General features: G+C 44.5%; 2 protein-coding genes, 1 long non-coding RNA gene and 1 pseudogene across 4 annotated transcripts in view; 2 read left to right on the plus strand and 2 right to left on the minus strand.

Moving 5' to 3' along the window:
- Positions 1–5,514: 5,514 nt before the first annotated feature.
- On the minus strand, positions 5,515–28,939 carry LOC132527555 (uncharacterized). Its single transcript, XR_009543029.1, has 5 exons — positions 28,892–28,939; positions 28,096–28,145; positions 24,010–24,078; positions 5,956–6,051; positions 5,515–5,740 (listed from the first exon to the last, which is right to left on the minus strand). It is a non-coding gene; the product is annotated as an uncharacterized LOC132527555 (long non-coding RNA).
- A 151-nt stretch (positions 28,940–29,090) lies between these two features.
- LOC132527540 (tripartite motif-containing protein 26) lies at positions 29,091–51,784 on the plus strand. 2 transcript variants are annotated; one of them, XM_060163408.1, is made up of 8 exons: positions 29,091–29,231; positions 41,670–42,157; positions 42,322–42,417; positions 43,678–43,908; positions 48,188–48,210; positions 48,702–48,817; positions 49,060–49,092; positions 49,610–51,784. In XM_060163408.1, the coding sequence occupies exons 2-8, from the start codon at positions 41,720–41,722 to the stop codon at positions 50,293–50,295; spliced, it is 1,623 nt and encodes a 540-aa protein (XP_060019391.1). In that variant the 5' UTR covers positions 29,091–29,231; positions 41,670–41,719; the 3' UTR covers positions 50,296–51,784. The 2 variants fall into 2 exon arrangements, with proteins under 2 accessions (XP_060019391.1, XP_060019392.1); XM_060163409.1 differs by lacking the exon at positions 42,322–42,417.
- A 3,209-nt stretch (positions 51,785–54,993) lies between these two features.
- On the plus strand, positions 54,994–55,706 carry LOC132527549 (ras-related protein Rab-9A-like; annotated as a pseudogene).
- A 10,301-nt stretch (positions 55,707–66,007) lies between these two features.
- TRIM15 (tripartite motif containing 15) overlaps positions 66,008–71,442 on the minus strand; it is a 9,039-nt gene continuing 3,604 nt past the window's right edge. The window contains 5 exon segments of the mRNA XM_060163418.1: positions 66,008–66,525; positions 67,373–67,405; positions 67,754–67,869; positions 69,128–69,150; positions 69,918–70,148. Coding sequence (XP_060019401.1) covers positions 66,008–66,525; positions 67,373–67,405; positions 67,754–67,869; positions 69,128–69,150; positions 69,918–70,148 — 921 coding nt within the window.

Raw genomic sequence — 71,442 nt, forward strand, 5'->3', positions numbered from 1 at the left:
GCAAAACGGTAAGGACTGAGATCACTGCAGCTGCACAAATCTGGGGAAAGGTTTGTGGGTTTGAAATCTGAATTCTCATGATAAAGAATTTGGATACATTAGTCACACGAAGACCTTCCTCTTTAAAACGAAAGAGCTGACCCATAAGTAGTGAAACTTCATAGGAAAGCTGCAATTAGCAAACTTCAGCCACTATCCCCTCCAGATGCTCACTTGTTTTATATTCCAGATCCCTCATCATTTTTCCTAGAATAAAAGTATCAAAGGACAGTAAGCAATTCTGACACCACATCTTCTAGGTTAAATTCTCTTACTGTTGGCTAATATAACTTTAAATGATGACAGGGCACCATGAAAGCTCAAGCGAAACAGAGAAATCAATTCAGGAGACACCCATGTAAATATGCATGCCTACATCCGCTGAACCCACCTGCTGCTTCATTAAAGAGTACCTTTGGGCATGTTCCCTGTTTTTAAAGTAAGCCCTAAACTTCTAGTACTGAACCACACTATTTTTCTCTACTCTCAAAGATACTCTTTTAGATTAATTCTCCCAGTATTCTTTAAATTTTTAATTGTGGTAAAAACACATAATGTTTACCATCTTTACCATTTTTAAGTGTACAGTTCATTAATATTAAGTATATTTAAATTGCTGTACAACCATTTTCCAGAACTTTTCCATTCGGTTTTTTTGGTATTTTAATTAATTAATTAATTAATTATTACATCTTTATTGGAGTATAGTTGCTTTACAATGGTGTGTTAGTTTCTGCTTTATAACAGAGTGAATCAGCTATACATATTCATATATCCCCATATCTCCTCCCTCTTTCGTCTCCCTCCCACCCTCCCTATCCCACCCCTCTAGGCGGTCACAAAGCACCGAGCTGATCTCCCTGTGCTATGCGACTGCTTCCCACTAGTTATTTTACATTTGGCAGTGTATATAGGTCCATGCCACTCTCTCACTTTAAATAAATAAATTTATTTATTTATTTTTGTCTGCGTTGGGTCTTCACTGCTGAGTGCGGGCTTTCTCTAGTTGTGGCAAACGGAGGCTACTCTTCGTTGCGGTGCACAGGCTTCTCACTGCAGTGGCTTCTCTTGTTGCGGAGCATGGACTCTAGGAGCATGGACTTCAGTAGTTGTGGCTCACAGGCTCTAGAGCGCAGACCCAGTAGTTGTGGCGCACGGGCTTAGTTGTTCCGCGGCATGTGGGATCCTCCCGGCCCCCGGCTGGAACCCGTGTCCCCTGCATTGGCAGGGAGGTTCTTAACCACTGTGCCACCAGGGAAGCCCCAGAACTTTTCCATTCTTCAAAACTCCAACTCTATACCCATTAAACAACAGCTCCTCATTTCCCCGTCCTTCCAACCACTAATCTACTTTCTGTTCCTATGGATTTGACTACTTTAAAGACCTCAAAAAGGAATCATACAGTACTTGTCCCTTTGTGACTGGCTCACTTCACTTAATATAATGTCCTCAAGATTCATCCATCTTGTAGCATGTGTCAGAATTTCCTTCCTTTCTTAAGCTGAATAATGTTCCATCATCTACACATTCCACATGCCACATTTTGTTCATCCATTCATGCACTGATGGACATTTGGGTTGCTTCTACCACCTGGCTATAGTGAATAATGCTGCTATGAACATGAGTGTGCAAATACCTCTTCGAGATCCTGCTTTTAATTCTTTGGAAAGTGGAAATGCTGGATCATATGGTAATTGTATTTTTAATTGTTTGAGGAAATGCCACACTGTTTTCCATAGCCTTCCAATTTTCTTTTACCTCACTGTTAAAGGTGAAATATCTTTTTACCAACTCTGAGACCTATTGACTATGATTCTACTTTAGTCTAGGTAACATTGTTAGACTCTCATGTGGAATCCTCTCTGGTTTGGACTTGCTTAGATTCCCTCCCCGATGTCCCTGCGTGGTGTGAGTGATGTGCACAAGGGCAAGGAACTCTGAGAAGCCACCGCCACAATCAAAATCTAAGGAAACATTATAGAGAAAGTAAGAAGTTTTTCTAGGCTCAAACCCCTTCTTTTACCATGGAATCCTTTGAGTCCTTTCTCTAAAGAAAGAAGTTTATTTGAAAATTCTTCTGTCTGCTTTTTGATTGGAGGACTGATAGACTTTTCAATCCAGAACTTCTTCCGGGGATATATAGAGAAAATGAAGTCACAGTTAGAACTCCTGAGAGAGAGGCATGATTTCCCATTGTCAGCACGTGCATGTGCACAAACACCAACAACGGACCAAAGGGGCAGAGAGTAAAAGCTTCATTTCCAAGTGCTCAGTTTCAACATCAGACTCAAAGAGTAGATATATAGAGTTCTGAAGAATGGGCCATGATCCAAGGATTCTCTACCCACCAATATGTCATTTATAGACAATGTTAAAAAAGAAAGAAAGCCATTTTCTGCCTTTGAAAGTCTTTGAAACATGCTACTAATACTACAACTCTAAAGAAATTACCTGAGGATATAAACTAGATAAATAAAATTAAAATGAAGCTTTTTTTGTTTGTTTTTTTTTAGCCGCACTGTGCGGCATGTGGGATCTCAGTTCCCTCACCAGGGATCAAACCCGGGCCCCCTGCAATGGAAGTGTGGAGTCTTAACCACTGGACCACCAGGGAAGCCCCAAAATTAAGCTTTAAATATACATTTTTAAAAGCTTTAAATTTAAAATTAAGGTATAGCTGGGCAGACATATATAAGCTAAATACAATATGAAAGAAATTTGAGGTCTTGATATTATCAAACAGGATTAAATTCAAGGCAAAAAAATATTAAATAAGACAACAGAGGGTATTTTATGTTACTAAGAAGATTATAATCCACAATTAAGATATAACTCTCTTTAAAAGAAAAGAAAACATCAAAATATAAAAAGCAAAAACTATAAGAATACAAGAAAAATTGGCAAAAATTCATTTCTAATAGGAATCTTTGAGTGATTTCTTTTAGTCCATGACATACCAAGAAGTAAAAAAATAAGTATCAATACAAAATACCTAAATAACAAAATTACTAAGGAAAACCTCATGGAGCTATATCAAATCCTATTCTAAGAACCCAGAGAATGTACTTTCTTTTTAAGTGTTTAGAACTGTACAAAAATCTATAACATACAATACAGAAAGCCTCAATAAAGTCCAAAATGGTAGAAATGGCAACCAACTTGTGTGATCACAAGATTTAAAAACTATGAAGCCTGAAACTACTAGAAAAAGAACCCAGCGCCACTGACAGATATTCTCTTTCTTAAATCTTATGTTAAATAGCAAATCAAATTTAAAATAGCTAGAAAACAATAAAAATACCAAATACTAGAAATTTTGGCCTATGACAAAAGCAGGGCTCATAGATATACACACACAAAAATAAAAAAATATTAAAAATGGAAAAAAGGGAGAGGCAAGTAGAGGAGTCAAAAGTAGAAATACACAAAACAAACAAATACATTGACATAAAAAAATTAAATTTAAGGACATTATTTGGCAAATTATGCAACTATTTTTGAAAATATAAATGAAAATTGTGATATTCCAGGAGCTATAAATACTAAATATTCCAATTAAAAAGTGTCAGAATGAATTTATTTAAAAAGAAAAAAAAATTTATGTTCTTATAAGAGGTACATAAAAATAACAACCGAGAAAGGTTGAGAGTTAAAGGATAAAAAGTTAAATAGCATGCAAACACTAATCAAAAAAAACCTAGAATACCTCTACTAATATCAGACAAAATGCTTTCAGGCAAGAAGTCTTACCCATTCTGTATCACTCTCATTTCTTATATAATTGCTCATCTCTAATTGTCTCTGTCTAGTCTCCCCAGACAGAATCTGGTAACCTATCTCATTACACCCCTTTCTACCCAGTAACTGGTCCACAGTAAACATTCAGTATATGCCAATAGTCCTGGATGTCTCTGGGATGAACAGTGTATTATCAAAATACTTCCCTTTTATCTCTGTTCAAAGCTTCTGAGTATCGTGTGGGTATAATTTTTGAAAACTGCCAATGTTAAATGCCTAACACACATTCCCTCAGACGCACTGTTCAAGAACCCATTATCTCTATGACTCATATAAATGTCCCTCTTCTTATGGTCAGGCAGAGAGCAGGAAACCATCACTAGCAAGCATGGAGGACAATCTGACGATGAAATGTGCTCTACAGAATATGAGGGAAGCTGTGGCCAGGAGAAGCAGCTGGGAATCAAGTACAGAAAGAACAAGAGGAAATCGGGTTTTAGAAACAAATGTGTATTCTAAATTTTCTCTAATACTCTCCCATAATCTCCTCCCATTTCATTTCTCCCTATCCCATTACCATCCTAACATAAGTTCCATGCCAATAATTTTTCTAGGACTCCCTCCCCCATTCTATGGAACACCTTTCAACTTACCCTTTCTAGAAGAACCTCTTCCTCCAAACAACCCCTTTCCAGCCCTTGCCAGATTTCAATAAGTTATGGTGACAGAAAGAAAAAACAAAGGAACACCTAAGTGCTTAAAAAAAAAAAAAAGCAAGCAGCACTTACCTGCTTATTATGTTGCTTGGGTCTTAGAAAGGAAGAGAAAACAGACTGTCATGGAAATAAAGTTCCCAGGATCTGACACCATTCCCTACGATGGGCTTGCTGGGGAATGGGTACACAACAGGACTGTACAGAGAATTTTCTGATGAGCCTGGACCTGTTCTGTTCTCCACTGTAGTATCAGTTTATGTGGACATATGTTTCCCCATCCTTTTCTCTATTTGAGTGCTAGACTATCCCCTCCAAGAAACCTTCCTTGATCTGTCAAGAATCCTATTGTCTACCAGGTTAAGACTGAAATCTCAGCCTGCCTTGGAAGGCCTCTACTCATTTGACCCCATCTTAGCTGTCTCATCTTCCCTCTAACTTCTTCCTCACTTAAGCTGACTCCTCCAGAAAGGTAGCTCTGTTCACTCTATGTACCTTTTCTACCTTCCAAACTATCTTCCTCAGCACCCACACCCACCCTTTTATTATCACACTCATTAAGTTTATTATCACATTCATTTATTTCATTCTAACCAATGCACCTCCACCAAATGGAATGTTCAACTCCTCCTTCCTGCTAATCCAAATCTTTACATTTTCTTCAAGGCTGCCATTAAGAGCTGCTTCTTCCTTGAAGACTTCCCTGACTAAACCTAGTCTTTTCCAGAATTCCTGGGGCTTCCTGTCTGACCACAAGATTTAACACGCGATTATTTCTTATAATTATAAATGTATAGATCTTACTATCTCATTGTAAGATCTGGGTCTATTACAGTCCCTTGCCCACCGCAATTTGGGACTTAAAACCTATTGCTTTGCTGATTAACTTATTAAAGAACTCAACAAATGAGAACAAAACCTTGTCTCTCCTGACTCCTTGTCCAAATCTCATGCTAATGGAGGGCTACACTGCATCCTGGAGCAAGGGGACCCAGGTACAGTTTAGTTGGTCACTCACCTGCAAAAGTTCAAGTGCTGGCTGCCGAGCCTTCTTCTCTAACTCAGAAATCAGGGTCTCAAGCTGGATGACCTCCTCAGAGCCCTTGGTGACATGGCTGTTCCTCCCTTCAGTGAGCTCTTGCTCCATCCCATCCAGCCACTTCAACAGGTACTGCTCCTTTTCTCTCAGGAACTGATGGCCCTGCTCAAACACTGATGCTATGTCTTGCTTGTGGTTCTGGAATTTTGCCTGCAGTAAAGGCAGAAAGGGGAAGAGGACTTCTTCTGAGAGGCTAGGAAACACCAGAACATTTGTGAGATCTGGAAATGAGTTCAGAACAAGAATTCCTTTCATCACACCCTCCTTCTCCCCATCCTTCAATATACCCCCTCCCCCTGACACACACACACACACTCTCCCACCCAACAGAGGTACACAGAACATTCACTTGAGACTTCTCTTACCAGCAGGGCCTGAATCTCATCTTGTCCCGTAGACTAAAAATTCCGAATCCTGTCCCTGTCTCCCTTCAGAATCTTCAGATGGTTTAGAATTTTACCCTATGGAAATAAACATGGGTAATATTAAGATGAAGATGAAAATGCCCTCAATAAGAAAAGAGATCTGCAAAATGATTCCAGAGTGAAATCAGATAGTGTTTGACCTTATGTAGTATAATAAGGTAACTAGGATGGAATAGTTTCTATCCTACTTAATGAAGAAGAAACAAAGTGAGTGCTATGTTAACTTAGAGCAGTTTCTCAGAAGTGAGATAAAATGAATATTAAACTTATACTGTACCGTATGTCAATTACATCTCAATAAAACTGGAAGAAATTAAGTGAGATAAAATAATGATTTATTATCATTGCAAGTACTAAGACTTATAGTGTAGTATTTATTTATACTTACTCTTTCCACCACAAATATAGACAATTTATATTAAAATTAATTGATAACATGGAAGTAAAAAAGAAAATCAACACAAAAAGTGAGGGAAAGTATATGTACTAACTCCAAATCTTTAAGAGAATGACTAAACTGGTTTGAAGAGTCCCATCAACCAAGGAGAAAAGGGAAATACTGAATCACATTAATTATTTAGCTGACAGAAGAAATACTAGTATGTCAGAAAAAATAAGTTTCCCTGAGATTAAATTCTGAAAGAAAACTTATACAAGATGCAATATTCTCAAAAATATTTTTACAACAATAATGTGCTAGAAACACACAATTCGAAGCTACGTATCCAGAGGGCTATCAAGAGCGCTGGTATTCTGTACTGCTGGTTGAGACTTGATTGATTGCCTCAGAAACCAAAACATCAAGGCAATGGGACAGACTTGCTATTATAAAAGATACGAAAACAAACCAGTTTATTATCCAAATGCAAAAGATAACATGTTGCCAAGAACTTTCCATGCTACAGAATTTGAACCTTCACCTACACCTGTTACAATGGCTATTATTTAAAAAACAAAAGATAAGTATTGGTGAAGATGTGATGAAAAGGAAACCCTGGTACACTACTGATGGGAATGGAAACTGGCACGGTCATGGAAAACCCAATGGATGTTTCTCAAAAAAATTAAAAATAGAACTACTATATGATCCAGCAATCCCACTTCTAGATATTTATCTGAAGGAATTGAAATCAGGATCTCGAAGAGATATCTACCCTCCCATGTTCATTGCAGCATTATCCTCAATAGCCAAGATATGGAAACAACCTAATGTCCAATGGATGAATGGATAAAGACAATGTGGTATATACATACAATAGAATATTACTTGGCCTTAAAAAAGAAGGAAATCCTGCATTTGCAACAACACAGGTGGACCTGGAGGACATTATGCAAAGTGAAATAAGCCAGACACAGAAATTCTACAAATACAGTAGAATCTCACTCATATGAGAAATCTAAAAATAGTCAAACTCATAGAAGCAGACCATAGAATGGTGGTTGCCAACAGCTGGAGGTGAAGGAAAAGGGTAATAGTTTGGTCAAAGGGTAATGGTTTCAGTTATGCAAGATAAATAAGTTCTGAAGATCTACTCTACAGCATAGTGCTTATAGATAACAATACTGTGTTATATAATTAAAATTTGCTAACAGGATAGATCTTATGCTAAGTGTTCTTATCTCACACACACACACACATACACACAATAACATAATAATAATAATAAAGCGGGTGGGAGGAAACTTTGGGAGGTGATGGATATGTCTATGGCCAGCTACTGAGCTCGTGCGCCCCTAACTAGAGAGCCTGCGTGCCGCAAAACTACTGAGCCCACGCACTCTGGAACCCACGCACCACAACTACAGAGCCCACGGGCCCTGGAGCCCGCGCACCACAACTAGAGAGAGAAAACGTGCACGCCACAACTAGAGAGAAGCTCGCGCACCACAGTGAAAGAGCCCACATGCCTCAACAAAGATCCCACGTGCCGCAACGAAGACCCAACGCAGCCAAAAATAAATAAATTAAATAAATACATAATAAATCTTTAAAAAATTGGACTGCAATTTTAAAAATCAGTATATTACATATAATAAAGAGTAAATGGTATTTAACAAAACTTGTGTTTTAGTGTGTGTGTATGCGTGTGTGTATGCGTATGCATGTATATTAGACTGGATTGTGAATTAATTTCTTACTGTGATGTTTCAAAAAAATGTTTGAAAACCCTTAGTTTAAACCATGATGATGAGCTTTTCCAGGCAGAGTATGAATAACAGACCTATGATTGAACATAGTGGTTTCTAATAATCTAACTCTCATACCTTCAAATGAGTTTTAAAATATAGCCCTAAATTTTTGTAATTCTTATTCTCTACTGTTGAATCATTTAAAGCAATTTATTTTTATTTTTAATATTTTATTTATTTATTTATTGGCTGCATTGGGTCTTAGTTGCCACATGCAGGATCTTTTGTTGTGGTGTGCAGGCTTCTCTCTAGTTGTGGCGCCCGGGCTCCAGAGTGCATGGGTTCATTAGTTGCCGCACTGGGTCTTAGTTGTGGTACATGGGATCTTTCGTTGCAGCATGTGGGCTTCTCTCTAGTTGTGGCACGTGGGCTTAGCTGCCCCACGGCATGCGGGATCTTAGTTCCCTGACCAGGGATAGAACCCATGTGACCCGCATTGTAAGGTGGATTCTTTACCACTGGAAAGTCCCTATGGTCCATTTTTTTAAATGCTGTTATAACCCACAAAATTGATGCCATGATACAAGGTATTGCAGTCTACACTTTGAAAAACATTGATTTAAACCACAACAACTTTATCACTAACCCTGACCTCTACCCAGAAATGCAAACTCTAGGGAGCTACAGAAGTCTACTGTATCACCACTTGAATATACCACTTGCACCTCAAATTCACACCTCCAAATGCATTATCTTCCTCATTGTTCCTACTCCCCAGTAAAAGGTACCAACAACCACTCCATGACCCAAGCCAGAAGCTAGGTGTGATTTTAGACAGCTCATTCTCTTTCACTACTACCTCCGATATCTGGTCACTGAATTAAATAATACAATGTCTGAAATAAAAATTTCACTGCATGGCCTTAACAACAGAATGCAGATAATAGAAGAAAGAGCCAGTGACCTTGAAGATAGTGCAATAAAAATTATCAAGTCTTAATAAAAGAGAGAGAAAAAAAGATTTTTTTTTAAAAAAGGAGAAATTCAGTGACCTATGAAATATCAAAAGGTCTAACATTCATGTCATTAGAGTCCCAGAGAAGGGAAAGAAATTGGTAAAGGAAAAAAATGTTTAGAGAAAAAATGGCTGAAAACTTTTCAAATATGGCAAAAGACATAGATTTATAGATTTAAGAAGCCCAGCAAATTCCAAACAGAATGACTTTAAGGAAAACCACCCCAGATACATCATAATCTAACTTCTGCAAACCAAAGATGAAGAAAAAATCTTGAAAGCAATCAGAAGAAAATAACATATCACAATGAGGGGAAGAATGATTCAAATCGTTCAGATTTGAATCCGAACAGATTTCTCATTAGAAACCATAGAGGCCAACAGACAGTGGGGGAAACATCTGTAAAGTCCTGGAGGAAAAAAACCTGTCAGCCCAGTGAAATGTGCTTCAGAAATGAAAGCAAAATATAAATATTTTTAGATGAAAGTAAACTGAGAGAATGTGTCACCAGCAAACCTGCCCTAAAAGAATTGTTAATGGAAGTTCTTCAGGCTGATGTGAAATTCCAAAGGGACATTTGGAACTTCAGCAATAGCAACAGAACAGAAGAAAGAGCAACAGAAATGGTAAATATTTGGATAAATACAGTTGTCTATTTTATACCTCACAAATTCTTTAAAATATGTAGGACTGTTGGAAGCAAAAATTGTAACATTGTTAGTGAGATAATGTATGTATATGTAATACATATGACAACTATAGGGAAAGCAACTTATATGGTTGTAAGGCTTCTACATTTTACTTGAAGTTGCAAACTTTTAACTCGAAGTAGATTTTTAACTCTAAGGTATGTATATTGTAACCCAGAGACCACTACCAAAAAGGTAATATGAAGAGATATAGCCAAAAGCCAATAGGTAAGTTGATGTGGAATATTAAAAATATTAGAATAAAAGAAGAGAAGGCAGGAAAAGTGAAATAGAAGAGTAAAAAACATAGGGTACAAAACAGAGATGATAAAATGGTGGACCCAAGTTCAACAATGTTAATAATTACATTAAATGTGAAGAGTCTAAACACACCCATTAAAAGAGATTGTCAAATTGGTTTAAAAAAAGACCAAACTATATTTTATCTCCAAAAAAACCCACACTAAATATCAATATAATAATATACTAAAAGTAAAAGTAAAGTATACTAAAAGTAAAAGAATTGAAAAAGATGTACCATGCAAACACTAACCAAAATAAAGCTGAAGTAACTATATTAATATTAGATAAAGTAGACTTCAGAACGTGGTATGTTACAAGGGATAGATAGGGCTATTACTTAATGATAAAGGGGTCAATTCTCCAAGAAAACATGCTAATCACAAATGTGTGTGCAACAACAGAGCTGCAAAACACATGAAGCAAAGACTGATGGAACTGATATGAGAAATAGACAAACCCAAAATTGTGTTGGAGACTTCAACACTCCTTTCTCCAAAACTGAGAAAAATTAGACAGAAAATCAGTAAGGATAAAGAAAACCTGAACAACATATCAACTAGCTTGACCTAATGGCAATGACAAAACACGCTGCCCAACAAAAGCAGAATATACATTCTTTTCAAGTGCATATGAAATATTCATATAAAGGAACATATTCTGGGCTGTAAAACAAACCTTAACAATTTAAAAGAATTGAAATTATACAAATTATACAAAATATGTTCTTTAACCATGATGGAATTAAACTAGAAATAGAGAACAGAAAAATATTTATAAAATCTCCAAACATTTGGGGATTAAACAATGCACTTTTACATAAGCCATGGTGAATAGTATTGTATCAATGTCAATTTCTTTGTCTCCTAAGATGTTATCACTGGCAGATGATGGGGAAAAGGGTACACAGAGGTCCTCTGAGCTATTTTCATAACTTTTTGTAAATCTTAAACTATTTAAAAATAAAAACTATTTAAAACTTTAAAAAAGAGAAATAAATAAAAATGAGTGAAGAAAGCCTATGTGATCTATGGGACACCATCCAGAGAAACAAAATCTGAATCACTGGTGTTCCAGAAGAAGAAAGGGAGACAGGGACTGAAAAACTATTTAAAAGAAATAATGGCTAAAATTTTCCCAAACCTGGGAGAAATTTGAATATTCAAGTTCGTGAAACTATTAGATCACTCCATTATTTCAGTCTAAAATGATCTTCTCTTAGACGCATTATAATAAAACTGCCAAGAATATAAGATAAAGATAGAATCTAAAATAAGCAAGAAAGAAGATTGTAAACTACAAAGGCACCCCTATTAGGCTATCAGTGGATTTCTTAGCAGAAATCCTACAGGCCAGGAAAGAGTGGGATGATATATTCAAAGTGCTGAAAGAAAAAAATTGCCAACCAAGAATTCTCTATCTGACACAGTTGTCCTTTATTAAGGAGAAATAAAGACTTTAACAGACAAACAAAAATTGAGGGAGTTCATCACCACTAGATCTGCCTTACAAGAAATGCTAAAAGGAGTTCTTCAAGTTGAAATGAAAAGATGCTAATTAGTAACATGAAAACATACATATATATACAACACACAGGTAAAGGTAAGTATACAGTCAAATTCAGAAAACTCTATTACTGTAATATGATGGTGTGTTAACCACTTAACTATAATGTAAAGGTTAAAGGACAAGAGTACTAAAAATAACTATAGCTACTATAATTTTTAATGAATATACAATATAAAAAGAGGTAAATTTTGGCATTAGAAGTATAAATGGGTGAGAAGTAAAAGGGCAGAGTTTTTGCATGCTAGTGAAATTAAGTTTTTGCATGCTAATACATCTAATAAGAGGTTTTATGTAAGCCTCATGGTAACTAAAAAGCAAAAAAAACTTACAGTAGATTCACAAAAGACAAAGAGAAGAAAATCAGAGCATACCACCACAGAAAATCACCAATTCACAAAGGAAGGCAGCAAGACAGGAAACAAAGAGAACTACAAAACAGCCAGACAGAAATCAATAAGATGGTATTAGTTAGTAAGTCTTTACATATCAATGATTACTCTAAATGTAAATGTATTGAATTCTTCAGGCAAAAGTCACAGAGTGGCTAGAAAAAAAGATCCAACTATAAGCTGCCTACAAGATACTCACTTTCAGCTTTAAGGACACTCATAGGATTAAAGTGAAGGGATGGAGAAAGATATTCCATGCAAGTGGAAAACAGGAGAGCGAAGGTAGCTTTACTTATATCAGATAATATAGACTTTAAGCTAAAAACAATAACAATAGACAAAGAAGGTCATTATATAATAATAAAGGGATCAACTCATCAAGAAGATATAACAATTATAAATATATATGCACCAGGGACTTCCCTCGTGATCCAGTGTGTAAGACTCCACGCTCCCAATGCAGGGGGCCGGGGTTCGATCCCTGGTCGGGGAACTAGATCTCACGTGCATGCCGCAACTAAGAGTCCACATGCCGCAACTAAGAAGTCCACATACCCCAACTATGAGCCCACATGCTGCAACTAAAAAAGATCCTGCATACCGCAACTAAGACCCAGCACAGCCAAAATAAATAAATAAAAATATATTAAAAATATATATATATATATGCACCCAACACCAGAGCACCTAAATATATTAAGCAAACACTAACAGATCTGAAGGGAGAAATAGACAGCAAAACAATAACAGCAGGGAACTTCAATACTCCACTTCAAGCAATGGACAGATCATCCAGAGAGAAAATCAACAAGAAAACGTTCGACTTGAAACATACTTTAGTCTAAATGGAACTAACAGACAGCCAACAGCAGCAGAACACACGTTTTTGTCACCATGCTGTATAATACAACTCTAGAACTTATTTGTCTTGTAACTGGAAGTTTGTACCTTTTGACCACCTTCACCCATCTTGCCCACCCCGCCTCTGGAAACCACCAATCTGTTCTTCATATCTATGAGTTTGGTTTTTATTAGATTTCTCAAACAATTAAAAATAGCACTACCATATGATCCAGCAATCCCATTTTTGGGTATATATTCAAAGGAAATAAAAACAGGATATCAGAGAGATACCTGCACTCCCGTGTTCATTGCAGCATTATTCACAATAGCCAAGATATGGAAACGACTTACAAGTCCATCTATGAATGAATGGATAAAGAAGATATGATATATCTATATCTATATAATGGAATATTATTCAGTCATGAGAAAGAAGGAAATTCTGCCATTTGTGACAACCTGGATGGACCTTGAGGCATAGCGCTAAGTAAACATAAATCAGACAGAGAAAGAGAAATACTATATGATATCACTTACATGGAATCTAAAAGAAAAACAACTCACAGAAATAGAGAGTAGAATTGTGGTTACCAGGGGCTAGGAGAATGGGGGAATTGGGAAGATATTGGTCAAAGAGTACGAGCGTCCAGTTATTAGGTGAACAATTTCTGCGAACCTAATGCATTGCATTGTTTTTATAGTTAACAGTACTGTATTGTATAATTTAAAACTGCTAAGAGAGTAGATCTTAAATGTTCTCACCACAAAAAATAAATGGTAATTATGTGATGCGATGGAGGTGTTAGCTAACACAGTGGTGGTAATCATAACATAGTATATGTGTTTCAAATCAACATGTTGTACATTTTAAAGTTACACAACATTATGTATCAATTATATCTCAATAGAGTTTGGGGGAAAAGAAAGAAATGCCAAAGATTCTACAAACAGGAGCAGAACTAATAAATGAGTTTAACAAAGCCACAGGATACAAGGTCAATATTTTAAAAATTGTTTGTTAATACACATAAATAAATAAACTACTGAAGACTGAAATTTAAAACAGTATCATTTACAACAATACCATAAAATGTGAAGTACTTAGGTATAAATCTTACAAAATATCTGTAAGATATCTATGCTGTAAGCTAAAAAAAAAAATGGAAGAAATCAAAGAAGATCCAAATAAATGGTGAAATATATTAATGGCTTGAAGGACTCAGTATTCTTTAGATGTTATGTTAAACCATGGAAAGGCCAAGGAGGCACCACTGTAGAGCTGTTCTTAGGGCATCAGTTGGCCTTAACCCAGCCATGAAGCTCCTTCCAACACCACCATCACCCCCATTATCTCCCATAAAAGGGAGATAATAATAATAACCCCCACAACCCAGAGGACTGCAGAAAGGATTCAGTGAGATCAGGTAAATAAATGAACCTCACTCTGCAAAGCAAAATGCCCTATAGAATGTTGGTTATGGGCTTCCCTGGTGGCGCAGTGGTTGAGAGTCCGCCTGCCGATGCAGGGGGCACGGGTTCGTGCCCCGATCCGCGAAGATCCCACATGCCGCGGAGCGGCTGGGACCGTGAGCCATGGCCACTGAGCCTGCGCGTCCGGAGCCTGTGCTCTGCAACCGGAGAGGCCACAGCAGTGAGAGGCCCGCGTACCGCAAAAAAAAAAAATTAAAAAAAAAAAAAATGTTGGTTATTATTTCCACACCAAGAAATGGGAGCTAATATTTCACTTTTAGCTGCCATCCTGAGCCTCACAGGGACCCCTGCTTTGACCCTCTTGTTTCTGTCTCCTTTGCAGTGCATCCAGCATCACAGCACCTGGCCCACCCTTCCGTGGCCTCTCCAGCCCAGCCCCGGACTCACTTGGGCCACCTGCCGCCTAATCGCAGACAAGGCCTCAGTCACTGGGCTCTGCTGGAGCCTCTGCGACAACTGCCGGGCCCTTCTGGGCAACCCCAGCCCTGCCTGTGCCTCCGGGACCCCTGCCCCTCAGACCCGCGTCTTGGACCCTCAGGAAAGGCCTCCACCAGGCGGCCCAAGGACTGTAGCCGTTGCTCAGGGACCCGCGCCCAGGTCGGCAGGGAAAAGGAAGGCCCAGTGGCACCAGGGGGATTCACCAGCTACGAATGCTTTTAAAATAATTTGTGCCGTGTTGTGATCCTCAACAAGCCTGTGCGTCAGGGCACAAAGGCGCTGGTAGGCCCATTTTACAAATCAGAGCAAGGAAGGCAACGCAGCAGAGACCAACTGGCCAAGATGGCTGCCCTCACTTAGACCAAGTCCCTGCGGCCCCGGGGGCGAGCCCTACGGTTGCTTGGCAACGCGGGGCACCCATGCTCCCAGGCTGGCGCCTAGTTTCCCGAACCTACAGGTGGAGGTTTTACCCTTTGTACTGTGGGGTTCACCCATCCAGAGTCAGGTGCTTCTGCCATTTTCAGTATTCATTTGCTTTTGCCCTTTTGAAACTCCCAAGTGCTCCACCCCACCCCACACCCTAGCCTTTTGGAGAGGTCGTGGACCATTGGAGTTCCACCGATCTGGACAGCCATATCCACAATTCTGGTATCCCAGAATTCTTCTATATTTTCCCTAGAGGGATGTGTAAGGCCTTACCAACTCTTTGTGTGATGCCAGACACCCATTATTTTTTACCTCAGACTAGGCATGTATGTTGGCAAAGTGCAATGTCACATATAACTAAACAATCAGTGGGAACAAATCTGAATCCCCAAAACGAATAGGAGCACAAAAGATGAAAAAGATCATAGTAGTTGTAAAAAAACATTTTTGCATGGAATTTACATCTTAACTGCTTCTAGGCCGAACAGGTTATTAGGTCTATGAGGCCAGCATTACCCTGACACCAAAGCCAGATAAAGACTTGACTACTCAGATTCCTCTGCATTTTCTTGGCCTAGAGAAGTGGCCCACTCCTTGCTGTTATGGGCTGTCCTCCCCAGTGGTGGGTTGAATGGTGGCCCCCCAAAAGATATGTGTACTCTTGAATCCCCAGAACCTGTGAAGGTTAACTTATTTGGAAAAAGGGTCTTTGCAGTTGTAACTAAGTATCTTGAGATGAGACCATCCTGGACTACCAGGGTGGACCCTAAATTCAATCCAAATGTCCTTATAAGAGACACACAGAGAAAAGGAAGAGGCAATTGTGAAGACAGAGGCAGAACTTAAAGTAATACAGTCACAATTCAAGGAATGCCTAGAGTCAATAGAAGCTGGAATAGACAAGGAACAGAATCTCTCCTAGAGCCTCTGGGGAGAGTGACCTCTGCCGGTACATTGATTTTGTTCTGATTTTGGCCTTCAGAACTATGAGAGAAGACATTTGTTGTTTTAAGCTACCTAGTTTGGTTACCGCAGCCCTCAGAAACTAATACATGCCCCCTTACTAAAAGATGACACAGTGACCTCTGCCTTGCGACATAATATGTACTCCTCTCAGGACCAAGGGCTAACCTCTCCTCCTGACCATTAGATCAATAACTATGGCTGTCAAAAATACTGAGTTGGAGAATTGTGGACCTGCTAAGGGAGGAAAGATATTTATCCTCAAAGAGCTGAAGGATCTGGCTAGGGTGTACCAACAAGAGTCAAACGAGTTCGACAGCAGTTTCATAGTCACATTTACTCACACCCCAGGGAAAGAGAACACTGCACACCACGCAGAGCCACATACGGAGGGTGCATTTGGGAACGGTGACCAACCAGTGGCTGTGGGAGGCAGACTATGTAGTAGCAAGAGGGTGAGGTGCCCCCTGGTTTTTGTGGGAGAATGTGATTGGCTTGTTTGAAAAATTCTGCAGGTTGGCAAGGAACTGAAACACGCTGTTCAGGGATAAGCAGGAACTATGCCCAGACTCTTTTGATAAGAAAGTCTGTTTGACTAGAGGACTTTATTTGCAGGAGCAAAGTTGGGAGGGAAACTTGTATTGGGGCCTTAGTATATGTAGAGACATCTGTTACCTCAGTTTATAATTTGGGTATCTGTGAGGCAAGATATTCCCAGAATTCTTTACCCCAAAGGGGGCAACTCTTAGGCAATGGCCCAAGAGTTTGTAAAAAAGTACAGATGTGGCCACTTGCTGGCCAGGCATTCAGTGCTAAGATGACTGCCAGAAGTGTGGCCAGTTGTTCTGACCTCTGGGTCCTCTCCTTTATTAGGGACATCCTGGTTAAGGGATGAAAATCAAAAATGTTCCACTGAGCTCCTTTATGTATTATGGTGATGATACCATCTGCAAATTGTATCAACTCCCATTGCTGTTCACTTGGTTGATCCCAAGGGGCATCCCAGGTAGCCAAGAGGTCTGGGAGAGAGGACTTCCTCTAGCACCAAGAAATCTGGCAAGGGACTAGGGACAGGGGAGGCCATCCCCTCCTGCAGGTAACTATGCCAAAGGGTCCAGGTTTGGCTCCATCCTATAGCAAGGAGGCCTAGGTAGCTATGCCGGGCTGTGGGGTGCTTTCATGATCCAAGGCATAATGGGCAGCTGGGTACAAAGGGTCACAGATACAGGGCCTCTGAAAGTTTCTGTTTCCAGAAGCACACAATAAGCAGCTAGCAGCCGCTCCTCTAATGATACATAGCACAGAACCAAGGAAGGCAACTTTTTGCTTCAGAAACCAATGAACAACTTATGGCAAACATGGGTAGTCCAGAGACTCCAGGAGGTATGAGAGGAGATTGCTAAATCCTCTACAGTGAAGGAGTCTCTGGAGAAACCAATAAGAGTGCCTCTTGTAGCCTTTGGATGGAGACGGGAAAATTCACGGTGGGTTGATTTGCAGGTAACAGCAAAAGTGAGATTAAGTAAAATTTGTAAATTAGGAATAAGTTGTCTACAGAATCCCCCCAAAAGATCAAAAGGTTGATCTTTTATTAACATTGTGGATGGCAAGAGGGTCAAAGATTTCTTAACAGTGTGTAGGGGATGGAGCAGCCCTTGAGCTGCTGAATAATTTTTAGGAATTGAACAGAGGTGGCTGGCAGGGTCTTGTACTACGTGTGGGGCCATCCCTTTTTTGTGAGCTCCTTTGTTTCTATGTCCTGAATGAGTGTGTCAAATGAATCTTCTCAGAGGATGGTGTCATCAGTGTAATATCATACCTGTTCTTCTGGAGAAGCGTAGATGCAGTTAAAGTCTTGCTTTCAAAGATTGTGTGCAAAGGCAAAGTACCCCACGGTACACCACGCAGGGGCACCAAGGGGTTGCACCTGGTAACACTTTCAACAACTAGGTTCTGTGGGAGGCCAGCTTTGTAGTATCAAGAAGCTGAGTGACCCCTGGTTCTTAGAGGAGGATGTGATTGGCTTGTTTCAATAATTCTTCAGGCTGTCAGGAACCTGACACCACTCACCACTCAGGGTTAAGCAGGAACTGTGCCTGGTCCCTTTGATAAGGAGGGTTGTTTGGCTAGGGCCCTTATCCACAAGAACAGAGTGGGGACGGGAACTTGCAGTTAGGCCATTCAGGGCTCCCCCAATTTTACCCAATGTCAAGGCAGCATATAATATTAAGCTCATTATAATTTTATAATATTAATTACATAATTTTAAGCCTTATACCACATCATGCAAAACATTTTTATCAGTCACAACATTCTAAGAGCTCAATTCCCAGGAGTTGGCCAAAGGTCAGTCATGAAAACAGGCCCTTCGTGGGAATGTGCAGGGTTTGAGCAACTCAGGCCTGCTGAGTTAACCTTTCCATCACAGATACTTACTCCAATATGGATTTGCCTTTTGTGACTGGTTCACTTCTCCCAGCTTTACAACTGTACCCTTGCAGAATGCCTTGTCCATCACCATGGTATTCTATACAGCATCACATCTGACAAGTGACATATTTTGCAGCAAAGGAAATGTGGAAATGGACTTATGCCCGTGGACTTCACTGATCTTAACACATGTCCCATCACCTAGAAGAAGCTGGCTTCATAAAATTCCGCAATGACTTACTTTGAGGTTCACAGCACCAACTGGAAGATGACCCCCTAGGAGGTTAGGGTGCTATCCCAAAGGAAGCAATACGTGCATTAAACCGGTGGCCAACTGTATTCATTTCCTACTGGTGCTGTAACAAATTACCACAAAGCAGCCTGCAGGGGCCTTAAACTAACCCTACCCCCACTCCACACAACCACACCACATGCCCTAGAAAACAGCCCACAGAATCACAAGCAAATGTAAGTTCCTGATATGACTTCCCTAACAGTCTCCCTTTACTCCCAGAACCATTCCCCGTGCACACCTTAGATAAGGCAGGTGCCCCAGGTCCTGCTTCTCTCTCTGTCTGCACTCTCTCTTAAACTTCCTCTGTGGCCCCTTGAGGCATGCTACGTACCTCCTCCAGCACCTGTTGTTGAGCCATGCTCACCATCTAGCACTCTGTGCTCTACTTAACAGATGTTAATTTAACAGTCATAACGATGAGTCTTATGGGACGATAATCAAGATGTCAGTAGAGCTGGTTTCTTCTGGAGGCTCTGAGGGGAGGATCCATTGTCCTCGCCTTTTTCAGATTCAGATGGCCAGATTCCTTGGCTTGTGGTTCCTTCCCCTGTCTTCGAAGTACATCACTCAAGTTTTTTATTTCTTCTTTTTTGTAGTCTAATTTCATTCTGCCTCCCTCTTATAAGAACACTTGCGAGCACATTTAAGGCCCACCTGGATAATCCAGGATAATCTCATCATCTCAAGATTCTTAACTTAATCACATCTACAAAATTCCATTTGTCATATAAGAAAATATTCACAGGTTCTCGGGATTAGAGTACGAGTATCTTTGAAGCCCATTATTCAACCTACCCACACTGCACCCTCTGGCACCCCAAAATTCATGTCCATCCCCAGTGCAAGATATATTCACCCCATCTCAGCCATACTGAAAGTCTCAGCCCATTACAGCATGAACTCAAGTTCAAAATCTCATGTATATATCCTCAATTCAGAAGACCCAAATCTCATCATCTAAATCATTAAACCAGGTATCAGTGATCTCTGGGTATGATTCATCCTGGGGCAAAATTCTACTCCAACCATGGACCTGTGAATCTAGAAAACAAGTTATCCTTCTCTCAAAATTCAGTGCTGGGACAGGTATATGAAACAGCTGTGTTTCCTATTCCAAAAGGGAAAAAGTGGAAGGAAGAAAGGAGTCACTGGTCTGAAGCAATGTTAAAAGCAGCAGGGAAAATTCCATTTGATTTCAAGGCCCCCTGCCGTTGGTCTCCCTGCCTTTTCAGGCCTCACAGAGCAATGGGCGTCTGTGACCATGCTCCCCAGCGTCTCTGGCACAAGATTCTTCCAGCACCTGCCAGCCCCTGGGCTTTGGACTTTATGAACTTTCTCCCTGCGGAGCAGGACAGCCCTTGGCACAGCAGCTGCCAGCTGTACTGGTCCAGAAGGAAGGCTGATCCTCTGGTCAAAGGGAAAGTTGTCACTCTCCAACTAGGCATCCTCATTCTGCTATGGGGTCTACTGTGGTGGGAGTATAGATAATTTTTTTGTTTTTTAATCTTCCTTGGTTTATTAATTTTCTTTGTTTAAAACTTTTTGAATAGTAAGGGACTCACATGATTCACATAATCAAAGAGTATAAATATATAACCACAAAAATAACAGGGTTTATGGGGAAAATAGGGTTTTGGGAGACAACTCAGAATCTATACTTCTTTGTAAACTTAACACTAACAAAACAATCAATAACAATCCAAATAAAAACACTAGCATTGTTTTTAAAAGACTTGTTAAATAGCTAATAGATAAAGATCATGATATGAGGACTTTACTGTTATTGAAAAAAAAAGGTAAAGATATGTTGAGAGGGTAAGGAAAGATGGAAGCTGGTGGTTTATGGAAACAAGGCAGGGGGTCGTCACCAACAGAAGTTGCAGGATAAGCAGTTGAGACTTTGCACAAAAGTAGGTGTTGATGATGGGTGGCTTTGGCTCATTGTTTTGTGTTTGTTTCTTTTGCACTGGCCTTGTTTGGTTGTCTTGCTATCTTCTTTCTTTTATTGAGAAGCAGCTTACAGAGTTCCAAATACAACCTTGTCCACGGCGCAAAGACTGCACCAAAATCATCATTTTCTATCACTGCAAATGGGTCTCATTTCTACTTAAAGCAGAAGACACCTAGGAAAGCTCTTGTAGGGCAGCCTAATGACATTTTTCTTCCACACTTCTGAGGGCTGCATCAGCAAAAAAATTTGTTGCCATTCCTGTGTAGAATCGTACTGCAGCAGCATTTACTAGTCTCGTCCTCAAAACATTCATGAAGGGACTTCCTTGGTGGTCCAGCGGTTAAGACTCCACGCTGCCAATGCAGGGGGCCCAGGTTCCATCCTGGTCAGGGAACTGGATCTCGCATGCAGCAACGAAAATCCCACATGCCGCAATGAAGATCCCGTATGCTGAAGCTAAGACCCGGCACAGCCAAATAAATAAGGAAATATTTTTTTAAAAATTCATGAGGGCTTCCCTGGTGGCGCAGTGGTTGGGAGTCCGTCTGCCGATGCAGGGGACATGGGTTCGTGTCCTGGTCTGGGAAGATTCCGCATGCCACAGAGCGGCTGGGCCTGTGAGCCATGGCCGCTGAGCCTGCGCGTCCGGAGCCTGTGCCCCACAACGGGAGAGGCCACAACAGTGAGAGGCCCGTGTACCGCAAAAAAAAAAAAAAAAAAAAAAAATTCATGAAGATCGGGATAATTATTTAATAAGTACTTCAAGATAGAGAATGTGTCCATACTGAGTGGAGAGGAAGGAGGTGGGGTGAATGGCATTGTCTATAGCATCATATTCCCACAGCTTGCTCTGCTCAATTACATTTGCTACTTTGCATTCAGCTGCTGCTACTCAGAGCAAAACATTCACATACTGGGACAGTTGCATGCGACACAATGCAGCTTCCGCATTATGCTGACACCATTTCCTCATTTATCCATTTGTCTGAAGAAGCGCTCATTGCCACAGTAGAGACAATGAAGGCTCTTGCTCCCAATCCCGCCCACCATCTGCCTAGTTCAAGCCTCATCCCCAAACAGGGAACCACCTTCTTTAGTTTCTTGTGTACCTTCCAGTTTATGAAATATCAAGAGATTCTTGGTTTCCTCCTCTTTTTTTTTTTAAACACAAAACTAGCCTATTATACACAATGTTTTTCACCTTGCTCTTTCCACTTGCAATATATCTTGGAGATCTTACCAAAAGTACACAGAGAACTCCTGTATTGTAATTAGTTTTTCATTGCATAGTATTCCTGTGTGTGTGTGTGTGTGTATAAAATTTTAGCCAGTCCAAAATTGATGGATGCATGGATTATTCCCAATCTTTTGTTAAAGACAAACTGCAATGAACAAAATAGTACAATTTTTTTGCATGTGTATAAGCATATCTGTAGGATGAATGCCAACAAATGGAATTGTGGAATTGCAGGGTTTAAGAGTATGTACACCTACAATTTTGACACACATTGCCAATTGTTTTTCAAAAGGTTTGCCCTAAGTTGGATTCTACAAGCAATAAATGAAAGGGCCTGTTTCTTCACAGTCTTGCCAATCAAGTGTATGCCAAACTTTTGGATTTTTGCTATTCTGACAGGTGCAAAATAAAATCCCTGTGTAGTTATTTGCTCCTTCTTTATTATGAGTGAGGTTGAGCATTTTTTCATGTTGAAGGCTATTTTGTTTCCCTTTCTGTGTGAACTGTCCATAGGGATCCTTTATCAACATGTAACATAACAAATATTTAATTTATTTATTTTGTCCATTATTTGTCTTCCCCCAGTAGAATGTAAGCCCCCCTGAAATTTTTGTCTCTCTTGTTCTGCTGGAGCCCCAGCATCTATAAAAGTACTTAGCACAAAGTAGGTGCTCAATAAGTATTGGAGGATGAATAAATGGATAAAGAACATATGCAATAGATGATCCTGGGATAATCAGATAACCATCAAGAAAAGAGAAACAAATCCATATCTGACTCCAAACATAAAAATGAATTAATCCAGGTATACTAAAGGCTTAAATTTGAAACACGAGACTTTTAAGTGTTTATAAAATAATACTGGAGATTAACTATGTGATCTCGGGACAGGCAGAATTTATTAAACTAGACCCAGAGTCCACAACATAAAGAATGATAAATTCGGCTACTTTAGAATGAAGAACTTCTCTTCATCAAAAGACACCATCAAGACAAGCCAGAAACTCTGAGAAGATATGTGTAACACATACAATCAACAAAGAATTAGTCCCCAGAATATATGAAAAGACAAATATCTCCCATAAATCCACAAGATAAATTTAAAAACAGCCCAATAGAAAAATGGATAAAAGACATAAGAGGCATTATACAGAAGGAGACATACAAATGGCAAAAAAAAAGAAGAAGGAAAAATGAAAAATTCTCATCCTCATTAATAATTAGGCAAATGGAAACTAAAACTAAAATGAGATAACATTTCACACACATCAGACTGGCAAAGAGTTGAAAGTCTGACAATACCAAGTGATGCTGAGGATGTGGTTCAATTGCAACTACATCTGCCAGTGGAGGAACAGTAAGAAATACAACCCCTGGGGGATAGTCTTGCCTCACTGAGTAACACGACATATATGCACATTCTAAGACTCAGAAATTCTACTCTTGGTCACGTACCCTAAAAAGTCTTGCAGGTGTGTGCCAGGATACATGTATGAGAATGTTTATAGCAGCATTACCCATAATAGCAAAAAGATGGAGACAAACCAAATTCCAGGAACAGTAGAGTGGAGAAGAAAAAAATGTAGACTGTTCATATTTGAAATACTACACAGCAGTGAAAATGAATGAGCCAAAGCTAAATGCATCAGGATGGTGGATCTCAAAAACAAAGACAACGAGTCACAGAACACATACAGTGTGATTCCATGTATATAACGTCCGAAAACTGGCAAAACTAGGTAATGTACTGTTTAGGGATATCTACATGTGTAAAACAATTACAAAGAAAAGCTAATGACTATCACAGAAAAGCACATTGAAGCTTACCTCTAGAGGAGAGAGGGAGTGATACATCCATTAGGGGCACACAGTGAAAGATGATGGAAATCTGATTTCCTAGAATGAGAGATGAGTGCAAATGTCTACTTTATTATCTTCTTCTTATTTTAAAACATATACATGCATTATATGTACTCCTTCTAACAGATGATATATTTTGATATATTTCACAGTCTTTGGGAGGAAGGAAAAGAAATGAAGCAATCAAGTACAAACAAGATTTCCAGTCATGGGAGCAGAGAAATGGAGGGAGGGGTTGGCTAAGCAAAAATCCTTGAAAAACTTATAGTATCAAGGAATTTTTTTTTAAATGAGGGATATTATAATATGTGTGTATGCTTATGAGACTAAGTCAGTGAAAAGGTAAAAAGTGATGATACAGGACGTGGGACATCACAGAGGCATAGTCTTCGAGAAAACAGAAGGGATGAGATCTGGCCTTGTTAGTGAAGGTGCCAACGAGGCTCACTGGACAGGAGGGAAGTCAAGGTGGTTCTGCCACAGTAGAACTTGCTGGAAATATGATGTCTAGAGTTTCCTGGAAATCTGCCCTCTGGAACTTCCCAGAAATCCACCCTCTTGGGTGCAGGAGAAAGCTGTTCACACCAGGGTGAACAATATAAGATCTCCCGAGGGGTTGCTGCTGGCGCTGTTTGTTGATGACCACCATGCATGGCAGAAGCTGGATGGTAGGGAGATTTCCTGTGCTTCAGGAGCTGGTGCTGGAAAAGCCGGGCGCTAGCTTTAGGAGCCTGGCAAGGAGCATACCAGAACCAGGAAGCAAAAATCGTTTTCCCTGTAATGACTCTCTAGTGCCCTCTAGTGACAAAGATCAGTGCCTGCTGGCAAAGGAAAAATATTTAAATGGCTCAGGTGCATTTCGGAGCTGAGAAACAATAAATACATAACCAATCCCATGGGGAAAGAGTAATCAGGATGACAATATCTGAACCTTCCATCAAACTTCCCATCACTCAAAGTGGGGTGGAGATCATATATTTCTTCGTGTGATGCAATAGGTACACAGCAGCACTTATGGAATATTTCTTGCCTTAAAAAATGGGACTCGAGGGACTTCACTGGTGGTCCAGTGGTTAAGAATCTGCCTGCCAATGCAGGGGACTCGGGTTCGATCCCCGGTTGGGGAACTAAGATCCCACATGCTACACGGCAACTAAGCCTGGGTGCCGCTACTACTGAGCCCAGGCCCGTGAGCCACAACTAGAGAGAAGACCGCGCGCCGCAACGAAAGATCCCACGTGCCGCAACTAAGACGGAACGCAGCCAAATAAATAAATAAATAAATATGGCACCCAAATCTGATAAAGCCTCTAGATCTAACTACCAGTTACAAGAAATACAGGGGATAGAGAAACAAGTTAATTGACACTATGAGGAAACCAGGCAAATCCAAAATGTAGAACATTTTACAGGATAAATCAACAGTTTTCTCCAACATATTAATAGTATAAAACTAAAGGGAGGGTGGATTGCTATAGATAAGAAAAGGATTAAAAGACATAATAATAAAATGCAATGTATTGTCAAAGTATAATTTTCAAAAACTTAAAAACAGTGGTCTTAGACAAATATAAAGAGCATTTATCAAGGAAGTATTAACAAGGGGACCAGTAAAAAAGAACTATTTCAAAGAGATTAAAAAAACTTAATATACATGGGCACTGGACATACATCTTTTATATCTCTACTGACTAATATTCATGTACATTGTTATTGACCAAGAATCATTTGTATCTATATTATTTTTCTATAAATTCACATCTACCCTTAAAGAATATGCTAAATACCCTAAAATAATAAGTCAAAGTAAAACCTCCCTAGAGAATGAGATAATTCTTTCATGGGCCTGTTGGAAAATGCTCCAGTGTTACACAGAAAGGACACACAGTCATCATTTTGTCTATGCCCAAGTTTGGAATTTTCTTTTTCTTAATAGTATGGACTTTGTTTGCATCTGGATTCATACAACTCAAATGCAAAAAGACATCTTTAAGAAAATCAGGGAATTTGAATATGGTCTGGGTACTAAATGATATTATGAAAATATTGAATAATTAAATGAATAATTTTGTTTGGTGCAGTAATGGCTTTTTGGTTATGTAAGCAAAGTCCCTATCTGTTAGAAAAGCATGTGGAAGTATTTACAAGTAAAGTAAAACATGTCTGTGATTTGCTTTAAAATACCCCAGTTAAAAAAGAAAGTGGGAGGAGGGAATAGATGAAACAAAACAACATGTTAATAACTGTTGAGGCCAAGTGGTTCACGATATTTTCTCTACTTTTGTGTAGGTTTGAAAAATTCCATAATAATTTTTAAAAATGTAATGATAGTATTCTGCTTCACACTCTGGGGTAACTGCACCTTCACCACATAAGGTTTAGAATTCTTAGTTTTAAAGTTAAAAGTTGAATTTCTCATTGTTTACTATACAGCATATTTTCACTAACTTTTGAACAAAAAGACGTTTATATAAACATCCCTAAAGTTGGAATATAAAGTATTTTAAAGAACAACTCAAGTCGTATAAGAGATTGGCTCAGCCTATGCCTTCTTTCTGTTTAAAACTCGGCAGTCAATGCTGTTAGCATTCAAAATGCCTTTCTTTTTCCTTTTGAAAGGGACCGTGAAGCCTGTTATTTTTTTAGCCCATAGCCAGGTCTTAGCACAAAAGCAGTCGGTTCTTAGTAGCATACATTTATTTCTCTGTTAAACCTTTGCTAGAAAACAGACATATAGGCTTAAAACCAGTTTAGCTCATGTAACTTTTAGCTTTTCCTTTAGAGAGAGTCATTTATTCTGGCCCTGATAACAAGGTATCCTTCATATGAAAGATTCAAACAAATTCTTTGCCTCTTTACCAGTGGGAGCTTCATATTTTTAAGTATTTTTGTTCAGAGGCCTCTTTCCAAGCACTCTAACATTCTTCAGACCTTGAGATTTCTGAAAGCCATATTTTAACTCAATAAATATGGTAAATAGTAGAAACATACCTACTAAATTTTCTTGCTTGATTTAAGATTCTCATTTCAAATGCAAGTAATTATATCCTTTGGGCTAGTCAATACTTATAGACAGTTTCAAAGGTTTTACATGTATTATCTCATTTAAGCCTCACAATGATTCTATGAAGTGGATATAATTATTATCTCTATTTTTCAGAGAAAGAACCTGTGGCACATAGAGGCTGAGCAACTCCGCAGAATCACAAAGAAAGTGGCAGAGAGGAGGATCCCAGCCCATGCAGAGCCAAGCAGAGACTTGACTTGAAAGCTAAACTCCTAACCAGCCCCATATGATGTTCTGGTCTCCAGCTGGTATGAACACTGGGCTGGAGGGCTGGAGGAAGGAATTTTGGCTCTGCCCTCAGAAACTTGGGGCAGTGAGTCTGAGCACCCAGTAGCTATAGGGGCGGATACCACTGTGTGCGACTACAAAACTGCCTTTGACTGTACAAAGCAAGCCTTGGAGTCACCATTGCCCTTATTTGGGCTTGAGAAGCCGCATCAACCAAGGTGTAGTGTGGTGGGAGAGGGGAGTGCATAACTGACACTGCAGCCAAGCAGGGCCATAGGGCTTTAGAAAGCTTCTAGAAATGCCCAAGCAGAGCCCATTCATTCAATATACATTTATTGAATGACAGTCATGTGCAGGGGAGACAGGTGATGTCTCCACCCTCATGGGGCTTACATTGCTCAGGGGTGGGTGGCGAGTGGGGAGTAAAAACACATTGACAAAGAAGTGAACAAGATGCTTTGGAATGATGGAAAATGTATGACAAAAGTGAAACAGACTGGATGGTGGAGGAAGGCCTTTCTGAGATGTCAAGGGAGCAGAGACATGACTGACAAGAAGTGGGCAGCCATGCCAGGGGCTAGGGCAGGGAGTTTCAAGACCAGAGGGGTTGAAGCACAGGGACTTAGGGAGAAGTGGCAAGAGGGAAGTCAGAGTGATAATCAGGGCGGTTATGTCAGCCCCGCAGGCCCTGCAGAGGCCTTCCTGTCTCTCTAAGTGGGCTGGGAAGTTATCAGAGAATTTCAAGCAGGGGAAAGTACCTCTGTGGCTGGAGGATGCACGAATGGCCTGTGGGTGGGGCAAGTCCCTCCTAGAGACAAGGAGAGGACAAATTAGTAGCACGAAATCATTTAAGGAGCATTTTAAACATTTCCTCCAAAACACCAACTAAAAGAGTAGGTAGCTGGAGGGCCTATGTGCTGAACGCGGTGACTCTCCCGCTGGCCCAGGGAGACTGGGCGATTTTCATGCGGCGGTGCCTGGGACACGACTACACAGGAGTCGAGCGAGCGGCCAGGGACGCTTGGCGTCGTCAGCTTCCCGGGCCCCGGGTGGCGTGGACGCTCGGAAGCCTCAAGGAAATCTCCCCACCGAGGATCCTGGGAACCCGAGTGTCCGTCCACTTTTCGGGCTGTGTGGTTTCTGAATCCAACGCCGAAGAGGGAAACAGCCCAGGCCCCTAAACTCTTGGGATCTCTGTCGAATGGGGACAAAAATGCCTGACTGGTTTAAAGATATTTTATGTAAAGCGCCTCATCGTAAGCGCCTCGGAAATTGTAGTTAATTTCTGCAAATAGCCCCCTGAGACTATCTGCTTGGTAAGATTCTGCCTGGTCCAGGAAGCAAATTTAGGCCACGTTGCGGGCAGAGTCATATTTAATGTTGAGCACCTGGTAAACTCGCTTCGCCGCCTAGCGCCCTCCGACCCTCGTCCAGACCGGGGCGGGAATTGGGAGAGGAGGGATTCTGGGGTCCCAGAGTCCTACGGAGATGTCTCATTAGGCCTCAAATTTCGACTCCCTTCCACCCCGTAGAGCGGGAGCGCGCACCACGCACCAAACTCCGGCTGCGGCAGCCGCTAAGCCTCAGCTCCGCAAGATTTCAGTTTCCCTTTCTCAGCCCCTGCTGCCCCACCCACCGCTGCGGCCCAGGGATTTGCCCAGTGATCAGTGACGAAGAGGGAACTAAGGCTCCCATTGGGAGGCGGCGTTCGGCAGGGGCCAATCCGGGCGCTGGTCCGGGGGAAATCTCGGTGGAGGGCTCCAAAGAACCCGGAGATTACCGGGCGGGGACGCGCCGTCGCGCTGGGTGCTGGCGGAGAAGAGCGACCCGGAACTGACCGCCGCGGGAAAGAAGCGACACCAGCCCGGGATTCGCGGCTCGGAGCTGGGGACCGGTGAGTAGGGGGCGCCCGGTGAGAAATGCAGCAAAGCAGCAGTCACACACGCGCCCCGGGGTCCGGGCAACCGAACGCGGCCGCACGAGCGGAACGAGGCCGGGCCGCCGGGCCGGCTTGGGAGAAGGGTGAAGTTCGCGGCGTCCTCCCTCCCGGCCTAATCCTCCCGCTTGCTTGGGCCACCATTCGCTCCCTCCTCTTGGGTCTTCCTCGCTTTCCCATGTCCAGCTCAGGCACCCATCCATTCTTGTCTCCAGAGCCAGAAGTAAGCGGGGCCCAGATGACGATCTCGTCGATTGGAGCCGCGTAGAGTGCCAGTCAGGCTCCAGGACCAGAGCCATGGTGTTTTGTTGTTGTTTTTTGTTTTTTAATTGGTCAGAATAAACCGGTTTAGCCACGTATACTTGGAGCTGTGCATTCACTTCCTCCTCCAGCCCATTAGCACATCAGCATTTTCCCTGCTGCTTTTCACCCTGTATGGCCTTAGAAAAGTGTGTAAATTTGCCTTTGTGGAGCTTATGAGAGGCAAACACTTCCAAATTCCCAGTACATTCCAGATTTTGACACCACGCCGCTTTGTGTGCACTTCCAGAGAATGATATTCGTTCGTGCATGCAACAAATATCAGTGTCAGGGACCGTGCCTGGGCTAAAAATCAATCCCTAGAGTTACTCACCCCCCAACCTTAAAAGAATCAGCTTTTTTAAAAAATAGACTTTATTTTGTATATTCTTCAAACTGCAATTCCGTATTTTTGAAAAAAGACTATTTTTTAGAACAGTTTTAGATTTATAGAAAAATCGTAAAGCTAGTGCAGAGTTCCATGTACCCCAAACCTTGTCCCCATTCATTTATTAACACCTTACATTAATATGGAACATTTGTTAACAATTAATGAACTTGTATCGATACGTTATTATTGGCCTGCATCCATAATGTATTCAGATTTCCTTAGTTTTTACCTAAGTACTTTTTCTGTTTCATTATCCCACCCAGGTTACCATATTCCAGTTAGCTCTCATTATGCTCCCCGTGGCTGTGGCAGTTTGTCAGACTTTGTTTTTTGTTTTGTTCTGTTTTGTTTTTTTTGTGGTACGCGGGCCTCTCACTGCTGTGGCCTCTCCCGTTGCGGAGCACAGGCTCCGGACGCGCAGGCCCAGCGACCATGGCTCACTGGGCCAGCCGCTCCGCGGCATGTGGGATCTTCCCGGACCGTGGCACGAACCCGTGTCCCCTGCATCGGCAGGCGGACTCTCAACCACTGCGCCACCAGGGAAGCCCCTCAGACTTTGTTTTTGATGATCTTGAGAGTTCTGAGGAATACCCCCCATGTGTATTATAGGATGCCCCTCTATTGGAATTTGTCTGTTGTTTTTCTTCTGAGTCTGGGCTTATGGGTTATTGGGAGGAAAACCACAGAGGTAGATTGCCGTTTTCATCACTTCACATCAAGGGAACATGCTTTATAACTTGATGCTGATCTTGATTACCTGGCTGAGAAGTCAGGCTTCTCCACTGTAAAGTTACTCTTCCTCCCCTCCCTGCCCCAAGCCCCACCCCCACCCCTTCCATACTGTACTCTTTGGAAAGTAGTCAAACTGTGTGCAGCCCTGACCTAAGGAATGGGATTATCTCCTACCTCCTTAAGGGCAACTCCATACATATATTATCTGGAATTCTTCTGTGTGGGAGATTTGTCTCTTTTGCCTTATTTAATCACTTATTCAATCATTTATTTGTATCAGTATGGACTCATGGATATTTATTTTATACTTAGGGTTATAATTCAGTACTACTTTGTTTTGTTACAACTTTAGCCATTGCGAGTTCTTTTAAGTTGGCTCCTGTGCTCTTTTCTAGCATGTCTTTTTATAGAGTTTTTTGCTGTTGAAAACACTTTCACTTACGTGACCTCGATTAAAGTTCAAAATAGCCTGGCGAACTTGACAAGACGTTATTCTTACCTTGTAAAGCAGTAAGGAAACTGAGGCCCAGGAGAAGTAGGTGACTTCTTAGATGTCACTTCCCCCAAAGGGAGTGATAGGCTGGGCTCAGACTGGGGTGCCCACTGCAGAAGACACTGCGAGCTGCAGAGGAGAGCCCGTAGTTGGAATTGAGGCTTCTTGGGGTGACTTCAGACTTATACCCCCCAGGATCAGAATAGGAAACGAGAGAATGGGAAGAAATTGGTTTTGGAAAACAAAGGTTTAATTTAGCTGGCATCCAGGATGAATTAAAACTTGCCAACTTGGTAAAATGCAGTGACCTTTCCCCCCAAACTATATGTGCAGAGGGAGGAGATCTGGGTAATGTTTGTGGCCAAGAATGTCTAATCTGAGGGGAGCCCCTGGAGCCTCCTGCTGAAGCGAGATTGCAAAGTGGGAAGGGGAGTGTGGTGAGGGGGAGAATGAAGAAGATATGGGGCTCTGGAATCATGGGATAACATTTAGCCTCACAAACATTTACAGACTTTGTGCCTGATACTGGAGATACGAAAAGATAGGTTTGACGTGACCCTTGGGTTCACATCCTGGTTGGAAGAAAGATGGGTAAAAATATCAATTAGGAAGTGGTATGATAGTGCTATAATAGAAATGTAGTATCTGCAGGAGCTTCCCGAGGGAGGGAATTCATTCAGCTCAGAGGTGGGATGGGCACAGGAAGGACCTCACAGATAAGGGGGCATATCTGATTCAGGTTTCAAGGTTGAGCTGGGACTGAGAAGCTCATGTACAAGAGCAAGGGGTGGGGAGAGGGGGCGGTGAAGAAGGGGCTGTCTTTCCAGTTCAGTGTCTCTAGCGTTAGGATTCAAGGCTGGATGGGTAAGTGGGGGGCAGATTATAGGGGGCCTGTGTGCCCTGCTGTGCAGCTTGGACCTCAGGAGCTTCGAAGCAGGAGGGTGACGGGATGAGTTCCATGTGTTAGAGGACCCCAGCAGCACTTTGTACGAGATATGCTACATTTCACCACACCTAAGATGTCATCAATTATTTTATTTCCACGCAGAAAAAATATCTTGCCAGTTAAATCATGGCATGCCATTTATCACATTGCAGAGATGCAAACATGTAATGACATGGGTGTCTCAAATTTGATTAAAGTAGTAACTTCCTAGCTGGTGGTTTAGGGCCCTCCTTCCCCTGGGGAATGAATGGTTAGACTGTCTCCATCTCACTAACCCATAGATTTTGAGTTCACTGACTCCATTTATGATCTTGAAGAAACTAAATTTGATAAACTGGTTTTTTCCTGCCGGATAACCAATTGTCAAAACAAACAAACAAAACAATAAAACTGGGATACCTGATCCAAAGATACCATCTATGTCTATTCTGCTTTGGTGGCTCTTGATCACAGCAGTGACTTTATGTTGCGCAGTAAATATTCTGGTATGCTTGCCAAACCTTTATTTCAGTTTGTCCTGTGAATTGCCTGGATGTTACCTCCTACCCCTATTACTTCACGGTGATATTGAGACCCAGAAAGGTCAAGAATCTAGCCCTGGGCTGCACAGCAGAGTAGCTGAGGCTGGGTGGTAATCTGGGTTTTCATCCTAACCCAGGACTCTTCACTTTAGGCTTTGGTTAGAATGACAACTGGGGTGGAAGAAGATCTGCCTGCTCCTCACTCACAGTGGAGCAGGTTGGAGATCTGTTATGTCCTGGCAGGTTGTATTCTACCTGTGGGGCCCAGAGAGAACAGAATTGCCACTTAGTATCTACCTTTGCCCAATGCTTTGTCTAGATGAAGAGGCTGATTTTTCTGCCTGAGCTCTTTGTATATTTCAGCCCAGTAACCATCAATAACTTCCTCTGCTGTATCTGGCAGGAATTTGGGGTGGGGATGGGGGAGGGCAGATGATAGACAAGTCCAAGCTGGCTGGGCAGAAAGGGCATTTATTGCCTCCAGTGACAGAAAAGTTCAAGGTTAGGCTAGCTTCAGGCACAGCTCGATACCGGTTTCACCGGATGCCATCAGGACCTGTTTTCTTTCACTTCATCCCTGGGTTGGCTTCATTCTCAAACAGGCTAACCCTCTGGCTAGCTGCTCTAGCAGCTCCAAACTGTTGGACCTCACTTCTTGCAAGTTCTAGAGAAAAAGTTCTCAAGAATCTTTTTTCCCCCGTGACTCAACTAGGTCTCCTTGTGACTGGCTGCAATTGAGTCATGTTCTCAACCCTGAAGCAAGCACTGTGGCCAGGGGGGCTTACGACTCTTTCTCTTGTTCCACCTTTGAGCTGGGAGGAGAGCTCTGCCCCAAGCACGTGATCCCCAGAAAGGAACTGGGTAAAGTTAGCAGAGGAAGGAAGAATGGAAGCTGGTGGACCCCTTCCTGCAAAAGATAAACATTTACAGCACTTACTAGTTGGATCAAGGGACAATCTGATCTGCTGCTTTAGGGCTGATTCCCTGGCCTGTTACTGGGCCTTTCTTCATGCTGTTTCTTTTTATTATTTGTTTAAAGCATTAAACATACATACACATAATGGGATTCTATTTCCCGTTCACCAGATTGGCAATTTTTTTTTTTTAGAGTGTGAATAATCTATTGCGTATTTAATTGTTTTTTTTTTAAATTGAGGTATAATCGACATATTACATTAGTTTCAGGTGTACAACATAATGATTTGATATTTGTATATATTGCAAAATGATCACAATAGTCCTGTTAACATCTGTCACCATGTATAGTTACAAAGTTTTTTCTTCTTGTGTTAAGAGCTTTTAAGATCTACTCTCCTAGCTACTTTCAAATATGCAATTCAGTATTATTACCTATAGTCACCTTGGCAGAAATATAAAAGATGAAAATATCAGGTATTGGTGAGGCTGGAGCAACATGGGCGCTCGGAGCCTGCTAGTGGGGACACACGATGGTACAACCACTTTGGAAACAGTTTGGCCTGATCTAGGTAAGTTGGGGATGCATCCTGCTTGCCTGGGTGTACGAGGGCACGTGAGCAGAAATGTTCACAGAGCAGTGTTTGTAATTGTCCCAAACTGGAAACAACTCAGGGGCCATAAGAAGTAGACTACATCAGGGAGTTCCCTGGCAGTCCAGTGGTGAGGACTCAGCACTTCCACTGCCGAGGGCCGGAGTTCGATCCCTGGTTGGGGAACTAAGATCCTGCAAGCCGCATGGCGTGGCCGAAAAACAAAATTGGCTACAGTAGAAGTAAAATTATACAGTCATAAAGCAATGAAAATGAACAAAATCGGCTCATAATCGTGTGAGTGAACCTCACAGACTTGACGTAGATAGTCTCCCCCCCGCCCGCCCCTCCCCCCCCAATGCAGTATGATTCCATTCATTTGAAACGCTCAAAACCAGGATAAATAAACTGTTTTGTTCATGGATGCATACCCAGTGTAAAATGAAAGAAGAGGGAAGGAGCGATTATCACCATTATAATCACAACCATTTCCCGGGACACAGCTTTTTCTTCTCTCCTGGTTTCTGTACGTTCCTGGAGCCAAACCTTGGATACCATGACTGGGGGTGTGCTGGCGATTGCAGCCCACTGTTCTGCAGGGAATCTGAAGAAATCACTTCTGTCTAGTACTTTCTCATCTTGCTGGAGGGCAAGGACAAGTGGCTGAGATTTCTTGCATTCGTTCAGCAGATACTTAGGAAGCATTTTGTGGGCATCAGACGCTCTGCGCCTGTGCTTTATTCACTTCCTCAGCCAGTTTTTCATGTTTCCTCTGTCAGGCATTGTGCTAGATTCTGGGGATAAGGCGGACACAGTCTCTGTCCAATGCAGCGGGAAAAGCTGGTGTTAAATAAGTAATTATAATAATAAGTAGGGACTCAACGATTGCATAGAAGTATCCAGTGCAGTGTGGAGTGCTGGGGGGCTGTATAAGGGAGAGAGCATGTGGCCTCAGTGTAACAGGTCAGGAAAGAGGAGGTGGCTTTCAGCTGAGACTTCAAGCTGGAAAAGGAGTCTACTAAGAAGGAAAGGAATGGTGTTCTGTTCAGAGGGAACACCATTTTCAAAGGGTTCAGGCAGGAAAGAGCATGGCACTTTTGGAGGCTTAGAGAGGGGTTTGGTTTGTCTGTGGGGTCGAGTTTGAAGTGGGCAATGACAGGAAATGAGCCTGGAGACAAGGCCTGGGCCTAGATTATCAGCGGCCTCACAGAGTGTGGGAAGGAGTTTTCACTTTATCCCTGGAGCCTGGGAACTAACCAGGGTGGTTACATGAGCGAACCTGTGTTTTAACACGTGGCAGGGTATGTTTGAGGGACGAAAGGAAGGCTGTGGTGCCTGGAACACTAGGCAATGAAGAGAGGAGGTTTAAGTAAATCGGGAAAGCCTTGAGGATTGTATAATCCCCACAGTTAGCTCCGATTGCAACTTCCAAAGGATCACTCAGTTATGTAACTAGATGTAAGCTCTGGGAGGGCAGGGACTTTCCCATTTTTGTTCTCTGTTGTATCCTCAGTGCCTGGCGCTTAGTAAACACCTATTACCTGTTGAATGAATTTTGACACCCTCCTACTTAAAAGCCTCAGCAGCACTTCAAAGCCTTGTCCCATCCAACTCCCAGTGGCTGCTGCTTCCATGCCCCACCCTGGGCCCTGTGGGGATTTCCACTGTTCAGAGCATGTCGTCTTGGCTTGGCCCTGGGGGTGTGCGTGGCCTGCACTGTGCCTCAGAGCACCAGTGATGCTTGACCTGTGGGGGAAAAGTAACCCACGTGTGACCTCAGCAATGCACCGCCCACCAAACTGGCATCCCCTGAGATTGCCTGGTGCCCAGCCCACAGCCAGGCCTGTAAAGATATTGGGAGTCCAGGTGTTGGCAACAGGGGCATGGCCACTCCTTCTAGTGTCCAGATCCAGATCACTTGCTTTTTGCCCTGAATTTTGCCCTTTCCTGCTTTGTTTGAGGTGTCTCACAGAAGTTTACTTCTAAGAGAATTTGGTTATTTCAGATTAAGAAATGAGGCTTAATCTGGAGCCCCAAGAGCCCTTAAATGCCTTCCCACAGGGCACGGAGCCCTAGGCTAAGCACTTTAGGATCACAAGGAAGAAGGGGCTCTTGTTTGGAGCCCCATGCGTGGACTTGAGAAGCAGCCTGGAGACCAGGGTGCAAACCCAGCCCCCTCCATTCACCTTCCTGGGCCTTGGAGTCCACATCTGGGATTCGGTGTCTTCTAGGGTCCCTTGCTGTGGCATGTAGGAGCCCAAGGCAGCAGGAAGGAGGGACGAAGGTGTGGGGCATCAAAAGCCATGGGAAGTTGAGGGAAGGTTTAGAACCTGCTAGGGTAGAAGTTGGCAACTGTTAAGAAACAGGGGTCTTGAGTTAGATCCTCTCCCTCTGGGATGGGTGAGGAGTGTAAGTACCTACTGTGGGCATTCGTGGCGATGCTTCCCTCAGCTAGTTTTTTTTTTTTTTGACCTGAATCAAACTGTTTATTAAAATTACACATAATACATCATAATCAAGTAGGGTTTATTCCTAAATAAAGATGACTTATAAGAAAATATTTTAACACAATTCGTCACATTAATGAATTAAAGAAAAAACACGTGACTATATAAAGAAGAAAAAATCATGTATCAAGTTATATATATATATACACGTATGTATAATATGTATATAGAATTCTCTAAATAGTAGGACTAGAAGTTTCTTTTCATAACTTGATAAAGTCTATCTACCAGAATTCTAACCATGAAAAGAGAAACGTCAGCTAGTTTTTACAACTCACAGTGGGTCTTGCAGCCAACACTTGTGCATGGCATCTACATCCTGAAATGTGTGCCAGAAGTTACGTGGTGTCACCTCAGCCAGTCTGTTGACGTATGCAGAGTAGGTATTTAGGAGATGCGCAGAGCTGTAGGGGACAGGTGGTTGGTGGGGCAAGGGGGACTCAAAAAGGTCGGGAGTGTCTCCAGTTCTGCCTGGTTCTGTGGAATTGAAACCAGCTTCTGGTTTATTGAAAGGACAGAAGACCTGTCCACCCCAGAGCGGGGGTGAGTGGCTTCTGGTAGAAGGTAATCCATGAAACGACTTGCTCAGGTTTCAGAATTCTCATTTGGGTAAAGGACGTAGGGTGGACCATGTCGTTGTGAAGACTTTCTGGCTCTGGCTTTCTATGGTTTCTGTCTACCCGAGAGCCAGGAATGGAGAGGAGTGTGATAGTTTTACCCCTTATTGTGAAAACCTGTCGAGATCATCAGAATGTGCTAAAGGCACAAATGCTAGAAAAGCAGAATCACAGGGGAGCGTGGTAAGTTGGGGAGGGGTTTTGGAGAGGGTCAGTCTTGCGTCGGCTCGAAAGGGTTGGCTGTGCGGTGTGAGCCCAGGTCTGCCCGCGTCTCATACAGGAGCCCTGCTGCCTGTCGAATCTAAGGCAAGGGTGCTTTCGCTCAGCGTCAGCAGTAATACATGCCCCTTTACTTTTGTCAGCACTCTCCAGTTTACAAAGCCCTTCCATTGAGATGACCTCATCCGAGCTTCCTGACAAAGGAGCTGGTATTAGGCCCTGTTTTACAGTTTGCCTGGGCAGAGAAGAGAGTGTAATGGATTGGGCTGAGGCATCGGCACCAGACACTGCTTCCTAGCCACGTGCTCTTGGGCAAGTTGCTTCCCTCCCTGAGCCTCAGTTTCCTCAGAAAAGTATCCTGAGCATTAAATAACATAAGATGTGTAAATGACTGGTAAGGTGGGTCCTACAGAAATGCTGTCACCAAGAAGTTGTTAGTCGCTGGGCTATTGGGTTAGAGCCCTGACTTGAACCTGGTTTCAACCCACAGATTTACACCTCGAGTCTTATACGTAGTCAGCAATGCCAGAGTAAGCCATCTTCAATATTTGTTATATATTCAGGATGGAGCCTATATAACCAAGCAATGGGATTGAACATAGAACTGTACTGTGTTTCATTTGTTAGTTTCAGCAGACTCTCAAACAAATGCATATGCAATTAACATTGCCTTCCTTCCTCTGAATCCATTCATTCGTTCAGCACCTATGTATGGAGCTTCTACAAGTGTTGGGCACGATCATCTCTCTATTAGAGATTTTCTGACTTTTTATTTTGTTTTGTTGAACCATTTAAAAGTAAGTTGTAGTCCTACAGTCCTAAATACTGCAGCATGTGTTGCCTGAAAATATGTACATACATACATAACTTCAATAAATGCTATTAAAAAATCAATAATAATTTCTTAATATGATGCAATACCTAGTCTTTTGTCTAATTTCCTCTAATTGTCCCCAAACTGTTTTTAATAGCTTTTTTAAAAAAACCAGGATCCAATCAAAGTATTTGCGTTTGATTGTTATTTCTCTTTAGTCTTTTTAACTCAAGAACAATCCTGTTTTATTTTTTATGACTGACTTTTTAAAAGTCCAGGCCAGTTGTCTTGTGGAATGTCTCCTATTCTGGATTTATCTGTCTCCTGATGATGGGCTTTAACTCATTCTTCTAACCCTCATATTTTCTATAAACTGGAAGGTAGGTTGAAAGAGGTGATTGGATTCATTCACATCAAACTTTTTTTTATTTTTTATTTTTTATTTTTGGCTGCGTTGGGTCTTCGTTGCTACACATGGGCTTTCTCTAGTTGCGGTGAGCAGGGGCTACTGTTCGTTGCAGTGCGCGGGCTTCTCATTGTAGTGGCTTCTCGTTGCAGAGCACGGGCTCTAGGCATCAGTAGTTGTGGCACATGGGCTCAGTAGTTGCAGTGCGCAGGCTCTGGGGTGCACAGGCTTCAGTAGTTGTGGCGCACGGGCTCAGTAGTTGTGGCGCATGGGCTTAGTTGCTCCGCGGCATGTGGGATCTTCCCGGACCAGGGATCGAACCTGTGTCCCCTGCACTGGCAGGCAGATTCTTAACCACTGCGCCACCGGGGAAGTCCCACCTCAAACATTTTTGGCACGACTACTTCAAAGGTGACATTGTGCAATTCATATGGTGCCACATTGGGAACCATATGCCAGAAACACCTGTCCCTCTATTAGCGATGCTGGATTTGGTCACTGACTAAGGCCATCACCAGATCTCTCCCTTATCAAGGTACATTAGGGAGTAACCCACTGGGCGGTACTTAGCACCATGGGACTGTCCTGTCCCCTAGTACCTCCTGGTTTTAGTATCTGATGATGATCCTTGTCTTATACAGTGGAGCTTGCAAGATGGTGTTTTTCTAGTTCTATCATCCCTCCTACACTTACTTACCAGCATTCTTCTGTAATCCCTGGACAGGCTTTTCATCTAGTACATTAGTGACCATTTTCATACAGTGTTGGGGGTTTAAATATCTGTGGAAGTCCAGCATGGAGCCTGGGTTAAGAACTCCTGCTCCAAGTGATGAGGGCGCCTGATTGTGTCAGGTTTTGTGTGGATGGGGAGCTGTAGCTGAGCTCTTCCTCGTCCTTTTATTCATCTGGTCATTTGCAACAGAATTAAATTCCCAGCCCCAAAGATAAACACATGCCATCCCCCTACAACAATAAAAGAAACAAATAACCTTAGCCTTTGAACTTCCAAGCCCCTCAGCAAAGTGAGTTGGTGAAGGGCTGCAGCACCCATAGGAATCACCAGCACCAGGACCCTTTCCTGTGTTACACCTCCAAGTGGCTGGGTCAGGCTCGCTTCCTCAACAGACAAACCAGCGAGTTGACCAGGCAATTCCTAGGATTTTTACTACCCTTATTAACATTCTAAAAACTTTATTACCTTCATTTACCAGTTAAATTCCTTGATTCTTTCATTTGAGCTTTGTAGGTACAGGTTTTTTCCACACTCTTAAAGTCACACATCTCTAAATCCATTGGAGCTTCCAGTTGGAGTTCATTGTCAGCAGAAAGATAATCCCTTACATTTGTACAGTACTTTCACTTTATAAAGCACTTTTTATATATTGCTGCATTAGATCCTCAAGAAGTAGACTTTGTATTCCTGTGTCGTTTTCTCTTTGGGGCTTTATTTCTAGCTCATTCATGTCACTACAGTGAAAGACCTTGAAGGCCACTGAACTCTGCTGTAATGGACTTTCACGTACACAGCCAGTAATCGGATTGATTTGCCTGCGGTTCCAAGGGCTTCATTCCAGCCTCGCAGTTACCTGCGTGCCCTGTCTGCTGGCTGTCTTCCCAGCGACTGCTTATTGCCTCCCGTGGGTCCTTCTGTGGGTCTGCGGCAGAGCAGGTTCCCCAGTTTGCCCCACGAGTCTCTGGTTTGCTTTAACTCTGGAGCTCGTGTGTCATTATGGCGGTTCATCCTCACTTTAAATTTCCACTCTTGCTCTACTTGTGCTTTGAACACTCACTGGATTTGGGAACCGTGGGTTCTGGGTTCTCTCCTAGATTCCCCCTGTATACCGCACTTATGCTTAGTATCTTCAACATAATTCTTTTACTCAACCCACTTAGAAACCCTTGAAGGTAAGTATCACTCTCCCCATTTTACAGATGGATAAACTGAGGCTCAGAGTACTTAAATGAGTTCTATCTTGTCACACAGTGTCAGGGGCAGGAGGAAGCTGTTGGGTTAAGTGTGCTAAGGCTCCTAACCTCAGACAGGAAGTGGGCCAGGGCTGCAGAGGTAAACAGGACAAAAGTCCTCTCTGTGCTCAGCTTCTGTGCTCCCTCTTACGGCCAAGCCCTCATCAGCACATCACGGTCGCAAGCCACCTGAGGCTTCCTCCCATGTTGGTCTCAGTCGCCCTTGTTAGCAGTAGAGCAGCCCGGCCAGCTGCACAGGGGGGCACAGCTGAGAACGAGTCCGGTGTGGTTAGGTCGTGCCCTGCCGGCAGGCTGAGTCTGGGTAGAGACCTGCTTTCTGGGGGAAGTGAACCAAGCCAAAACTTCAGCACAGCCCAAGGAAACATCTATAAAGGAGAACACCAGAACTCAGACTCTTGACGCTTCTTGAGTCTTGGTAAAGAAACTTAATGCGCTTAGTCCTTGGCACCTGAGATCTACAGGGAAGACAAAGGAGTCTCTTGACTCTGTCAGGGCCCCCCATGAACAGTTGTGCAGCCCATGCACTGCAGAAGTGAGGCAGCACTGTGCACATAATAGACATGGTAGATGTGTATGTTATGACAGTTTTTCAGCAGGTAGTTATCTGGTGCCTTGTTCTATTATAATTGGTATATTAGAGCAATTTCCAAACAGATGGAAGGAAAGGGTCTTGAGGTAGGAGTGCTTTCCCAACAGCATGGCATGGGCTGGTGGCAGCTCTGCTCTCCCTTCTACCAAGCTACCCTCTCTGGGCCTCAGTTTCCTCATCTATAAAATGAGGGCGTTGGACTTGAGGATCGGTAAGGTCCTTTCGCTCTGATTCTGTGTGAGCCTCGTAGGAGCTGCTAAGTATCTATTGATTGACTGATCGATCGCTGGGGCTGGCAGCTTTGTGCAAGGCTGCCATTTCTGCCCCTCTGCTGTGCCTGCTCTTGACTCCGTGTCTGGTCTCCAAGGAGGAGAAGTCCCCACCAGTGAACAGGGACCCCTCTGAGCTCAGGACACCATGGCTGCGTTGGCACCACTGCGGAGCCTGGAAGAGGAGGTGACCTGCTCCATCTGCCTCGATTACCTGCGGGACCCGGTGACCATTGACTGTGGCCACGTCTTCTGCCGCAGCTGTACCACCGACGTCCGCCCCGCATCAGGGGGCCGCCCTGTCTGCCCCCTGTGTAAGAAGCCTTTTAAGAAGGAGAATATCAGGCCAGTGTGGCAGCTGGCCAGCCTGGTGGAGAACATCGAGCGGCTGAAGGTGGACAAGGGCCGGCAGCCGGGGGAAGCGGCCCGGGAGCAGCAGGACACGAGGCTGTGCGAGCGGCACCAGGAGAAGCTGCACTACTACTGCGAGGACGATGGCAAGCTGCTGTGTGTCATGTGCCGGGAGTCCCGGGAGCACAGGCCCCACTCGGCCGTCCTCGTGGAGAAGGCAGCCCAGCCCCACAGGGTAAGCCCTCCTCACCCCCGCAGGGAGGGATGCTCTGCTTGGCACCCACCCGGAGGCGAGGCCTGGCGCAGACCCCTCAGAAGGCTTCTCGCTGGCCGAGGACTCAGCCCGAGTCCACCCTCCTGCCTCAGCCCAGAGCATCCCCACTGCTTGTCTTTCTACAGGAAAAAATCCTGAACCACCTGAGTACCCTAAGGAGAGACAGAGACAAAATTCAGGGCTTTCAGGCCAAGGGAGAAGCTGATATCCTGGCTGTGCTGGTAAGTGAGGCTGTTGAGGGAAAGCTCTGAGGCAGGCAGCTGGCTCCCTGGGAGAGGGAGCCCCGACTGGACTGACGGCCGGGAAGCCTGGGCTTTAGCCCAGGCCCTGCCGGTCTGAGCTCTATGGCTCTGGCCTGCTTCCTCGTCTCACAAGTGACTGGGTTGCCTGGATGTCAGCTAAGGTCCTTCTCGTTCTGTGACTCACCGCAGCTGCAGGGTGTCTCTGCTCAGCAGGGCCAGAGTGTAGGGAACTGAGGAAGGCCTGGCTTCGTTCTTCCTTTCAAAGAGAGGGAGAAAGACATGGTTCCTGAGAGTGAGGGGAGCAGGGGGCTTGGAAGGAGGGAGCTGGCTCCAGGACGAGAAGTGAGAGGGGTGGGCTCGGCAAGGCCCGACCAGCTCTGAAGACGCTGTGTCTAGCGAGTCCTGCGCCTGTGGTTGCCCGTAGTTTGGAAACAGGCAGCGCGTTGTGTGCTTGATGAGAGATGGGATCAGAGGGAAAAAACTGATAAGAGGTTCCAGTTTTCTGGGGGAACGTCTGTTCGGGAAGTGGGCATTGGAGGGTGGAGGGATGCTGGGGCCAGTCCCGGTGGTGAGCAGTTAGGCCCTGGGAGAGGGACAGAGTGAAGCAGGAGACGGCCCAATCCAAGGAGTGCCTCCAGGCGCTCAGTGTGCGAGGATGCTGACCAGATCCCAGCCTGGACTCGGCAGGGAGACTTGGGGGCAAGAAAGGACATGGTCCCTGAGCATAGACGTTCCACAGTTTCACTGAGGGAAGAGGATATAGTCCTACATGGCAGGGATGGGGTACACGCAGATATTTTACACATAATGGGGAGGATGCTGAAGAGAGGATTGGTCAGGCTTGGATAAAATTAATCAAGGAAAACTTCCTGGAAGAGGCAGCACACGGCAATTGGTGTCCAGGAGGGGAAAATGTGTTTGCTCATAATGTTCCTCAAAGGGCCCCAGAACATACTGGTTTACCTAGAACAGATAATGGCAGGCAGTCGGGGTTCCAATCCCATGGTGTCTGAGGGAACTGACCTGACTGACTTACCATGTCTTCTTTGAGGAAAGGAGGTTGCCACAGGAGAGCTCTAAAGCCCCTTCCAGCCCAAACACTGTAGAATTCATGAATGGGGTCAGCGAGGGGCACGAGAGGCAAAGAGCCAGCCTGTGCACCCCTACACCAGATCCTGGAGGGATCTTCTACCCCGGGGCGGAGGTGTCACCCCCTTCTCCCCCTTCCCACCCCTGCAGAAGAAGCTCCAGGACCAGAGGCAGTGCATCGTGGCTGAGTTTGAGCAGGGCCACCAGTTCCTGAGGGAGCGGGAACAGCGCCTGCTGGACCAGCTGGCGAAGCTGGAGCAGGAGCTCACAGAGGGCAGGGAGAAGTACAAGACCAGGGGCGTCGGGGAGCTTGCCCGGCTGGCGCTGGTCATCTCCGAGCTGGAGGGCAAGGCACAGCAGCCGGCTGCAGAGCTCATGCAGGTGAGAGACCTCCCTGGGGCAGGGAGCCGGGAGACCAGGACAGTAGGTCTTGGCCCTGCCACTCACTTTACAGGACCTTTGGAGAGTCACTTCTTCTCGGGGCCTCAGTTTTCTGATCTAAAGCATGGAGATGATAATCTTTATCCCCACCACTTATTGCAATGATTGCATGAGCATAAAATAACTGGCATGTTGTCACTTCAAAAAGTAAATTTTCTACATGAAAGAGTTTAAAATTTTGAAAAGTGTTGTAGAAATGGAAGAGAAGGTTATTAGTATTTTCGTTACTGTCCTCCATGCTTATCACTACCGTCACGAGCCTGTCTTCTAACAAGTCATTGGCAGACACTGGTCCAGGGGAAGCTGTTTATGGTTCTGGAGATGAAGAAGCCTGTGGGATCAGGGGTCACTGAGGGAGGGCTGAGCGCGGGTTCTGTCAAGAACCCAGAGGGTCTGGAGGAGATGGGTAGCTGGGGAAGGGAGACTTCTCGAAGGCAGAGGTTTTCTCTGGGACTGTGGAATCAGCCTCAGAGAATAAGGTGGAGAGCAGGCAGGGGGCCTCTGGAACACCTCCCGGAAGAGGCAGCTTTGGCCCCGAGAAAGGGAGGGTCATGGATTGGAGAAAAGGCTGCCACGTTGAAATGACACCACAGCTCCTTCCACCCCAAGCCTCCCAGAGGAGTCACACTGCCTTAAACAGGGCTCAGCGGCCTTTGGAGGGAGCATGCTCGATCTTTCTGCCCTTGCAGGCCAGGAGAAGGCCTGTGTGATGAGCTCCTCCACTTGCATGGTGGGGCTGCTGGCCGGCAGCGGAACCGCCCAGGACCTTCTCTAGGGAAGTGCTGTCCCTGGCCAGTGGCAGGGCGAGTCAGAGGTGGGATGCTGGGGAGAGATGGCGAGTCCGCCGGGTACACGGGCCGGCACAGGTAGCCTCTGCCTGCCTCTCCATCATTGCGGATTCCGACTCATGCCTCGGGACTGGCGGGGACTTAGAACTCTTCCGGTCGAGCCCCTGCTGATGAAGTCCCTGACGACCAGAGAGAGGAAGAGTTTGTCCCAGGCCGTGGGGCAGGTCAGGAATCACGTCAGAGCTCCAGCTCGGGTGTCCTGACTCACAGGCCTCCGGCCTCTTGCTCTTCTTTTCTCTCACTTTGTCCAGAATGTCTCTCTGGTTCCTTCCTTTCCTCCAGAAGTCATTCTGTTCCCTAGAATTTCTCTCCCAGACTCTGACTGGGTCACTTGCTGCCTCTCCACCCCCTCCCCCCTCTCCAGGAGCGCGCATCCTTCCTTTCCCCACAGCCGCTGCCACCACGTGGATGCGTACTTGCTGTGGAACAGAGCGGGGACATAGCTGGGGTACTGGGGGGGCTGAGATCCAGCCGTGTCTGCCTGGAGGGGAGCCTCTCCGCGGTCTGCCCAGAGGAGCTTTGTGGGCCAGCAGAGGCCCAGCCTTCAGTGCCTCTGAGACCACTCAGACTGAAGACATCCCTGGGGCCAGGTGGGAGGAGGGAAAGGAGAGAAGGTGGGTGTCTGCTGAAAGTCAGTAAAGGAAATGTTGGTGCTGGTGGGTTTTGTCTGTGTGTTTTGTTTGGGTTTGCTTTTGCCGCAAGGGAACTGGACTGCTCACTCCTAAACTGTCATTAGTAATTTACCAGAGATTAATTGATTGTCAGTGGAGAGTAAAGATGAGGCCCTACTAAGATAGGGGCCCTGATCTAAAAGTCTGGTAGAGAAATACAGGTGAGAGAGAGAAGCGACAGGACGAGAGATAAAAACAGGGAATTCCCTGGTGGTCCAGTGGTTGGGACTTGGTGCTCTCACTGCCTAGGGCCCGGGTTCGATCCCTGGTTGGGGACCTAAAAATCCCACAAGACACGCGGTGCGGAAAAAAAAAAAAAGAGAAACAGAGGCCTTTTGACAAAGGCGATAGAAAAGGGAAGATCTCTGGACTGGGACTATCAGGAAGACAATAAAGGGAACTAGGGGATAGGAGAGCCCCTCTGGAGGGTATTATGAAGCCCCCCTGGTTCAGCCCTGGGCAGGCCTTGCAGGGTCTGGTGGCAGGTCGTACCTCTGCCTGTTCCACTGTCGGTCGCCATCCACACCCATGAAGAACCTTAGGGTTCTTAATACCCAGCATTGCTGTGATTCCTGCCCCAGCCTCTGCTCTGACTGCCTCTTTCACCACAGCCCCAGGAATCTGGGGGGTGAGAGACCCTCCAGGAGCCTTGGGCAGGTTGCGTCCCTCTGGAGGCCCAGTGTGTGGGGCTGCAGGTTGCCTCGGTACTCCCCAGTCTCCCATTCTGCGTCCTTTGAGAGAAGGGTTCCTGCGCTGGTGCTCCAGGTCCCACCCTCTCTGGGCCACGCACAACCTTCAGCCCTTAGATGCGCCTCATTCTGTCTCTGTTCTAGCAGCTCCTGTGTCACAGAATATGCCCTCTTGGCTCCCTAACCGCACCCACCTACTGCCCATTTATTTGCCTTTTTATGTCACGTATCCCAGCAGAGCTGTGGCATACACTGTCTCAAGATTTGTCCCCCCGTTCTCTGAAGCTGGCTTGGACTTACTAGTTTTGAGGGACTGAGTAGAAGGATTTGCCAGCAACTCACAACCAGTCTCTGGTCAGTTGCTTCATGGTGGGGGCGAGGTGTAGCTCTGACCTCTTGGATGGCCTCCCCTCGAGCAAAACCCCAAGTTCCTGAGACTTGCTGAAACAGTCCACAGCAGCCACGGTTTGGCGATTCCATTTGTTTCCCAAAAATCCCACCCTCTCAAAGAGGTCACTGCCCCCACCCTTACCCAGTCCCCCTCCACACTACTGTTGTCTTCCTGTAGCACCTGTCACTTAATAGCATCATATAATAGATTTGTTATGTTGATTCTTTGCTCTCTGCTTCCCGCTGCTAGAGATTTGTGTGTGTGTGTGTCTCTCTCTCTCTTTTTTTTTCTCCTGCTGTATCTCAGGCTTCTAGAGTGGTATCTGACACATAAGAAGCACTTAAAATTTGTGGCATGAGTAAAAGGAAGGCAAAAATTACTATAGAGTATTATGGAGGATTTAGACTTATAAAAGGGAAATAACCAGTATCTCGCAAGAACCTCCTCCCCATTCTACCCCCTCCTATCACTCAGATAGCACCATCCTCCCTCCTGTGCAAGCCGTGGGCTGTCCTTGATTATCTCTCACCAGTATGCCCAGTCTGTCTCAAACATACCTAGAATGTGCTGCTTCCCTGGCTCCACTGTACTGCCCTAGCCAGGGCATCATTATCTCTTGCCAGGTCCATAAACGGCCTCCAGACTGCCCCCTGATGTTGGCGTTGCCTCTCTTAATCCATTCTGTACAGGATGCCCAAGTGATTGATCACTTCGGATTTTGGCTAGCGACTATATCAAACAAGTTATTTCCCTCCCAGAAACAGTTCAGACATGAGGGGTCTAGAGCTGTCAGGGCAGCTGTCCATGAGGTCATCCAGAAAGCTGGTTACTTCCATCTGGTTGTTTCACTAACCTCAAGGGACGTTGTCCTCAGCTGTTTTGTCAAAGTTGGGCTCACCATCATATCCAAAACTGAGCCAAGGAAAAAGAGGAAGTAGAATGGAATTTCTTTTTTTAAAGGATGTGACCCCAAAATTATAGTCATTGCTTCCTTTTGCATCCCATTGGCTGGAGCTTAGTCACATGACCAAACCTGGTTACAAGGGGATCTGGGAAGTGTAGTTTTCTGTTGGGTGGCCCTCTGCCCAGCTATTACTCCACAGGTTCTATTACTAAAAGGAAGAAGGGGAGAATAGATCCTGGAGGACACTTAGCAGTCTCAGCCACTTGAAAAGCAGATCACATACATCACTCCCCTACTTGAAACACTTTGGTGGCTTTCTACTGAACATAGAACAAAATTTGAACTCCTTGCTATATACCTGTCCAGCCCTGCATGATGTGGCCCCTGCCCCCTTTGCCAAACCCTTTCCCACCTTGCTTTCCTCCCATTCTTCACCTGGCCAGTACTGAGTTCTTCAAATCTCAGCACAAGTGTCATCCTCTCAGAGAAGCTGGCCTGTCATCCCCTTCTACTGCCCCCTCCATTTGCTCTGTCATTGTGATTATTTTGTTTGTTTTCTTTTTGTTTTATCCATTGCTGCCACTAGAATGTCATTTCCATAAGGAAGAACCGCATTTGTTTTGTTCACTGATGTGTCCCGGTCTCTAATAGTGTTGGTACATGTGAATGAAGTCTTCTTTGATTCACATTGACTCTTGTACTTTCTTCCCTTCCAGGACACCAGAGACTTCTTAAACAGGTAAAAGAGTTTCCTTTCCATGGTGCACCTCATTCCCCTGTGCCTTTGTCCCCTCCCCTGTTCCTTGACCATGATCCATCTGAATTAATGGCTGTGTGATATGAGGCCAGAGGTTCCCACATCGCATGGTTCATCCTGATAACCTTCTCTCCTGGGAAGCAAGAACACGTCCTTGAGAACTGGTGGAGACTTGCTCTGCACCGGAGCAAGTTCTCTGTATAATCCCCACTCCGGTGTCCACTATCCTTGTCTGAGACGGGACAGCATGGTATGAGAACACATGTTGGTAGACAAAAGGGATCTGAATGTTGAGTCTGCTGGTGGTTGTAAGTCTTGGCTCAGCCTTGGGCAGTTCACTTAGTACCTCTGAGGCCCTGTTTTTCCATTACCTGGGGATAATCATACCTTTCCCTCCCTCTTCATAAATTGTCATGAGGATTGAGAGAAATGTAGGAAGAGCTAAGTAGCAGGTTTGTCTGTCATCTTCTCAGGTATCCACGGAAGAAGTTCTGGATTGGGAAACCCATTGCTCGTGTGGTTAAAAAAAGGACAGGAGAATTCTCAGATAGACTTCTGTCTCTGCAGCGGGGCCTGAGAGAATTCCAAGGTAGGGGTTGGGGAGGGCCTTGAGGTGGGAGTCAGGAGCTGGGGTGCCGCTTTGAGAAGAGGGTACCTGGCTCCTTCGTTTCGGATTCTCTGACCTCATTCCTCTGAGGTCTCCTGGTGGTTTTTCCCTTCTTGGGATCTCAGGGATGGAGCCTTGTCACGAAATTAATACTGTCCAAGTGAGAAACAGGTTCATAGGTTTGCTGGGCTTGAGGGTCATTGCTGTCCTTTTTTTCTCCCCAGGGAAGCTGCTGAGAGACTTAGAATATAAGACAGGTGAGTATCCAAAGGGTTGTTCCTAGATTTGTCTCAAATAAAGAATACTCTCCCCACAGAATCCTTCTGCCCCCAGGTAGCCCGTCCTCTTGTACAGCAGGGAGAGTTTCCCAGCTGCACTTCTGAAGTCCCCACCTTGCATTTTCTGACTCTTCTGCTACCCTTCGTCTGCAGTAGAGCCCTCCACTGGAGCCTCTGACCCTTCCTGCCCATGTTTGGTCATTCTGTCCTCAGAGGTCCTGCCGCCAGTCCTTTTCCCTGTGACTGAGTGCCTTCTCATCTGCCCTGTCATGTGGCTCCTGTATTCGGAGCGAACTCTCTGCCCCAGGCCCCGCTGCTGTACTGCCTCTGGCCCTGCAGTCAGGCCGTGGTCACATACCCCTGAGGGGCTTGTTCACGCTGCCACAGGTGTGGCGCGCACCCCTTGGATCGTGCAGTGTGGCAGCCCTGCTGCGGGACTGGGGGGTCCCCTCCTGGTCTGCCGGCGACACCGCTGCTTCTTCCTTTGTCCCCGCAGTGAGTGTCACCCTAGACCCACAGTCGGCCAGTGGGTACCTGCAGCTGTCGGAGGACTGGAAGTGCGTGACCTACAGCGGCCTGTACCAGAGAGCGTACTTGCATCCCCAGCAGTTTGACTGTGAGCCGGGGGTGCTGGGCAGTAAGGGCTTCACCTGGGGCAAGGTGTACTGGGAGGTGGAGGTGGAGAGGGAGGGCTGGTCCGAGGATGAAGAGGAGGGGGACGAGGAGGAAGAGGGGGAAGAGGAGGAGGAGGAAGAGGAGGCCGGCTACGGGGACGGATATGATGACTGGGAAACGGATGAGGACGAGGAATCGCTGGGGGATGAAGAGGAAGAAGAGGAGGCGGCGGAGGAGGAGGAAGTTCTGGAAAGCTGCATGGTGGGGGTGGCCAGAGACTCGGTGAAGAGGAAGGGCGACCTCTCCCTGCGGCCGGAGGACGGCGTGTGGGCGCTGCGCCTCTCGTCCGCGGGCATCTGGGCCAACACCAGCCCCGAGGCCGAGCTCTTCCCAGCACTGCGGCCCCGGAGAGTGGGCATCGCCCTGGATTACGAAGGGGGCACCGTGACTTTCACCAATGCGGAGTCGCAAGAACTCATCTACACCTTCACTGCCACCTTCACCCGGCGCCTGCTCCCCTTCCTGTGGCTCAAGTGGCCAGGAACACGCCTCCTGCTGAGACCCTGAGCCCCACACCCACCGATGCTTCACTGCTCTGGGATTCCTGGGCTCTGTGATGGGAGGGGAGGGGCCTGGCTGGAGCACCTGGAGCAGGCAAGGGGAGGGACCCCGTGTCGCTGCCGCTCCCTCCTTGTGGCTGTGGCCCCCTTGGGGCCTCACTCAGTGCTGTTCCACCCATCCTGCTCTCGGGCTCCTCTCCCACCCCCTGGGGTTCCCGTGCTGACTTCTGACCCTGAAGTCCACAGGGCTTCTCCCTCCCTCCTGCCCACTGCCTTTGACCCAGCTCTGCCCTCCTTGTTGAGTAAGAGGCGAGGCAGCACCTTCTTGCCCTGTGTGGCATCCCATGCCAGCTGCTCTTGGGAGAGACCAGTTGACTATTGCACCCAAGGCCATTTTACTGCCTTCCAATCCCATGGCTTCTCCTTTGCCCAAATCCACTCTGCTGCCTACCTCCCCTGGCACTTTAAACATGCCTACTGCCACCCCAACGCAGAGTTAAACATAACATACATGAAAATGTTGGAAATGAACTGAATGAAAATCCACTGAGGCTTCCCAGGCCGTTTAAGCCGCCTGGAGTGTGAGTGGAAAGCATCTCTTCACAAGGTCCAGAGCGGAGTCCATGCTTCTCTGAGACCAGGGCTGTGCATGTGAGGTTTCCATTGCCAGGAGGTGGGACTCCCTGAAGCCATCTGTGGTCTGAGGGGAAGGATCTAGATAGATGTGGCTTTGGGGTAACAGTTGTGATTGGTGATCAATAAATTATCTCTGGGTTGGTCCTCTCGAGGAGAGTTTTTAAAAGAATCCCAGATACCCTCCTCTTGGTCAGTTCATATGAAAGCACCAGGGCAAATATCCAGCCAAGCAAAAACTCCCCTGCCTTGGAAGCCCTGATCAGTTTTTGCAGCAGGGTATGTATGAAACTTGTGTCACTGGCTCTACTCAACATCCAGCTTCCATTCTCCTAGGAGAGGGGCTGGGGAGGGCAAGACAGGGCTGTGCCGGGAGAGGAGAGGAGGGCAGCAGGGGTCCCCAGCAAGCCACCAGGTCTTCATATCAAGAGAGGGATCAAAGCGTATCCTCATCGCCCACGGGCCCAACCCAAGTCCCAGCCTCTGTCCAGGCTCCGCTAGTGCCCACAGTTGAGCACAAGCTCCTGCTCCAGCTAGATTACCTCGCAGCCTTTGTCCTTGCCCATTCCAGGCACTCTGCCAGTCCCCCCCGCTTAGCCAGTTTTAACTTCTCCCCTGCTCTAAGAGACTCTTCCCAGCCGCTGTGGATCTCGGGCGTCTCTTAGCCACTACATTATCTGTAGTTGTACTCTTTGTATATATCACATGCTGCCTGAGTCACATGTACATCTGATTTCTGCCTCTAGTTTTGTAAGCTCCTTGAGGGCAGACACTGTATCTTATACTTCTCTTGTATTCTCCATGGCACCTAGTGCAGTGCTGGGCACAGAGTAGGTGCTCAATAAAAACTTGGTGAATGAACAGCCCGGATTCGTATATATTTTATTGTAACTCAAATATTACTGACCTTCACAGTCTATGGCTACAGAGAGGTTCCGTCGATAGCAGTAGCCCAGGGCTTTTCTACTGTGCCCCTTCTGGGTCCTTTAGAACTCTGCAACTCTGCTTGCACACATGCTGTCATTTGTAGAAGTCCCCAAAGAAGAGCTCCTCATGGGACACAGATCAGCCAACGCCAAGGTTCCACCTTGCTCTTCCCCTCCTGCAGTGGTGGCCCTGCGCTGAGATCCAGCACTTGGGGAGCATGGGGCTCCTGCAAGAAGGGTAATGTTCAGCACGGCACACCCACAGTCCTTCCCTGGAAAATAAGCAGTACCCCAAAGGAAGTATAACCTACGGAGATTCAATTCTGCCTCCTAACATTCAATCATCTCACCATTTTTTGTCTGTGTTTTTTGATTTTTTAAAAATTGCCATCTGAGGGCTTCCCTGGTGGCGCAGTGGTTGAGAGTCCACCTGCCGATGCAGGGGACACGGGTTCGTGCCCCGGTCCGGGAAGATTCCACATGCCGCGGAGCGGCTGAGCCCGTGAGCCATGGCCGCTGGGCCTGCGCGTCCGGAGCCTGTGCTCCGCAACAGGAGAGGCCACAGCAGTGAGAGGCCAGTGTACCGCAAAAAAAAAAAAAAAAAAAAAATTGCCATCTGAAAGGTAGAAGAGGGAGGATTACAGGAAGTACCTCTAAGATTATACTAATGGCAAAGAGCATATTTCCTCCCTGAGCTCTCATTTGTGGACTCATTAATGTTTTCCCTCTTAAATTTATTTTTTCTTTCTAAATACATATATGTAAAATGTGTCAGTTATTAGAAATGACATGCATAATTATAATAAAATCTTAATTTACTTTTGAATCTTGAGAGACAATATTTATTAGCATAATCTGTTTTAAATTTTTTATTTTATGTTGGAGTATAGTTGATTCACAGTGTTGCGTTAGTCTCAGGTGTACAGCAAAGTGATTCAGTTATACATATACATATATCCATTCTTTTTCAGATTCTTTTCCTGTATAGGTTATTACAGAATATTGAGTAAGGTTTCCTGTGCTCTACAGTAGGTCCTTGTTGCTTATCTATTTTGTATATAGTAGTGTATATACATTAATCCCAAACTCCTAATTTATCCCTCCCCGCCTCTTTCCCCTTCGATAACCATAAGTTTGTTTTCTAAGTCTGTGAGTCTGTTTCTGTTTTGTAAATAAGTTCGTTTGTATCATTTTATTCCACAGATAAGTGATATCATATAATGTTTGTTTTTCTGCATCTGATTACTAGCATATTCTTGAAAATTTAAATTTATTTTGTTGGTTGATGTGAACTGTCCCCTAAAATTATACACTACTAACCCTTTATTTATGAAAGAATTTCATATTCTCAAAATGCCTTTTACTCTTTCTTGGAAAGAGTTTTTATACAACAGTGAGGGGTTTTTGAAACTTTTAGGTGATTATTGTATAATTAAAAGCTAATAGTTATTAAAATGGGAACATTTCCATTTGAACAAAGTATTAATGCATTCAGGTCATTGTTGCTTTGATGAGTTTTATGAGTGTCATACTTCTACAATAAGCTGTAGAAGATAAAGTGTCAGCATAGAAGACCCTTGCAAAATAATAAAAATGTGTAATAATAAAAATGTATGATGCCATCCTAGTACAGAAAGTTGCCAGCAAGATTTATTCAACAGATTTAAAAAATTTTTTATATTCATATTTTTAAGTTGTTTTTTTATGAGCTACACCTGCACATATGGTCAAACATCTACAGTGCTTATTACAGAGGAAAAAAGAACAGTGTCCTGCCCTATTCCTCTCCCCAGTCGCCTAGTTCATCCTTTTTAGCAGACTATTTTGGTGTTCACCTTCATTTTTTGTAAATAACATGAGTTTGGGGCATTATCCTCTAATTTTACACTGTGGAGAAGGAAGATTTAGCTCTGTTCTCCCTGTTTCCCACCGCACACACACACACACACACACACACTGCCCACGCATTCCCATCACTTCAGTGTAGGCCTAACATCAGGTAAGTATAGGGTTGGTCAAAAAGTTCGTTCAGTTTTAAGTAAAAATAAGACACATTTTTCATTTTCACCAAGAACTTTCTTGAACAACGTATTCATTAACTGAACAAACTTCTTGGCCAATGCAGTACTTGAATATGTTCATTACCATGTGTATGTCCAAGCGACTTACACCATGAGGTAAACCATGATTAATTTTACTTCTCATACATGTTTTCCTTCATATTTAAATTTTTTTTTCTTTTTTTTTTTAAAATTTATTTATTTTTGGCTGCGTTGGGTCTTGGTTGCTGCGCGGGCTTTCACTAGTTGCAGCGAGCGGTGGCTACTCTTTGGTTGCGGCTCATGTACTTCTCATTGCGGTGACTTCTCTTGTTGTGGAGCACGGGCTCTAGGCGCGCAGGCTTCAGTAGTTGTGGCTCACAGGCTCTAGAACACAGGCTCAGTAGTTGTGGCGCACGGGCTTAGTTGCTCTGCGGCACGTGGGATCTTCCCAGACCAGGGCTCGAACCCGTGTGCCCGGCATTGGCAGGCGGATTCTTAACCACTGGGCCACCAGGGAAGTCCCTTCCTTCATATTTTGATGTCTGAAAACAATCTTGTACACGCCTTGTCTTAATATACCTCCAATTAGTCACTATTATCGTTGTTCTACGGACTCAATGCTTCCTTCTGCTTCTCACACGTTCATCAGTGCCCCTTCTTATGGCTGCCTCTTGCATCCCCGCACCCCCCCACACTTCCTCCTGGGTTTAACTTCCTGAGAGGGAAATGTGAGGAGATCGCTCAGCAAAGGTTTGTGGTAAACTACCTTTTTTTCTCTGTGAATTTCATTTCCTCCTCATTCTGGAGCTAGAATTTAACTGAGAACGGAAATTTAGTTTAATGGCAATTCTTTCAGAAGTTCGAGGGTCAGCAGTGCCACCGACGCGTCCTGCCTGCCGGGTCCTTGACCAGACAGGAGCTCCCAAGGCTTCCACCGTGTGGCCGCGAGAAACTCCCTGCACTCCTATAATGAGCCCGGCACAGTGGTGAACCGCTTTCCCTGTTGTCCGTGTCCAGGTGAATCTTCCAGACAGTCCTAGAGACAATGATGATGTTTGAACTGAACAATTAAAGGGTCTGAAATCAGAGATCCTGAGATTAATAATGGCAGGAAAATCATCGCTTTTTAAAGTAATTCTCCTTGGAGATGGTGGAGTTGGAAGAGTTCTCGAATGAACAGATATGTGACTAATAAGTTTGATACCCAGCTCTTCCATACAATAGGTGTGGAATTTTTAAGTAAAGATTTGGAGGTGGTTGGACATTTTGTTACCATGCAGATTTGGGACACGTCCGGTCAAGAGCGATTCAGAAGCCTAAGGACGCCATTTTACAGAGGTTCTGACTGTTGCCTGCGTTGATGATTCTCAAAGCTTCCAGAACTTGAGTAACTGGAAAAAAGAATTCATATGCGGATGTGAAAGAGCCCGAAAGCTTTCCTTTTGTGATTTGGGGTAACAAGGTTGACATCAGAGAGCGGCAGGTGTCTGCAGAAGAAGCACCAGCCTGGTGCAGGGACAACGGCGACTATTCTTACTTTGCAACAAGTGCAAAAGATGCCACGAATGTCGCAGCGGCCTTTGAGGAAGCAGTTCGGAGAGTGCTTGCTACCAAGGATAGGTCAGATCACTTGATGCAGACAGACACGGTCAGTCTGCATCGAAAGCCCAAGCCCGGCTCATCTTACTAGTGAAGTTAGAGAGGTTGCCTGTGCGATCTAACCAGCTCACATACATGCACAGATAAGCACAGGGTGGAGAAGAGAATGAGCGTTTGCAGCAATGGATCATGTACTCATGAAATTAAACTAACCATATTGCTGCCTTGTTGGTGGCAGAAGGGACACATCCACTCACAGGAGAAGCTACTTTGTAATGGCACCTTACCTTTATAAATTGTTAACGGTTGTCTAATAATGTTTAAATATGCATGTTACAGAGCTAATAAATGAGATGACCAAGGCTTTATAATTAAAACACTTGAGTATTCTAGAAGTTACTGTCTTTCCCCGGGAAAATGGAGAACTATTTTTTCTATGTGTATATTTTTATGCAATTAGCATTCTGTTTCTGGTTCAGAGAAAACATGTCCTAAAGCAATGTTAGATATTAAAGATTAAAATCCAATGCATTTGCACTGTAAAAAAAAAAAAAAAAAAAAAGGGGGGGGCTTCCCTGGTGGCGCAGTGGTCAAGAGTCCGCTTGCCGATGCAGGGGACACGGGTTCGTGCCCCGGTTCGGGAAGATCCCACATGCCGCGGAGCGGCTGGGCCCGTGAGCCATGGCCGCTGGGCCTGCGCGTCCGGAGCCTGTGCTCCGCAACGGGAGAGGCCACAACAGTGAGAGGCCCGCGTACCGCAAAAAAAAAAAAAAAAAAAAAAGAAGAAGAAGAAGGTCGAGGGTCTATTTCATGGCTTACGTTGTTGCTGTTGAGAAGTCTGCTTTCGGTTGACTGGCTCCTTGGGACGTCTTCTCCTTTCTACTTTTCAGATTTTTCTTTCTTTTGTTCAGTTTCTGTGTCTAGGGGTAAGTTTGTCATTATTTATCCTGTTCAGTACCTGTGTTTCTTGAATCTATGCTTGCTACCTCTTATCAGTTCTGGAAAACTCAGACTCAGTGTCTCCTAAAATACTGCTTCTCTCAATTTTCTCGTTTCTCCTGGAACTCCGGTAAGTCATATTTTGGAGCTTCACGTTCCATTCTTCAGGTGTCTTAATTTTTCTCCGCTTTTCCATTTCATTATCTCTCTGTCATTTACATTTATTTCCTCAATTCATAAACTGTCTCTGCATCTGCATTTAATCTATTGTTTGACCAAGTCAATAAGACTATTTTCATTTATATTTTTATGTCTAGTTCTACTTGGTTCTTAGCACTAGATTTTCGTGTTCTTTTCTTTCCTTTTCGTTCTTTAATCATTTAAAAATTCCCATTTTTAGTCTCTTTTAGATTGTTCTATAGTTGAAGTTCTTGGGGTTGTACTCGTCCAGTTTGTGTCTTCCGGTGTGGAAGGGGATCATTCCTTCATGTGTTTTTAGTAACTTATTTTGAGCTCCTCTTCAGCAGGGCTTTTTGAGAGCATTCTATGCAGTGCTTCAGCCAGGGAACCCAGATGTAATACCGGTCTAATACCATTTTATATTTATTTTTTGGCTTGGGGGTTTGTACCCATAAACGAAAACATTATCCATACATTAGGCCAGGGATTCTGTTTCTCAGAAGGATTCCCAGGAAAAGCTCCCCTCCTATCTCCTGTGCCACTGGGTGGTTTTCCCCCAACTTATCCTTTCTCGGAATGTGCATTCCTCACAGGGACCTGGCTGTATTCCAGTCTCAGTCTCGACTCTCACAGCCACTCAGGCTTTAAAGAGTAAAAAAAAAATTCCTTGAGTAGGTCAGTGTACTCATCCGTTTTCTTGTGAAACTGAAAAAAAAAAAAAAATTCTGACCACTCATAGTGCCACTGGCAGAAATGTAATTGTTTTTTAACATGATAGCTTACAATATGGTGAAGCTCAGAGCGAGTTATACTCATCAGCTATAAATTTAAGATGAAAATTTCAAAAACTCCCATAGCAAACCTGCAGTGCCTCTATGAATTTACCCCAGAAGATAGCATAACAAGGAAGGTGATGTGATCCTGGTGCATGCTTCAGGAGGAGAGAATGAGGCCTTTGAGGAAAACATAGCCCCTGATAGCTCTTGACCTTCTTGGGGGAAAAAAAAAAGAGGAACCCCCCCCCCGGGGTCTTATTTATTGGAGGAAATAGCCATTTTCTCATTTCTTTAATTTTCTGTATTTATGTATTTTGCCTTATCTGTAAGAGGACATCCTTAGATTCTGCCTAAAGATAGAAACCTGGATCTGATCATCCCTTGAGGCTCTTCCCAGCTCCAAGATTTTAAGTCATTATTAGCAGCAGCAGCATTGTTGATACTTACACTGCACTAGGCAATGTGCTCGGCACTTTTACGTGTATTGTCTCATTTATTCCTGATAACAATCCTAAGGTGGGTTCTTGTTCCCAGTTTTCAGACCAGGAGTCTAGAAGCTCAGGGAGATTAAGGTCTCACCACTAAAGGTCACACAACTAAAACCTGAGTCAGGGTATGAATCAAGGTCTTCCTGTTTCTAGAGCCCATGGTTTTCACTGAGCACAAAGGTGTGAGGTCATTGCTCTCCCAAGAGACCTAGAAGGAAGTATCTGAAATTAGTCCCCATTCCTATGAGATACAAGGTGATACTTAGAGGGTAGAAGCAGTACTCACTCTTCACTCCCTTAGATGGACAGCTCCCTGAGGAGAGGACGTAAGTCACGAGGTCTCAGAGTTAGAAGGGATCCCATTGCTCTTTAGGCCCTGGGAAAATTGGATGATTTTTCCAAGGTCAAGGTCATTGACTGAGCCAAGATCAGAACAGTAGGCATTCCCATCTCCAGGGGGGCACCTTGACTTGTTTGCATTCACTGTTTCTTCTGCATAGTTCTTAGAGCCACTCACCCAGTCTCAGAATCCCTATACAAAGAGACTGCTGTGAGGGGATGGTGCTGGTGGCAATGGCTTTATTGTGATCATAAGGATGATTAGCTCTTGTGTCTTCTTTCTAATGGCGTGGGAGAGAATTTACAAAAATAATATTCACTGGTGATAGCCCCGTAGTCCCCAATTAAAGATAATCTACACGGCAGTTCTCATTAGTTTATTTTTTTTGTTCTTCTGTGAATTAGAATACATTTATTTTTTTTTTAATTGCCTACTCTGACCCCCGGCAATGAAGCTGCACTTCTTTATGATTCAGGGGACATCCAGCCCTAGAGATGCAGGAAAGTTGGCCGTGATCAGAGGCCACTCCTAGCTCCACTCCTTCCTTCACCCGTGGCTCTGAGTGTCTGAGGTTCTAGTTCTGCTACCTCGGTTATGTTTGTCCTAGAGTGCTGGACTTATCCCAAGTTTTGGACTTTGACCACAGACTTCTTTATCACACATGAGAAAAAGAAAGGATAATTGAGGATTTCCTTACTTCTATTGATAAATAGGTTCTGTTTGGTGCACATTTGAGTGGTTTATGCCAGTGTAATTCTGACTCTGCAGACCAGTCATCTGAGACATCAATCACTGAGCTTCCTTCCAGGGTCTCATTCTAAGGGAATTTGCCCCAACTTCACGAGCAACCTTAGCTGCTTACTAAATGCCAAGCGCTGTACCAGGCCTATTACATGTTGCGATATTGTGATTTATAGGAAATATATAGGGCTTCCCTGGTGGCACAGTGGTTAAGAATCTGCCTGCCAATGCAGGAGACACAGGTTCGAGCCCTGGCCTGGGAAGATCCCACATGCTGCGGAGCAATTAAGCCCGTGTGCCACAACTACTGAGCCTGCGCTCTAGAGCCCACGAGCCACAACTACTGAGCCTGCACGCCACAACTACTGAAGCCCGCGTGCCTAGAGCCTGTGCTCTGCAACAAGAGAAGCCACGGCAACGAGAAGCCCGTGCACCGCAATGAAGAGTAGCCCCCGCTCTCCACAACTAGAGAAAGCCCGCGTGCAGCAACGAAGACCCAACACAGCCAAAAATAAATAAATAAATACATTTATTTAAAAACAAATATATATATATATATATATATTTGGTCATTCAGATGTATTTCTCATATATGTTTGGTCTTTGTACACAGTTTCTGGCTCACAGCTCCCTAAACCCTCAGAATTTCCTGAAGGATAAAAACAATGGTAGCATCTTTTGTTATAATATTTGATCTTTTGTCCTCAGTTCCTGAAAATGCTTCAGAGCCATAAAGGTGAAATGGGTGGCTTGTTATGAATAACAAGCGGCTTTATGTTAATGAGGTGACTTTTGGAAATCAACTAAGGATTGGGGCTGGTTGCCAGGGAAACCAACCAGGAAAAGGGGTGGAACTTTCAGTCTCTTCCCCTGATTTCCAGGGAGGGGAGAGGGCCTAGAGGTTGAATCAATCACCAATGGTCAGTGAGTTAATCAATTGTGCCTGTGTGATGAAGCCTCCATAAAAACCCAAAAGGGAGGGAGTTCGGAGAGCTTCCAGGTGGGGAACAAGAATGCTTCCATGTGCCACTGTGCTGGGCCCCAAACTCCACAAGAACAGAAGCCCCTTTGTCCGAGACCTCACCCTATGTATCTCTTCAACTGGATATTGATTCATGCCCTTTAATATCCTTTGTAATAAATCAGTAATCTAGTGAGTGAGCAGATTTCCTGAGTTCTGTGAGCCACACTAGAACGTAGATTGAACCCAAGGATGGGGTCGTGGGAACCTCTGATTTATAGCCAGTGGGTCATATGTACAGGTAACAACATGGACTTGCAACTGGCCTCTGAAGTGGAGGATGGTCCTGTGGGACTGAATCCCTAACCTGTGGAATCTGATGCTATCTCCAGGTAGATAGTGTCAGAATTGAGCTGACTTGTAGGACATGCGGCTAGTGTCCAGAGAATTGCTGGTGATGTGGGGAAACCATCCCATCCCCCCGCTGCTGCCCCACATTGGAATTGGGTTCCAGAACCATAGTACGTTGATAATCCATTTAAAACTCATAATAATCTGATAGAAGAGGTTTTTTTTTTTTTTTAAATCTCTTTTTCACTTGAGGAGACTAAGATTCAGAGGCATTAAGTGACTTACCAGGTACCTTGGCCACAACGATTGGCCCTGAGATGGATATCTTATCAAGTGTCATCCAGACACACTGGCTAGTGACAGTCTGGCACAAAAATCAGCACTGAGCCAATCAAACGCCTTTCTCTGCAATTTGGAGTTGGAATAGCTACGGTAGGCTCTGAAGGGTGAGAGTTGTGATCTTGTGGTGGTGAAAAAGACCTTAAAAACATAAATCACAAAGTGACAGTTTATGAAATTTATTACAAAATTCGAGATTTTAACCTAATGAATAACACCATTATCAAAGTTAACAAATGAGTCGTATTTTCAAGTCTAAAATGAGCAGGTTAATGTCTAAATATGCAAGAAATTCCTGGAAGTCAACAAAAGGAAGATGGAAAACTGAATAATGAATGAAAGATAGAAAATTCCAGAAGATAATGCACCCTCACGGGAAGTCAGAAAAAAACAAAAATAAAACAGTAGAGATCACTTTACAGTCAGCAGGTTTCCAGAAATTAGCAAGTTCGATAGTACCTATTGTTGAGGTGAGGTGGGGTGTTACCGAGTCCAAGCTCCCGCTCGCCACCCCACTACAGGCCGAGGAATCAGGAGGCGAGGTATTGAGGTAAAGAATACAACTATTCGGAAAGCCGACAGACTGAGAAGATGGCAGACTAGTGTCTCTGAAAAACCATCTTATCGGGGTCTGGATGCCAGTTTCTTTTATAGAATCAGAGAGGGAAGTAAAGCAGAAAGGCAAAATAGAGAGGGAGAGGCAGTGAGGAAGTAAAGTAAAAAGGGCCATCAGTCTTGCAAAACTGCGTCCTGGAATGGCCAGCCTCGGTGAGGGGATGTGTTAATTTCAGCCATTTACAGGTGGGCAGGGTCAGATTGTCTCCTTGTGAGCTGAACAAAGGCACTTTAGTTTAAGTGCCAGGCAGAGGAGCAGGGTTCCCTGAGTCCGGCCATTATGTGTGAAAGTCAAAGAAACAGATCCAACATGGAGTCTGATTTAGCTCTTCCCTGTTACAGGGGAGCAGAAATCTCAGAGCCCCTCTGGCGGAAGTGTAAATGGATATAGCCATTCTGGGGAGCAATTTGGTGGTAATTAAGGAAATTAAGTGTGCAAATACCAGCCATCCTCTCCTGGGCTGTATCTTAGGCTCTTACACGGGGAAGAGTATTAGGCTGTTCATCACAGCATTGCTTTTTTCTCCCCCCTCCACACTGCGAGGCATGTGGGAACTTAGTTCCCTGACCAGGGATCCAACCCGTGCCCCCTGCAGTGGAAGCGCAGAGGCTTAACCACTGGGCCACCAGGGAAGTCCATCACAGCATTGCTTGTTGTCATAGGCAGATGGAGGTAACCCAGAAGCCCTTTGCCAAAAGAAAATATAATAAAATGCGGTGATGTGTATTGTAGAATACGATTCTGCAATTAGAAGCTATAAACCAGATGTATATACAGCAACACAATTAGATCTTAAAAATCATGGTACTGGGTTTTAAAAAGTAAGAAACAGATCTAGTGCCATACTATTTATATATTCAAAGATCCCTCTGTATCCAAGGATACATGGAAAACACTAGAGTAGCTGCCTGCAGGGGTGAGGACAATGTGAATGAGAATTGGAGATAAATGAGAAAATATAAATAAAACAAGAAGACCTTGCACGGGCTGATGATTATGTACCTAGAATGAAGGAGTATTATTGAGTTAACTCTAAACTGGAAGCCAGAATAAAAGAAAGAACTGAAATGAGCAGGAAAATAAAGGACACGAGTAAAGCCAGCAAGCCCGCCCATAGACTGAAAAATGCGCCCCACACGCAGAGCCAAGCAAGTGGACCAGAGATGATGCATTGCCGCGGCTCCAGTTCCCATCACATCCAGCCTGCTTTAATCACCGTTCTTGGGCTTCGGAGAGATGCCCCTCAAGTTCCCTATAATCACCCCTCTGGTCCTCTAAGGCACCTCAAGTGTATGTAATCCAGCAGACTGGCAGCTCTTATGAGGGCTCTCTCTCTCTCTGTCATTTTTTTTTTTTTTTTTTTTTTTTTGCGGTACGCGGGCCTCTCACTGTTGTGGCCTCTCCCGTTGCGGAGTACAGGCTCCGGACGCGCAGGCTCAGTGGCCATGGCTCACGGGCCCAGCCACTCCGCGGCATGCGTGAACTTCCCGGACTAGGGCACAAACCCGTGTCCCCTGCATCGGCAGGCGGACTCTCAACCACTGCGCTACCAGGGAAGCCCTCTCTGTCATTTTTTTTCATCCCAATCTCCCAATTCATCCCCCCCCCCATACACACACACCCCTTTCCCCCTTGGTATCCATACATTTGTTCTCTACATCTATGTCTTTATTTCTGCTTTGCAAATAAGATCATCTTTACCATTTTTCTAGATTCCACATATATGCGTTAATATATGATATTTGTTTTTCTCTTCCTGACTTACCTCTCTCTGTATGACAGTCTCTAGGTCCATCCATGTCTCTGCAAATGATACAATTTCATTCGTTTTTATGGCCAAGTAATATTCCATTGTATATATGTACCACATCTTCAGAATGACCATCATCAAAAAATCTACAGACAGTAGGGCTTCCCTGGTGGTGTAGTGGTTGAGAATCTGCCTGCCAATGCAGGGGACACAGGTTCGAGCCCTGGTCTGGGAAGATCCCACAAGCCGCGAAGCAACTAGGCCCGTGAGCCACAACTACTGAGCCTGCGCATCTGGAACCTGTGCTCCGCAGCAAGAGAGGCTGCGACAGTGAGAGGCCCGCGCACCGCGATGAAGAGTGGCCCCCACTCGCCGCAACTAGAGAAAGCCCACGCACAAAAATGAAGACCCAACACAGCCAAAAACAAAAACAAAAACAAAAAAAATCTACAGACAGTAAATGCTGGAGAGGGTGTGGAGAAAAGGGAACCCTCTTATACTGTTGGTGGGAACGTAAATTGATACAGCCACTATGGAGAACAGTATGGAGGTTCCCTAAGAAACTAAAAATAGGACTACCGTATGACCCAGCAATCCCACTCCTGGGCATATACCCAGAGAAAACACAATTCAAAAGCATAATTCAAAAATATACACACACCCTGATGTTCATTGCAGCACTATTTACAATAGCCAGGACATGGAAGCAACCTAAATGTCCACCAACAGAGGAGTGGATAAAGAAGATGTGGGATCTCTTTTTGCCTCCTGCCCAATAGTGGACAGAACACATCACTCTCACGTTCCCAGAAAACAGCAGTGCTAACAGAAGTATTGAGATCAACGGAGATTGTGCTGAGGAACCTGTAGAGGAGATACAAGGACGGATTTACAGCACAAACACTGCAACACAGATATCCTCAGACTCTCCAGGGGGGCCACCAAATGGATTATTTTCCTCCAGGCAGCTCTCAGTCCTCATTCTCGGGTCTTGGCTACTCCTAAACCTTCCCCTCAGGCTTCTAAATTCTCTTTTATTTATACAGGGCAATTTTATTTTGGCCCAGAGCCTCTAAACGTGCATATCCACGCCCCTGTTTCCTGGGCCACCCTAAAATGAGAAGTACTAGAGGCTTGGAGATACAGTGTAAGTCGTTCATTTGTTTTTTCTCTTTCATACTCAACCAAAAAGTCTTGTCTGACAAAAACACTAGCTCAGGGCAGAGAAAATGAAACAAAGCCCCATATGACCTGTCTGTTTGGAAAGTCTGAGCTTCTTCGTAAGGTCACTGGACTGAGGCACTGAGGACCAGGACCTCTGGATTCCACTTCCTGAAGATTACAAAGACCAGCTGGGAAACCTGCCAGACAAGTTCCTTTAACTTGTGCCAGTTTTCTCAACCACAGAACGAGAAAAACAAAGTAAGTCCTCTGTATTTCACAGGTTTGTTAAAAGGTTCAAAGGAAGATGTGTATTTTTGAAAAATAACTTTTGACTTGGGTAATGTTTGACAAGTGTTACAATGAGGCATGTGCTGCATATCGTTTTTCTTTGAGGGGGAGGATTGCGAAGAGTATTTATGGTATAATCTCATATCTGTTAAAAAAAAAGAAAGCTAAATACACTTGTCTACAAAACTGGCAGGATAAACAAAAATGTTTTACCAGTGGTTACCTACAAGATGTGATAAGAGTAAGTGAATTGGAGAGAGGGACTTTTAACTCTTTGAAAATGTTTGAATCTTTTTAAAACCAGGAGTACAGTATATACTACTTTTATAATAAACATAAGGCAATACTGCTACTGTTACTACTACTACTAGGTTGGACTACCAAACAATTTGATTTTTTTCTGGGTTAAACACAGCATGGTTCTGCCTGTCACACAAGGTGACAGAAGAAACCCTAATACCTCTGGCTTCATTTGTATCAAGGACTTCTATTTGCTCAGTTAAATTAGGGGTAATTATTCACATCCCAGTGATTCGTATTACAATTTTGTAATGAAATTCACATATGGTACCTGCGCTTAGAGTATCTTTAAGCCATCTGACCCCACACTTCAGGAGCAGGGCTCATACTACACAAAAGGTAATCGTGCAGGTAGATCTATACTAGAGGGAACCTGACTGGGGATGAATGTAGATTTTTTCGGAGCTTGCGGTGGGAGGGTGGGAATGTAAGTGTTAAACTTGAAAGAGAGCTAGAATCAGAAAGGGTGGAGGTGGTGTGAGAATCATCATTACAGAGATTCATACTTTGTGAAGGTATTTTAATGTGTGGTTAGTTTCTGCGTCCAATAATAGTAACAACAGTAACAATAATAAATATTTAAGAGGTTAGTTAAGAACTGAACACAAGCCTCCTTTTATTGAAGAATGGGATCTGGCTAGACTGCCCTCAGGCAAGTCCTGAGTAAAAGAACCGGCAGGATGTGTCTAGGTCACAGAGATTCCACTGGCTTTAAACCTTTCCTTCAGCCCCATCAGCACTGATTAGACACATGAAACGCAGGCGTCTGGGTGGGTGGCGCACTTAATTAGGACATTCTCTGTGAGAAAGAGAAACGAGCGGACAGGAAGGTGACCTGGGTGCACCCAGGGCTGGATGAAGAGGCCCTAAGGTCTGTAAAGGTGGAAGTACCTCCATGTGTAAGCCCCAATAAAAACAGGCAACTGAAAAAATTAGTGCAAACGCCACAAAATTCTGCTTTTTCCCATGACGGTTATTCTGAAGCTTTAAACAGTTTTTAGATTTTTTTCCTCTTAAAAACCTACTGGCTCCCCAGCTTTGCTGGTGTCCTGGGCACAGCCTCGCCTGCCTCTGGTTCTCCACTCGGAGGTGCACAGAAGGCGGGAGCGTCAGCAGAGGGGACCAGGAACGTCAGGGAGTTGAAGGACATAAGATAAATAAAGTGAAAGAATTACAAAGCCACAGGGACGGAGATCCTGTGTCCTCCCGCAGTCTTGGGCACGACGACTCGCCCAGGGGTTGGAGCTGGATCCCCGGGCGCTGCACCGCACTTCGGAGGCTAAGCCTCAGCCTTTCAAAGTAAGGCAAGAACCTTTTTTCCAGACAGCGAAGAAAGGATAGACTTTGCCGGAGAAGGAGGCGGTGAAGGTGAAGATGGGCTCCTGGGTCTCGGCGTTGAGCAGGGCCAAGTGCCCCGCCTCGTAGTCCAGGGAGACGCCCACGAGGCGCGGGATCTCGCTCAGCGGCAGGTCGGTGCCCGGCGAGGTGCTGGCCCAGCACTGCTGGTGGGAGAGGATCACCGCCCAGACGCCCTCCTCGGCGCTCAGACCCTGCTTCCCTTTCCCCATCCCCTCCTCCCCGACCACCCCCACCGTGCAGCCGCCGCCGTCCCCCAGCTGCACCTCCACCTGCCAGCGGTGGCGCCCCGACGAGAAGCTGGGGGAGCCCAGCACCACCGGGAGACCCTCGAAGGGCAGGCGGCTGTCGGGCAGGTTCTGCTTCCGCCGGGTGTACTTCACAGACTTCCCGTCCTCGGAGAGGACCAGGCTCTGGCTGGCGGTCTGAGGGTCCAGAGTGACAACCCCTGTTGGGAGGAAGGCGTGGCCATCAACAGAGCTGGCAGCACAAAAAAATGCCCCTAGAGCACGTGTGCTGTGAGTGCGAGGCAGAAGGAGCACCGGCCTTGTGCAGCCTGCCATTGTCCCGGCTTCTCAGAACCTCAGTTCCCCCTTTTGTTCCAGGAGGCAGAAGATGACAGCTCTACCTGACCTGCAAGTGGTGCTGTGCTATAAGGCTTTGCTTCTCAAAGTGAGGTCCATGGACCAGGGGCATCCACTGTTGCTGGGAGCTTGTTAGAAATGCAGAATCTTGGGCCCCATCCCAGGCCTAGTGAATCAGAATCCACATTTTAACAAGATCCCCAGGTGAGTTTTCTGCACATTAATTTGAGAAGCAGAATGAGATGATGTTTTGGGAATAGTTTCTAAATTAAGCACCAATTTAAAAGTAAATGCTATTTTAAAAATTGTTCAGTATTTGTCCAAGTCAATAAAGAGTCCAGCACAATGCTGGACAAAAAAAAACCAAGCACTTGATAAATATTTTTGAATAAATAATATCTATACAAGTAACTAATATTAATTGAGCACTTACTATGTGCCAGGTTTCATACTAAGCTTTTTGCATACATGAATTCATTTATCTTCAGCTACTTGTGGGGTGGTACTATTATATTTTCTATTTTATAGATAAAGAAACTGGGACAAAGGGGCTTAATGACTTGTTAGTGTCTCATAACGAGCAAAGAGAACCCAAGCAATCGGGCTCCAGAGTTCATATCTTTAATTGCTCTGTTTGCTGCCTTGGATTGAAAGGATGAATTCACAAACGGATAAAGGAAAGAATGGCTCCCGAAGCCCCCAAGTGTTTACCTGTATCTGTTTCCAGATGATGCACCAAGTTTTCTGAGGGAAGCAAAAATAGAAAGATCTGTGACTTATTATTTCTTATAGGCACCCAAAAGGGTGGTGTGGTCTGGGAACAATGTGACATCAGGGACAGAAGAAGGCTCGGCTTCTGCTATGAAAGAGATGTAGTCCTCACCTTCCTGCCTCTCAGTGCAGTGCCCGTCCTTGGGGAGAGGAGATGCTCGAGGGAATGGTCTCCCTGGGCAGAGGGGGATCACTAAAGGAGGGCCTAAGAGATGGAAGATGTCTTGAGCCAGGTTTGGAAGGTGGGGAAAGATGGAGCTGGATGGAAGGCAGATTGGCAACTGATGGGAATGGGGAGAGTGGCTGCCCCTTCCTGTTTACCTGAGAACGCCCTCATCATCTCTGGGAGGGTGAGTATTTTCCTGTGGAGATCGCGGATCTTTTCGACAAGGTCAGGAGAAATGGCCTCTGGACTCACAAAAGTCTTCATCTCATACCTGCAGACAAATTGGTAACCAGTTAGGTTCTAATTCCAAAAATAACGTTTGGGTCATCCAGACCCAATGAGGCTAAAATCAGACTAAAGAATCTTGGCATCTGTGGTGAATAATTAGATTGAGCATCATCCCTTTATCTTTGCTGGAAATGTGTAGCTACTAAAGCAAGAGCATTTCAGTTAGACCTAAGAGGAACACATGGTAACCACTCCTCAAGAATTAGAGGTAGGTGCTTTAAGAGAATGGACCTGTGGGGACCAAAAGGGAAGAGATCATTAGCCTCTAGAGGGCGGTACAGTACCATTTGAAAAACAGCCTTACACAGTCTTTCTAATTTGTTGTGCTGTTCAGTACAAAGGGAAAGAGATTGTGCAGGGATGAAAAAAGGAGATGAAAGAAATCCTATACTGCAGTGAAAAAGCCCTCAATTCTGGTTCCAGCTCAGTCTTTGCTTGTCAGTCTCTGTGTGACCTGGAGCAAGCACTTCGCCTCTAGGTTTTGGTTTCTTCACCCGACCAGAAGACCTTGAAGGCCCTTCTAGATCTAAATCTCTGACACTCTTTGAAAGTATGTTTAGAGAACTTCCTGATTCATGGACAGCTGAGTTCAGCCCCCCTACACATACATGGGCACACAGTATATGAGAAGTCTTCCCTAGCTGCTGTGTCTCTGCTCAGCCCACGGCAGACTGCTGATGCTTAGAAAGGAACGGAGCCCTGCTATTAGTAATGCCTCTCAGCTGCTGGTTGCTGTCCTTTTATTGTAGCATTTGAAATTTTGAAGAAATTGGAAAGTTGAGTGGGAAAAATGATTGAAAGAACAGATTGGTCTTCCCAAGTTTTGTGCTTATCATATTCTATACAAAATATTTCCTCTAGGCTATTTTTTTATTTATTATTTTTTTTAGACTGACATTTTAAACCGTGTTAAATACTGACTTAAGCTCTAATAATTTCAGGGATTAAATAAAATGTTCCTGGATCAGCCTAACGTAATTATTATTTTTAACTTCACTTCTCAGGGAAAAAAGTACGTCCCCAATACCAAACAATCAGTTTTAAAAGGAACCTTAGAATACAAACCTTAGTAAATTGGGGCTGTTTATGTATGAGTGGATGAGAGAGTGTATCTGTCGGAGTGCTTTTGCTTTTCTGAGTAGCCACCTGTGGAGGCGGGGTGGGGGGAGTCAGTGAGTGCCCCTCCCTCTTCAGTCTCAAGGTCAAGTGTAAAGCAGGTGGGACTGGGCAGTGGGCCCTACCTGCTCTGGTTGACTCTGACATCCTACAAAAGAAAAAGATACACTTAGTTTCCATACATCCTCCCCATCAGGGACTCTGTACATCCTTTCTTCCTTAGCATATCAGCTCAAAACTCTCCTCCTCCAGAGAGGTGATCTTTCTAATTCCCTACTCATCAGACTGTTAATTTACATCATGCTTCCGTACTAATGTGGGACTGTGTTGTCAGTTCATTTGAGCTGCTTTCTCTGTCTCAGCCTCATCCTAGGAGTGTGTTCTGCCTCCAACAATTAGGAGATGGTGGTTAGCAGGGACCAGGCCTTCAGTTATCAGCCAGACCTGATGTGAAACAGGATAATATAATGATAATCACAACAGGCACTGTTTACTGAGTCCTTTCAGTGAAGCAGAGACTACGCTAAACATTTTGCATGAATTTGTTTTTTCACGGTCTTTGCAACAACCCTATGAGGGAGGTGCTATGATTATCCCCATGTTTAGAGAGGTTACAAGATTTGCCAATGTCACACAGCTAGATGAGCTGACGCTCAAGCCCTTGACTACAAAGTTCACTCCAAAGCCCTTGGCATGACCATGGTGCGTGACATGGGAAAGTCATCCAACCTTTTTGGGACTACATCTCCGTAACCTCTCTGGGCCGAAGGAACCCAATAACCATCAGTCCCTCTCATTAGAAGTAATCTCCACTTCCCTTTCCTGTCTTTCTCCAGCATCTTCCAGCCCCCAGTATGGTGTCCCCTTCCTGTGGACTCCCTCTCCTTTCCCATGAGCTGGTGGGCTGTCTCTCACTTGTAGAAGCTCACTTGCTGGTTGCTGACACTTCTCCTCCAGCTCTTTGACCTGGGCTCCAAGCCGGGCGACTTCCTCAGAGAGCTTCGAGATATACTCGTCCCTCTCCTTCCAGATCTGCTGCTCCAGCTCCGTCAGCCTGGCCAGCAGGAGATGCTGATATTCCCCCAGCTCCTGCTGCAACCTCTCAAAAGCCACTTCCACCTGCTGCTTCTTGCTTTCAATCTGAGTCTACGAGGGGTAGAAAGACAGGCCTGGTTAGGGAGAAGCTCACAGAGCTGGGTTCCCAGAGGATCATCTATGAACTTGATTAAAAGGGATAAGGAGTAACTAGTTCCAAGATTCATTCTCCCAAATAATACTGTGGTACAAGGAGGTAGGTGTCACGATAAACTTACCAACGATGAGGGCGATGCTCTTGTCTCACCTAGAGATTCTAATAATAATGCACATTATACTCTCAGAGCCATGTTGAACTTTTCAAACATCCTTCCACATCTGCAATACCATCCTAACCCTTCCATACCATCCCTAGAGTCAGGTGGAGATGATCTCTTAGAGAGCAATCGAAGCGAAAGGAAGCTGTGATTAGAGCATGGTGTGGCATTGTTCTTAGCCACCGAGGTCGCCATCTACAGGGCGTATTTTGATGGGAGTTGAGGGATGCTGGAGACATCTTCCTGTCCCCAAACTCTGTCTCCTTGGTCAAGGGACCAGAAATTCCCACACTGTGGATTTCCTCCCGGAAAATTTTGTAGCACGAGAGAAGAGATGGGCGGGAGGCAGATATCGCCTCACCATCAACCTACTGTCCTCGGGGTCAGCCTTGTGGTCAGTACCGGAATGCAGACACTGATATACACTTTCTGGCCCCAAGCATCCTATCTGAAGGCAATGCTTTCAGGCGGACAGACTGTAATGGGAAGAGCAATGGACTAAGGGTCAAGAGACCCAGGTTCTAACCATTTCATTATGAGACGGCTTTGCCGTCTGACCTTGGGAGCTGCACTTTTCTGGACATCAATTTTCTGCTCTGAAAAATAATGGCTGGCAAGACGGATCCGGGATTAGAAGATGTCAGAACCACTTCCCGCTCTCATGTTCTGGGATTCCATAACCTTGACCCCAAATGCCCTTCTGCCGAGGCAGGGAGGTGAATAAGAACAGTCAGCCCGTTCTTCCCAGCTCGGCAACGGATACTAGACAACAGGCTTCCCCAGAGTCTGTTAAGAAAACCCCTAGATGGGTATTTCCAAGTGGGAGAAATGGATAAATTGTTTTTGTTTAAATAAAGTGAATTTTAAAAACAAAGTGTCAAATAACTTTATTCTGAAGTTTGACTACACAGGTAGACTTATGAAATGCATTTTTGAGCACTAAATGGAGTATGGACATAATTTTCAAATACTATTTGAAAATTATTATTTTCAAATAATAATTAAGTAATTAAATTAAATTATTATTTTCAAATAATATTATTTAACACTTAATATTTCAGAAAACATTATTTAACATTGCAAAGTTT

The sequence above is a fragment of the Lagenorhynchus albirostris genome, chromosome 10, assembly GCF_949774975.1.
Source record: "Lagenorhynchus albirostris chromosome 10, mLagAlb1.1, whole genome shotgun sequence".
NCBI classification, from domain to species: domain Eukaryota; kingdom Metazoa; phylum Chordata; class Mammalia; order Artiodactyla; family Delphinidae; genus Lagenorhynchus; species Lagenorhynchus albirostris.

What these genes read in the sequence shown, in the direction of transcription:
- LOC132527540 (XM_060163408.1), top strand. Translation starts at nt 41,720, where the DNA reads ATGGCTGCGTTGGCACCACTGCGGAGCCTGGAAGAGGAGGTGACCTGC. An exon ending in CGGCTGCAGAGCTCATGCAG is followed by an intron (nt 43,909 to 48,187) that starts GTGAGAGACCTC and finishes CTTCCCTTCCAG; the next exon opens with GACACCAGAGACTTCTTAAA. An exon ending in ACCAGAGACTTCTTAAACAG is followed by an intron (nt 48,211 to 48,701) that starts GTAAAAGAGTTT and finishes TCATCTTCTCAG; the next exon opens with GTATCCACGGAAGAAGTTCT.